This window comes from Callospermophilus lateralis, chromosome 3, assembly GCF_048772815.1.
Source record: "Callospermophilus lateralis isolate mCalLat2 chromosome 3, mCalLat2.hap1, whole genome shotgun sequence".
Lineage (NCBI taxonomy): Eukaryota > Metazoa > Chordata > Mammalia > Rodentia > Sciuridae > Callospermophilus > Callospermophilus lateralis.
In genome coordinates this window covers 98,006,970-98,079,058 of record NC_135307.1, presented here as the reverse complement: position 1 = coordinate 98,079,058, position 72,089 = coordinate 98,006,970, and the positions used below count along the sequence as shown (strand labels likewise).

At 43.1% G+C, this 72,089-nt stretch overlaps 1 protein-coding gene and 1 pseudogene across 1 annotated transcript; both read left to right on the top strand.

Moving 5' to 3' along the window:
- The first annotated feature begins 20,978 nt into the window (after window positions 1-20,978).
- Onecut1 (one cut homeobox 1) lies at window positions 20,979-53,216 on the top strand. The gene is made up of 2 exons (XM_076848582.2): window positions 20,979-22,083; window positions 52,924-53,216. The coding sequence occupies exons 1-2, from the start codon at window positions 20,979-20,981 to the stop codon at window positions 53,214-53,216; spliced, it is 1,398 nt and encodes a 465-aa protein (XP_076704697.1).
- Window positions 39,422-39,940, top strand: LOC143393489 (gamma-glutamylcyclotransferase pseudogene; annotated as a pseudogene).
- Window positions 53,217-72,089: the final 18,873 nt, after the last annotated feature.

Here is a 72,089-nt window from a genome sequence, read left to right as displayed (position 1 = left end):
GATTCTGAGCTTTGTAGCAACTGAGAGAAATTTGGAGGTAAGCATAGATGTCTAAAGATGACCTTTAGGAAGTTTATTGTGTGGAATACAGATAAGATACTTGATCCTGCAGTGCAGATTTTAAGACAATTCAAGAAGACAGGGAGTAAAGATGCATATTATTCTTCAAGGCTTTTTTTATTGGTTATTCAAAACATTACAAATATTGCAGAATTACATCGGTTACACATCCACATTTTTACATAATACCATAATAGTAACTGTTGTATTCTGCTACCTTTCCTATCCTCTACTATCCCCCCTCCCCTCCCCTCCCATCTTCTTCTCTACCCCATCTACTGTAATTCATTTCTCTCCTTATTTTTTTCCCATTCCCCTCACAACCTCTTTTATGTAATTTTGAATATGACTAGTTCACACTAACCCTGAAGAGAGGCCTCAGCCTGAGGCAGAGTCTTACTTCCAGGAAAAGGTCGTCCATCCAACGCAAGCAAATCAAGTTCTACAGAGAACAACAACAAAATTCAAGGCAAAACTATGGGATAGTTATTGTAATAGAAGGGAAATTTAACCAAAAATAATAGTAAATAGAAAAACATCACACAATTATCCTCCTCAAACAAATTTGATAGTATGACTTCTCTGTAGTTAAATAAGAAAAATGGAGGTTTGGAAAATCCCAATAATAAAGTTTTTATATATTAAAAAGATGGATACTGGCTTTGTTTTCTTTTGTTATTGTTACCATTTTTATGCTGGCCTCCCTGTCACCCACCTCCTTATTCTGTCACCAGTTATTTTCCTAAGCAATGCATCATATCTTCTCATATATTTGCTTTAAAATGTCTACTGGTTCCCTGCTGAGTAAAAGATAAAATCTAAACCCTACTTGGCAACAAAACCCTTCACAGGCTCCAGCTGACTTTCTCCTTGGGCTGTGTACCCTCATATCTGCCAGGTGGAAGTCTCAAACTGTAGAGCCTGTGCATCTCTTTGCCTCTGTGTCCTCTCCCATCCTCGTTGTCACCTGCCCAGCTCATCCTCCTGCATTTAAGAGGTTACCCTCTGGGTAAAGACTTCAGTGAAAAACTCCCTTCCATAAGCACCACTCATCCTCTCACTCTCAAAGCTTTCTTCAGATTTCTGAAAAGATATCTAAATGTCTATCACTCTACTCAGATTAGAAACAGGAACTGCTTCTTATTTTCTCAGCATGCCTGTGCCCAGCAAGGTACCTGGCACACAATAGGCAGTGGACAACCAAGAAAACTGAAAAGTTTTCCATGCTGCAAATAACTTTCTTCCCAGTTTCTGGGAACTTTCCCTAGGCTAACCTAGTGCACACAGGAGGCACAAGAAATAGATGAGGGTTCTTTCTCTAAGCCACACCAAGCATGCCCATAGAACAGATGGCATTCTTAGAAAGCAACACTCTGGGACATATCCCTGGGAGCCATTTGTTATAAACTTTCCCCATGGCTAACTCAAAACAAAATAGTATGGGGTTTGGAGCAGTAAAAATACATATTTTTTATTTTCTATTTAATAGATTATCACAGAGTAAAAAGAGAAAAGGACAGAATATGAGACAAAGAGCAGAAAATTAAGAGAGCAGAGCAAGATATAAATAAGAAAGCCAGGTATGGTGGCTCATGCCTGTAATCCCAGCTACTCAGAAGGCTCAGGTTGATGGATCACAAGTAGATGCCATCCTGGGCAACTTATCAAGAATTTCTCACAAAATAAAATTTAAAAGAGGCTAAGGTTGAAGCTCAGGGGTAGAGATCTTACTTATTCTTGAGCTAAAGCCCTGGGTTCCAAGCACTGCAGATAAATATATAAATGGGGAGTGGGGAGAGAACAAAATATCCAAGGCCAGACTCCGCTATCAGTTCACACCTCCTATTGCTCCCTGCTCCTTAGGAAACAGCCCCAACCAATCTTTTGCCCCTTTTCCATTTGTCTTTCTATCTGTCCTTTCCACTGCTAACCAAAAACAAAAAGGAAATTTTGATTTGCACCAAAAAACTAAATTACGTGATTACACTACTTACAAAAATCTATTGTGCCTTTATTAATCCATATATTACATTAAGTAGTGCATATTTATTTTGTGCTGGCAAACAAAAAAAATCAGAGTTGTTATATTTCTAAAACCAGTAACATCCAACAAATCAATTGTCTTATCACAAATTTTTTGAGAATTAATTCTCAATAAGATGACTTGTCTTTTCAGTTGTAAACCTGCGAGTGTTTCTTTCTTCAGCCATTTCCTCTAATATTCCACATCTGCAGATTTTAGTTCCAGAGTTAGATCAGACTGGAGAGTTTCTAATTTCTTGAACTCTCATTTCTGATCTGATTCCTGCCCCCAGGGAAATATAATGCTGCTTCTGGAATCTTTCTAAACCACACAAGGGCTGTTGTGTAAGGACATTTCAGGGATCAGCGTTTATGATTCAGACCTATTGAACATCTAAGTTCCAGTATCTGTCCTTACCTTACCAGTGTTTGCCAGTGTTCTTACCTTGGTCAATGTTTTGGCCTCCTGGTCTCTCCCTAATTCATGCTGTAGAAGCTAAATCAAAGAACTGATGAGACAATGTTTGCAAATACAGAGTATTGTTACAATTTCATATTATGACAGAGTATATTAGAGACTACAAGAATAGCTACAAGGGGAAGGACGGGTTAATGAATTTTCAGTAGTCATTTACAAATTAACCCAATATTTATTGAGTGTCTATTATATGCTGAGTAATTTATTCTCCCACTCAATCTTTAGCTCCGTGACTTAGTCATTAGTTACCTCCACTTTAAAAGAGAAAATTGAAGCTCTGTGAGGAAATTCCCTTGCTCAAGAGCCACCCTGCTAGTGAGTGCCACAGGATTTGAACTTAGGTCCTTTGACTCCTGGTCCTGAATTCTTTCCACAACACCACTCTTTGCTGAAAAAAAAAAAAAAAAAAAAAAAAATAGCATATTCCATGACTGGAAATTTGCCATCCATTATCTAATCCACTTTTTAATGTAAGCCTTACTGAAGTACATACATTTTTATTCTACTACAACTTCAAAAGATTACCTTGTCTCAACAAAAATAATGAATTTGAGAGATATTCCCTGTTCTTAGAATAATATCACTTAAGCAACAACTGGGAAAGGTAGAATTAGAGACTTGTCGCTGTTCCCAGGATACTTTACAAACAGGAATAAACCCCTGCCTAGTGCAGACTACTCAGTGCCCCCCTCCTTTTGGACTAAATGGGGCCCTTTTACCGAGGAAGCTGCTAAAATGGCATCAGGCTATTAATGGGAAAAGCATTTACTTTAGATTAAGAAGAGTGTAAAGTAGGGCGGAGGGGGGCCCTCTATGACTGGCTATTAGAGATGTTAATTAAATATTTATAATGTCTAAATTAGCATAGTGAAAGCTCAATTCATCAATTTGTTCTGGTCTGTTTCTGAGGTGGAGGGGGGAATCTTCAAATGCCCCTGAAGAAAGATGCTATGTAGGTCAATAGGAAGATGACTGAACAATTTATTATGATTGTGGTAAACTTTTTATTTTGATTTTATTTAAGGGTACTTGTTGCAGCACCTTACCTTAAAGACCATTTACCACAGTCGATATACTGGAGGGCCATGCATTATTCATCGTTATCCAATGAAAAATTTGCTAAGGTGCTTCAATGCTGAATGCCTGATTGATTAATTGATTGCTTGATAGTTCCAAAAAGTAGGGACTGGGTTCAATGTTGAGAACTGGAAGCTGGAAGCTAATAGTCCTGGAACTTTCCTGTCTTACTAACTAGCCTGCTTGAAGGACCTAGATTTCCAAGCCTTGAAATGGTATTTTGCTAATAGAGCTGTTTCAAGCTTCATGGTTAGTAATTAAGAGGAATAGTTGGAGTTTCCTCAGAAAACTGCTAAGCGTGTGGCTACTTCTCCCTCTATCTAGTGTGGAGAAGCCAAGTACATTAATACCTAAATACCCACAATATCTGATTGCTTAATGAATGTATTTGATGAAATCTATTAGTTACAATTATTTTCCAACCTCTTCTTATTAGATAAAAGTCTTAAAAGGGAAAGGCCAACTATCCAATCTATTTTCAACTGTATATGAGACTGACTGCAACGGAGATTATTTATCACCAACCTTTCAGAGGGAGTTATCTGAGCTAGCTGGAGCTCATCACTACTCACCCATATTGGGTAAACACATTTTTAGGAGGTAAGTCCCTAAGGTTTTACAGACCCATTATCCCGACACTGGCCCAGTAGTTCCATGGTCATATTTAACAAACATAACTCTTCCCCAAATTTAAAACTTTATTTAAAAAAAAAAAACGTTTAGTTTGTTTTGGCTATAATGAACTTTCTTGAATCTTGCAGGTATGTTGCTTGCTTTTCCTATAAAGTAGTGGCCAGAAATACAGTTTGAAACCTCTTTATATGAGCGCATCTGATCTTTCTTTCTTCCTTCTTCGGACAATCTGTCCTTCCCTTGGGGGTTGGTTGGCATGAAAGGGTTAAAGGTTCTCTGGTCAAAATAGCCCAACAGAAGGAGCCGGGCCCAGAGCTGAAATCTAAGTGCTAATGACCGCTGCCCTTCACCCCGCTGCTGTCCACCGGTCGGACCTGCGGCCCGGTGGGGGCCGGGACTGGGAGAGGGCACAATGTTCTGCATTTAACATTTGAACTTCTCCTATCCGAGGCAGCAGGCCGTTTTGTCCTGGGGTCGCTGACCCTGGCTCCCCCATCAGCTGCCCTGAAACCTTAATTGAATGACAGATGGTCATTTTCGGGGGCGCCAGAAGCTGCCGGCGGTCAGCGGCGCGGAGGCCAGTCTCAGGCCCCGGCAGTCTTGCCAGGACTCTGCCAGCAAAGGGCGGGCGGCCGAGGCAGCAGGCGGCGGGCGGAACCTGCAGGTCCCGCCGGCGCAACGGGGTCGGTGGGCGTGGGCCCTACGCGCGGCTGTGCTCTCCCGAAGACAGCCCCGGTCTACCGTGCTGTTTCGCCGGGTCCTAGTGCCCTTGACTGCCTCCCAAGTCGAGGATTCAACGAAGACTAGGCCCAAACTAGGCCAGTATGCAGCCTGGCCCGGCCTCTGGCTGCTGGACAGAAGCAGAAAATGGACAAAAACTCTTCACATAGGCTGATTCCAGCATCCTCGGCCCCAACAGAAAGGTCTTGGACTGGCCCAGCCTCGGTACTCAAGCCCAAGAAGCCCAGCCCCAGGCCTGACCGACTGGTCAGGACCCAGGCCAGCAAGAGGTGGGATCCTGAGCCTCACGCCCGGCCGCATGCAGCCTGCCCTAAGTCCCCCACGTCGCCTTCTCCCCAACGCCATTCCTTCCAGGAAGCAACGCCGTATCCCTGTTCTGGCGGACACCCCCCGATGGCCCCTGGCTAATGCCGGGTGCTGCAATATCGAAATCACAATCACACTACTGCGGGGAGCTTTAGGGTTCCCAGGTAAAAGATGAGCGCCCCAAAAGGACCCCGAAGGTACCGCGACCCAACCGTGCCGCTCAGCCGCCTGCCTGAGCCCTAGTGTCCTATTTCTTTAAAATAAAAGCTTCGAGCCCTACAATTACTGGGATTACAGTGAGCGAGTATTGATCTGCAGCCAACGTTGTAGGATCAAGCGGACGGGAGGAGGTAGACGTCGCCGCCCCAGCCCCCCACCACTTCGTCTTCCAAAGCATTAAAAAAAAAAAAATTCTAAATATTTGATTTCAGACACACCATCAACACCTGCTGCAAAAGAATGACTACCCCCACCCCCACCCCCAGAGCGGCCACACCTCCTCGCCTCTCCGCCCTTGGGCCTCCCAGGCCCAAGCCAGCTATGCCGCCACCTTCAGTCTTTATTCCACACACCCCCCCCCCCTTAATTACTGAGGGAAAATATACACATAAGCAAAAAAAAAAAAAAAAAATCTCGGGCAGGCGCGAGAGGGGGTGGTGAGGAGGACGGCGAAGGCGGTAATGCAACCCTAATGCACAGATAGCTGACATCAACTTCCGTCAGGCAGCTCCTGGAGATCGAACCTTTCGATTGTAACTGGGACAATTTGCATAGTGATTCCCTTTCAGAGCTTTCCCGGGTCCATAACTAGCCCAGGCAGCTATTCAAATGCAAGTTGCATCCCCCAAATGCAAGGCTGGCCTGACCAAAAAGAGCCACACGGCGCCGGGAGAGGCGAGACTCGCGCCACGGTTCTCATCCTTGTCTTTTCTCCTTCCTTCTCCCTTTCTCTTCTCCGGTTCCTGATTTAGCTGGGAGCTATTTACTTATGACTACAAATGTGTGTGCTCGAGCCAGAGAGAGAGGGAGGGAACTGATCTTTGCCTGGACTTAAAGATGGAGACGAAGGAGCCGGAGGGAATTTGGATCTGTGTGTCCGACTCAGACCCTAGGCGCTGAGGGGGGCCGTTGGGCATCAAGCCCAAGGTCTTTCTTCCCGGCGCCCCTCATTCCGCGACCTGGCAGGAATCGTGGGCCCGAAGAGCGCCCCGGCTGATCCGCCTGCCCCGGGCCGGGCTACAAGGAAAGTCTTGGAGCAGGGGGCCGTCCAGTCCCTGTCTTTAAAATGAGCGCAATAAAAGGTATTACCTGCTACGTGTGCTGATTACCTTCTCCCGCTCTGCACTGGGCGGAGAGGGACTGATTTATAATTTCCGGGCAGAGGGAGGAATTGTGGGCGTAAGATTCTGTTCCCCGTTTTCCAATTTCTCTTATTTGAAATTATGCAAATTGACTCTCGTTTCCCTCCCTCCTAGGGGGCAAATCCTCGAACGCGAACCTGATCGCATGTCACAGAAGCAACTTGCCATGAAATCCGCTAATGCGCCGCGACTCGCCCACCAGGGTAAGCCAGTCTCAAGGCGTCTGTGGCGGTAGGGGGAGGAAAAGAAGGGACGATAGGCCGGAGCAGACTCCAGGGGCCTGGCCACTCTGGTCCACTGCTGAGCTCGTGGCAACACACACACATACACACACACACACACACACACACACACAAAATAAATAAATAAATAATTAGAAAGGTAGAAGCCACCGGCGGAGGGCAACGCCAGCGTCCCCGCTGGAGAGCTGAGCGGGGGCGGCTCCCTCCCAGCCTGCCTGCCCGTCCCCGGCAGGTAACAAACGGGTCCTCCCTGGGAGTTTAAAGTGGCAAAAGAGAGTGGAGGCCGGCCCTCTGAGTAGGGTGTAAATAACACGGGCGTGCCCCGCGCTGGTGGCGGGTACGCCAGCTAGAGGCTCTGGTTTGTGCGAGGTTCTCCCTCTAGGCAGCGTGCGGTGGCTAAACGAACCTGTTTCTCAGACAGCCCTGTGAGAAACCAAGCCATCTCGATTCACTTACTGGGGGAAATCCCCAAATTGAAACTTTTCTGCACTTCCCTAGTCTAGCTCACTGTTTCTAAATTTCCCTCTTGCTCGATGTCTCTCCAAATCCAACCCAAACCCGCTAAAGATGATCACAGGCCACTGATCTTGCACAACCAGCTCCTCTAGTCAGAGGAAATTAAAGCGGTGGCTAAATTCGTATGTTTTGCGTTATGTGGTGAGCAAAATGTAGGGTTTTTTTTTTTTTTTAAGTCTTCTGAAGCAGTCAAACACATTTTCAAATGTTCTTTACTTATATCATCGGTTCTGGTGCTGGGAGCTGTCTGGGAGTGAGCTTTTTCATTGTGCCTTTTTTTTTTTTTTAAGTCTTGGTATCTTTTAAATATGTAATGTTTCTCTGATCATTTCACAATAAGCATTCTAACGACAAGATAAATAATATGGTGAGAAAAGCAGAGTGGATAGGACAAATAAACCCAATATAAAATGAAAACAAATTGAGCAGTTGAAATTATTATGTAAGGAGATGGGGGGATTAGTTTATTAGAAAAAAAAAATGAGTTTATGGCCTGAAGTTTCCAGATTTTGACAGCAACACAAACCAAATCAAAAGGAATTAAATATTTTCCTTTGCCCCTATATGTACAACCAAAGAACACAGGCCCTCATGGCCATCTTGATCAAATGCACGTTTTGAGGCATTTCAAAAGACAATTCAGCTTTGGGACATTTGCATACATTTTTGGTAAACTACAATCAATTAGGTGACATTTCATCCTGGTGGAAAACAGTTTAAAATTTATTTCTGCCTTTAGGAAGAGAAGAAATGGAGCCCTTGCAGTTAAATTATTACTGGCTTCTACAGGGTTAATTTGATGCAAATAATCTACTCTCCTGTCAACATTGAAGGAAAAGGTAGTGGCCTGTGGAACAGGAAGAGCCAGTCAGGTAGTGACAAAACTCTGCCTCTGGGTTCTGAAGAAGGTATCAGAAGGCTCTGAACTTAGCTTTGGGTTTGTTGCACCGCATTCGCTCTCTTAAAACAGTAACTCAAGATGTAAGTAAAAGTGTTTTCATTTTTTATTGATCGCACTAACATCTTTCATTATCCAGCATGTAGCCACAGCAAATTATTGCTCATTTGATACCAAGAATTCTATTGACCATCGCTTTCGTTGGAGAGAGAATTCTAACTACTAGCTGCTCTGTAGTCAGTCAGAGCTGAGGCTGAGAACACTACACAGCTAAAACAAGTAAATTGAGCCCTCTGCCTCCAGGAATTGATGGAGATGTGTTCATTACATTGGGCCACGTGAACATGCATAGAAATCTGCTTTTTGCTCTGCCAGTCGGCATTGCCCCCATGCAATCAAAAGGTCGGCCCCTTTGGAACAGAACTGTCTAATTGGAGGGCTGGACATTCGTTTGCCTCTCCTGTATCCCTTCTGGCAACTTCTTTTTAGCTCTGACCAGGTTGGGCAATGAAATGATGCGTTAGAATGTGGACACAATTATTAAAACCGCGCCTCCTTTAAAGGAAAAATAAAACACCTCCTAAAATGTCTAGATGAGTGACTTTATGTAGTCACTCATAATTTCCTAAATAAAATTGCTCCATTCCCACCCCCTCAAAACTCCACGTCATTAGATACAGGCTAAATTGTCGGAGGACTGGGAAGCTCTAAGATCTTTGTCTGTTCTCCCTGGTCGGCAATGGGCATCCAGCCTCAATTACAGAGGAGACCGCTCCAGCGCTTGCTTCAGCCAGTGGTGCGGAGAAGTCTGTGTGCCCAGAGAAGGCCTGATCTTCGACCCTCCAGGCTGGAGAGGGAGGTTCTCCGGTGAAGATGCTGGAGAAGGGATCTGATAGAGCAATGGGAGAGGCCAGGTTTGTTCCCTTAGAAGCTAATGGCAGAACCTGTCTTCATGCTGAAAGGAGCTAGTGCTGCCCCACAGCAAGAACCACCGGACACCTGGACCTTGGGGCGTCTTCACCATCTCCAAGACGGCCTAGACAGACTTTTCTGTAGGGATCAACACGTCCTCCATTCAGGCGTCTGAGGAAAAGGCAAAGGACTATGGGGGTGCATTGGCCCAAACAAGACAGGTGCAAAAACAGAAATTCAAGCCCGTTTGGATGGGGAAGAGAGGGACGCTGTCAGATTTCCAAGAAACCAAGGATCCACATCTATTTCTCCTTAAGCCCTTGATCCCAATAGGAGAGCAAGATAACCTTAGAGAAGCCATGCCTGTGGAGATTCCTCGGAGGAGATGGTTGGGTGTCATTTCCAAACTACCAGGAGATAAGCCTTCTCAGTTGGGTTCCAGAACAAAAAGGAGGACCAATTACTGATTTCATAAATGAATCCTGGCATGTGTATCCCGCAAACAGCGTCAATACTCAATTGGAAGGTGCATTTAGGGGATCTAAGGAACCCAGCTTTGTATTATTTTCCTAATGATGCTATTACATGTGTGTGAAACCACTGGCACTCTCGTGGGCCACGCTCCATAACCTTTCATGGTCAGGGAGCCACTTTGTTCCATTGTGGGCAGTGAACTAGTGGGAGTGTGTGCTTCACATGCAGGATGCTCACCCGAGAGTAGTAGACTGAGTAGATTCTGAATTGGTTTGAGGATGATGGAAAATGTAAGATGAAATATACACTGTGGTTTTTTGTCTTTGCTTTTTTAGTTTTTCTATTTTGTTTTTAATGAAGATAAATAACCTTGGGCTCAGGTGTAATCAGTCCTCCCAAATACAGTGATATTCCTAGAATGTGCACATCACCCATAACACTTGAAGATTCCAGCCCAAAGGTTTTGGAAACCCCTTTTCTGGATTCCAGCCCGGATTCTGAAAACCTCTCAAGCCTCCTGGGGAAGAGAACTCACCCCACCAAGCAGCTGAAACTACACACTCAAAAGCACACACAGGGGTCTAAGGCTGGATGCATCAGAAAGGCCACCCGAGCTAGCCAGAAAGGGTATGACTCTACTGGAAACCAGAAACCAATAAGTCAGCAATACTCTAAAGTCATTTTGGGGTACAAGACCTGGAACTTGAATTTGAGTTGAAAAGTTAGGGACAAGGGACAGATCACCCAGCATTTCTCTCGAACAAGGCAAACTGAGAACTAACCAGCTGCACTGGCATTGCAGCAAATTAGAGATTAGGAAATTTATTTCCCTCCTACATACAATAAGACACAAATCCTTCAACCTGGAGCTCACCTCTGTGCAGGGAGCATCCGGTTCCCCACATTGCACTTTCCAAGTGGCCCACTAGCTTTCTCCAGGTTTTGCCAGGCAAATGAAGCAAGAAGTACTCGATAGTAAATTATTTTGTTCAGGCTTCTGTCTTTTTATGAAAATAAAAGCCAACACTTTGTCATTTTTAATCACATAAGCAGACAATAAATCTAATTTTGATATTGATTTTTTTTCCAGAATCAAGTGATTTTTTGCAGTGTCTGTTGTGTTTCCTTTCTGAAGAAGGGCCTTGTGTTTGAGATGGTGTGGCAATGAGACTGAGTCTATGCAGCCAGAGCTTTTCTGAAACATGTAGTTGATTGTGGACTTTGAAAGCAGATAGCTGAGAAGATTTTTTTTCGCGTGGCAGGAAGCTTCATTTTTCTCTAATTATCTAAATAACAGTTTCAACTTAGCCACTCCTGGCAAAGACAGTCAAGGCTTGACTGGTGCTTTCAGTGATTAAGGCCTCTGAGATAAACTCTGTTTTAAATTTTTTAGTAAAATCAAGTAAATAAAAACAATAACCCCCAAAATATGAAGCTGTCAGGGGCCTACACCATGACACTGTGGAGAATTAGCCAGAAGAGCTGCCCCCACCCCACACAGATGACAAGCCCCAGACTCCAGACCTGGGTCACTGGAACATGGATAGTAGTAGCAAAGACCTAGCTGAGAAGCACTGTGGAAGCCAGTTACAGCAAAGTCGCAGTGGCTCACCTGAGCCTCCTTAGTCTCTCTCCTTTTTCAAAAACAAGGTTAGTTTATGTTGATGCCAAATGAAGCCAGTGCTTTTCATATGAAAGTACAGATGTACAAAGATCTGCACCAGACCCCACCTAGAGAAGGAGAGGGAAGGAATAAAGAACAAAGTTAGAAGTAAAGAATAAGAACAATATGGAGAAAGGGGGGAGGAAATAAGAAAAGTGGAAAAGGAAGGAAAGAAGGGAAAAATGAAAAGGAGGAAGTGAGGAGACAGAAAGGGAAGGGAAGAGAAGTGGAAAAAGCCGGGGAGAGATGAAAGACTGGTGAAGAGGAAGGAAAGAAGAGAAGAGACAGAGGGAGAAATTTTAAAGTATATAATGAAGAAAAGTGCAAATTTGTCCAGTCTATGAGAAGGAAAGTGAGACTGCCCCTTTCTACCTGAGCCTTTTCTTGCAGCTCCCGACCGCCCCTCCTCCCTTCCTACTGGAATCCAAAAATTTAAACTTAGGGCTGGCCTCTCTGTGCTGCCAGAAGGGGACCACCAATCGCTACACAAGCTTCTCCAGCACCGTTCCATTGCTACCAGGGGTCGACCCCTCTACGACTCAGATGTAGAGGACCCTGGCTGGGGGAAGGGACCATACCGCTCTACGCCCAGCGGAGGGGGGATGGGACCTGGGCCTGCGATTGACCCTCGGGCTCTGACCTTTCCCGCCGTCCTCTAGGGTCAGGATTTAACCTTTCGCTTCCCCACTCTGCGCCCTCCTCCTTCTCAGTGGCCCTCGGCTAGAGGGGAGGAGAGAGTGGGTCGATATTTGGGGCTGGTAGGGAGGGGGGCCGGCGCCTGTGCCGAATTACTAGAGGATGGGGCTTAGACCAGAGAGTCCATTCTCCCCCCACCCCACCCCCGCAGGAACGCCGAGCCTAGTGGACCCCGCGCTAGCCGAGAGCCCGATGCCAAAGCCCATTAAACTTGGGGCCTGGTAAAGAACCCGCTAAGACACGGGGAAGGAGAACAAGCTTTTTCCTCAGTTTTTCTGCCCCGTCTAGAACTGTTTCTCTTCGTATAAAGCCCTTCCTCTCCTGCTCAGGAAACGGCCACTAGTTTGCCTTTGGGAGAATCCCGAGAACCTTAGCCAGATGGGCAGGAGGCAACAGTGCAGACCCGGACCAGGGTCCCCCGGCACGGTCAAAGCCTCTGGGGGCAGGTGCCTAGAGAACCAGTAGAGAAATCGGGCCAAAGTCCCAAGCCGCTGGGCCCCACTGACCTTGCTACCTGTCCCTGCCCAGACAGTAGAGGGACAAGCCTCCCGCCAGCCCTATTCCGCCAACTTCCAAACGCTTCAGCGACCGGCGCCCCAGAAGGCTCTCCCCGCGGGGACCAAGGCAGAGGGAGCAAACCGGAGGCTGCTGAGGCCGCCGGAGAGACCCTGGCTCCCCAGTTCCGCGTGGCTTGGGGTTTTCGCGGTCTCCCCAGCTGGAGCCAGGGCCGCCAGGAGCCAAGAGCGTTAGGTTCAAATGCATCAAAGCTCTGAAGTCATTTATCCGGTTTCATAAATAATTTTCTTATTACACTTAAGCCCGATCCCTGCCCCCTTCCCGTTTTTATTGCGGGGTTTCAGTGGCTAAAAAGTTTCTAAGCCGGGTGGGCCGTTGTTTTCCTTTTTCCATCATTAACATCATTAATATAAGCTATCAATAACCCTGTCGTTGGGAGCCGAGTTTCACGGTATTGATCCACGCAGCTATTCATCTCTGCCATGCAAGACACGGAATAATTTTCGCATTACAGTAGCTTGGATTTGCTTTTAATTCATATTTAAAGCTGCAACCGGCTCAGTGGAGCGCTCTGCGAAAGACTAGAGGCGCCTAATTAATAATAAGTTAGAAACGAAGGAAGGCACCGGCGAATAAATAATTAATACAGACATCTATGTCTCTTTGAATATTGCTCCTTTAAAAATTTAGACTTACCAGGACTATACTGTAAGTCTACAATTTATATTGCGGGGATGATTTAAGAAAGCTATTTTTCCCTTGAAATACAATACTAAATAATTTAGTGTTTTGCAAACCTAAGGTTCTTCGTTGGCCAGCTCTTCTGGTTTGTTTCTTCCAGGTGGAAAACACCATTTTTTAAAATAGTCATAATAAGATTCATAAATATCCAACCATAACCACCAGATTCATTTCAGATGGCTAGAATGGGAGCAAGATGGCTGAAAAACCCAGTTTAGGGTATCCTGCCCTGGAGAGGGGCTGGGGTTGCCACATATAAGGTGGGGTTTTGTTAGGGAGAAAACAACAACAACAAAAATAGTCACTGGCCAGTGACTTTAGGCTTTCGCTTGTGTTGGAGGGAACAGACTTTGAAGTAAGACCCAGGGTCTTCAAAAGATACCAGGAGAGAAAAAGCTGGGATTTAGAGGGTCCCTGATTTACCCATGGCAAAAGCGAAATCGGAATCTTTAGAGAAGGGCTCTTAAGACAGGATTGTATTCCAGGATAGCCAGGACCTACCTGTGGGCTAGAGGCAAATAACAAAATTCAAGGAGGTAGGAGTGACTGAAAACCCTTGGAGATTTTTGTGTGAGACTAGGATTTGTTTGCAGTGTTGTTAGCAATATTGATTTTTTTGTTACTCGGATTAATGTATGTTAAACAGGAAAATACAGGCAGTAGTCAAGTGTATTATAATCATCTATTGTTTAGAGTGGAAGTTTCACTGTGTGGATGATGGTGCATTTGGACTGAGAGGCAATTCCAGGTATCTCCAAATGTTCTAGATTCCATGCAGCAGAACCCCCAAGAGGACTGGCAGTGGGATGGGAGGGGGAGCTAAACCTGCAGTTCAGTAGCCTTCTCCCCCTTTAAAATTACAACCTCACCTGTAACCAACCCACTATCTGAAAGTATCAGCCTCCACCCTGGACCTCCCTGATCCTCTAACTTAATTTAAGAACTAAAGGATGCAGGTGTTCCTGTCCATCAGGGTCTCCAAAAGCTCTTCAACCTAAAACCCAGATTCCCCGCAGCCCCACAGCCCCACCACCAGGTCTCTTGGCCCTAGTGACCATCCAGCCAAGCTCTGGGACTTCCTTTCAGGGCCGGGCACTTCCTCAGCAAAGCATTGGAGGCCTGCGAGCCGGGCATGGCGCACTGCTGTCCTGCCTACCTACAGATACAGGTCCACACGTCTTAGGCCTGAAAAAGACACCGGACCGGGAGGAAAACTCAGGAACAGCTATTCAGGAGCACCTGGAGACCCTCCCGCTTGGACCCTTGGACCTTGGGAGCGGGCCGGCCCAGAGAACCCCAGAGAAGACAGTCCCCTCCCCCTCTACTCCCCCACCCTCACCCTCCTCGCCCCCTCACAACAGCAGTGCTTTAGGGGCGCTCTGCTCCTGCCAGTCCACAGGTCCTAGTCCCTGCCTAGCATTGGCGCATTAGAGATCAGTCTTTCAGCTTTTCCTCCTAACCCCACTCCCGAGCCCTGGGTCACCGCATTTATTCCACAAGACCCCGAAAAGCTCTCATGCACAAAAACTAAAGGGCTCTAACATGATCCCTCGAGTATCGGGCTAGTTCAGGAAGGAGCAAGCCGAGCAGAGTCTGGGGAAAATACAACTGGACGCTTGGAGACTCCATAATCCTACGCCTGAACGGCTCTCAGGCCAGAGCGCAAGTGCACTTGCCCTGAGCCCGGGTCCGAAACGCGGGGGCTGGTTCTTGTGCCAGCCGGGAGGCGGAGGGAAGCAGAGGAGGTGGCCAAGAAGCGGAAGGCCGACAGGGTGGGAAGGGCAAGAAAAGAAGGTAAAGTATCTGAAGGCAAGTGTGAGAGATGAAGCGGGAAGGGGAAAGACTTGGGAGAAAGCAAGAAAAGGCCATGATCCAGGCCCAGCAGGCCCCAGGAGAGAGACACAGGCAAGGGGTGAGGAAACCAGAACACCAGCTTTTTATTTTTAAATCTTCTAGGTGTCTGCGGGTCAGATAAAGACAAGGGCGGTAACGATTATTCTGTTAAATCTATGGTACTTGACTGCGCAAACACTAATTGATTAGACACCAAAATGATTTGTTTAAAGAGTTTTCCTTCCCAAGTGCAGCTGCTCTCAGGTCCAGGTCGGCGTTACCCCGCGAGACTGCGGAGGAGTTCGCCAAGTGGGCCCGGCGCGCGGCCGCCTAGCCCGCAATCGGTTTAGGGTCGGGTGGCTGGTCCACTCCATAGGCCTGAGGGTACAGGCTGGGCGGCACCCCGTGACTTCTGCTCTTAGGGACCACCCCGAAGGGATTTTGCTACACCCTCCTCCTCTAAATTGCACCGAGGAGGAACCCCTCTCTTCCCGCTCTCCTTTCCAGTCCCCAGCCTTGGAAGTCAACACCTGCCCGTGGTTAATTCGGCGTACTGTCCCCCAAATGTGGAAGCATCGAAAGAACAGCATTTCCGGCGGTCTAAAGTCTGGAAAATTCACCGCCCCGGAGGCGTGGGTAGGTTCCCTTTGTAATATTCTTCAACTATATAAGGTGATCAAGAAAGAAAACCCGCTGAAGGGTTGACGGTTGGCCAACTTCCCCAGAATCGCGCCGGCTGCGACTAGCACAGTCCTGTGGCCAGAGAGTCACCTAGGAACCTGGACCCCCTCCTTCATGCTCAGGACGTCAGGACACCCACTCTTCCTTCAGCGCTCTTGGTTCGAAGCCTTGAAAAGCTCTCGCCAGAGTGGATGACTGCGGGAACGGGATTTCAACCCAGGTGAAGCTGCCTCCAGTTCAGCTAGGGAACCCAGAAAGGGGAGCGGTTTGCTTCCTCCACCCAGGAGGTAACAGACACACCAGGAGTGGACTGATGTTCCAGGATGGCCACTCAGGGGGCTCTTGGTAGGTCTGGAATTTCTAGGGTTGGCATGAGCTGACAGCCTTTCGGCAGAGTATCCTCTCTTTGGGATTTGAGTAGAGTAAGATGAAACAAAGAAAAGTGCGAAAATGCCGAATTTTTAAAAATTCACGCGTGAAAACCGAATTTAAGAAGGAAAAAGTAGGGGAGAAGTTAACGAAAAGGTGAATAAAAACTATAGACAAAAAGATGATCAAAGATTGGAAAAGAAGGCCAGGATAATTGGTAACTTCCTTGTCCCAGAGTGAAGGTCACTATTTTTTTTTTTTCCTCTCAGTGTTGGAAATTGAACCCAGGGCCTGGAACCTAGTGTCTTTCTATAACTGAGCTACACCCTCAGCCCAGTAACTTGGTTTTTATGTTTTAAAAAATTATTTTCAATAGCAAATCACCAATCCAGTCCCTGCTATGTTTCTTGATAATTCTATTCTAAGCCAATAGTAATTTTCTGAATGAAATTTCTCCAGAGATGGGAGGACTCCCGAGGAAGAAAGGAGAGCCCAATGGGAAGCACCCAGGATCAAATCCTTCACCCCCAGCTATCAAGTGCTTTACTGTAGTTAGATATCAAGGAAATGGTTCCACACCAGCAGTTTAATTCTAGACTGAATGTAGTCATCAGAAATGATGATGAATTCCATTCTGAGGCTCTAGCCAAGGAGTGGGTCTTCCCCTGGGACCTTGGAGATATTTGCTCTGACACCCAGGATTGCTGTTTGTAATACCAAAAAAAATGAAAAGTACATGTTTGATGGCTCAGGGGGTCTAGAAACATTTATTTGGAATGGTCCTGAAGACTGGGAAATTATCCTGTATTACACCTCTACTACTCACAAAGAAAAATAAAGTATTAACTTTGAAACCAATAGGAGCTTCTCAGAGAACTTTGTGTGGTCAGCATTTCGAAAAATGGGCTGCTTCTTTTAATTTTTTAAGCCTGGTGGGGTTGCCTGGAGGGTTGCCTGGCAAGCAGAGCATCCAGCATGAGAGTGTACCTGCTCGTCCCATCCCCCCAGGCTCTTCTTCTGACATTTACAAAATAAATATTTTGAAATCCTTGTTTCCAAACTGAAAATATTGCCAGCAACAAGCATCTAGTCAATAGTTTTATTTTCCTTTTTTAGAAAACATATGTACTTGTAGTAATTTTCTGATGTTGATTAGCACTTTTTTTCTTTAAATTTCCTGCAGCTACTCAAAATCTAAGTATCTAATTATAAGCCTTCCTCTCAATCACATTCATTGACCTCCAAGTATCAAAGAACTCTTCCTTGTACTCTAATTCCCTCCTTCTCCATAATGTATCTAATGTAGACGGGGCATTGTGTGGGGCAGATGGAAAAGAAGGGGGGGGGATGACAAAAAATGATCTCAGCCCTCCTACAGTTGGCAATCTATCTAGTGCCTCTCCATCCCCACACATGCACTCACCTTAACTAGGCCTGAGAAGAGCACCCTTCCTACCCATCATACATTCTTAGTAAATTGGAGTTTTGTAAGAGGTCAAGGAAGAAAAATATTCTGACTGAGATCACTGCAACTCATCAACTACAGGAAGACAGTGGTTAAATAAAAGGTGTGAATAACCAAGAAAAATGAGGCAGATTCACAAACCCAAGCAAGTCCTTCACAGGCATTTTGGGAGTAGGGGTGGGGAGTATCAGGGATTGAACTCTGAGGACTCAACCACTGAGCCACATCCCCAGCCCTTTTTTGTATTTTATTTAAAAGACAAGGTCTCACTGAGTTACTTGGTGCCTCGATAGTTGCTAAGGCTGGCTGTGAACTTGAGATCCTCCTGCCTCAGCTTCCTGAGCCATTAGGATTACAGGCATGCACCTGGTGTCACGTGCATTTTTGAAAATCTTTTAGGAAAAGTGTGAAATATTGAACTAAGCAAGGCCAAGACATACTTGCCCAGATTTTTCCCTTCACTTTCCCTTTAGTGATCAACATCAAAACAGGCCCCCTTTTCAAAAATCCTTTTGTGGATGGGTGAAGTCAAGCTCACCTGATCCAAGCCCCCTTAAGGTGGCCACCAGGGGATCTGCTAGGAGTCTCACAAGGAGGGTTTCCAAGATCAAGCCCCTAATTAGCTACACAAAGAGGAAACCATGAACAATTTGTGTACTTGGTGGTATTTACTTCTTTCTTTTAACACACTGCCTTTTGGGAAGAGAGTTGTCATAAGGGCAAATCGATCATTTCTGTAGGATTAAAATATGGGGGGGTGACAGTTTAGCTCAAAGGCTGCCTGCTATTTTAACCCATTGTTTGGGCTCATATGCAAGGCCAATGTTCTGTGCTATAAGAAAAGAGAGCAGAAACAATATTTTTAAAAAAGCTTCCCACCAACAAACTGTGATCTACTAGACAACAAATGTATTATGCTTGTGTATATATGTGTATGTACAGGTAGATATAGATACGTTAAAATAGAGTGATTGTTTTTCTGAGTTTATTTTGCCCAGTGTATTTTTCCCAAAGGGCTTTTCCTGGCCAGGGGAGGAGGGATATTCCTCAATGTTCACTGAGCAAGTAGAAATGATGTCCACTGAGATGAGTCCCCATTTTCAGGGCCTCCACACAAATTGCTGGGATAGGATGAGATTTTTTTCTGGGACAGCCATATTAACCAGCCCCAGAACAAGGCATTTTCAAGGAAATCAAACTGACTGTGCCCACTGACTGTGACCTACCTGAATCATGATGTTGGCCTGCGGTGGGTGGAACCTAGGCAAGGAGATGGACCTGACTAGTTCCTACCCTAGCTGATGGGTACTTCCCTAAAGGTTGTCCAGCTGAAACTTTCTTATTGGAAGCTCAACCACCACCATGATACCAACTCAGCCCTGGCCCCTTCAAGGGTCTGGGAACATTTACAGTGGAAACACCGGTGGTGGATTTCAGCCCAGTGTCTCAGCAAACAAACCTATGATTTGAGTTTGGCCCAGTACAAGCCACACACAAACTTTATTTTGTATCTAGGTCCAGATACCCTGGCTCTGAGAATCTGTCCCCATTGTGAACACAGCTCGCCCGCGGCTGAGGCTCGGCGCTGACCCGGCCATAACTGCCAAGGGCCGGACAATGGGCACATCTGTCCTTTCTCTGAGGGATGAAAGCACCTAAGCGGACACGGCTCTGCCTTTTGTTACGGATTTTTTTTTCTTTTCTTTTGTAAATGAAAGAAAGCCGCGGCATGTGGCGGCCGGGTGTACATCCCACACTGGGGGCTTCTCCACGCGTCCAGACCTAAGGACCAGGTTTGATTCCGTATTGGAACCTGACAGTGGAAAGGGCAAAATTACGTCCGAAGCTGAATTAATTTTCAACCGGAGGCTTCTTTAGGGACGCTGGGAAAGGGGCGTCCCTACGGGCCAAGCGGAGACCCGCGTGGCAGCGTTTACCCGGCCCATGTCAGTACTTTTCACAAGCAGCGGCCTCTGGGTGCTTTACCAGGGGAGCTACGGAGGCAACCCTCCCAACGGCCCGAGCCTCGGCGGCCCCCTCAGCACCGGAAGTTAACAGGGGAACCCACCAGGGCACTCCACCCTCCTCCTTCCCCCTCCCCTCCGAGTCACTGGTGAAGCGGGCGTGCAGCCTTAATTATGAGCTGCGCGGAAGAGGACACAGGCGGCTAGGGACAGCGAGGTATGGACTCTTGGCACTTAATGCTCCTTCCCCAAGGCACGGGTAAGGAAGGGTGGGCAGAGGAGTGTCTGGGAGGATGAAGGATGCCTGGTCAACAGCTGCCAACCTGACCGAGACCTTTAAGATATTTAGGGTTCCCTTCTCCCATAGGCGAACATTTATAAGGGTGCAGACAGCGCCAATTTACAGCATCTCTCCGGGAAATAGAGCTTAGTGGGCCTGGGTGAAAGGAGTGATGACACAATCCCCAGCTTCCCGGGCAACCTTCCCCGGGAAGCAGCAACTATAGAGGGAAGAGCAAAGCTCCCAGCATAGCGAGCCAACCGTGGTAGGAGCCTGGCAGAAGCGTCCTGGGGCTAGAAGGAAAGAGCTCACCAGTGCAAGGGAGGCGAGCGGGAAGCAAGTCTCCCGAGATTGCGGCGGCGGCCCCAGGACGCGCTCCGCCCCAGTTCATTGCACGTGCCCACCGCTTCCAGGCCATCCGGCGCCGCTGGAAAGGCGCAAGACCACCCCCTCCCCACCTTCATTTGTACGGGGACTTCAGGGGCTGGGATCGCGGGGACTCAGAGGGCGGGGCCGAGCCGTACGCATGCGCAGTACGACCGGTAGGCGTGAGGGCGGGCCGCTGCAGCCGCGGCGGCGACTGAACCGCGGCCACAGAGTCTGCAACAGTAACCGAGCCATGGCTCGAGCTGGCGAGCGGCGCGGGCAGGCAGCAGCCGTGGCAGGCGCGCCGGTCGCGTCAGGGGAGCCGGGGACCTCACAATTCTAAGAAAAGGGGCGAGAGGGGACCAGGGCTAGGCGGGCTGGTGGCATCGCGCTTTCCCAACAACGCGGATCCTTTTTGGAAATTAATATTTTTTAAAAGCGGAGGACGCAGAGGGGAAGGTGGGGTTAAGAGGAAAGGAGACATACACACACATACACACGCGTACATACACACACACACATACACACACACACACACACACACTCATACAGACCCACAGTGAGAGCAAGGAAGAAAGGCTACAGTCGCTGGCAGCCAATGTGAAGACCGGACTCCGTGCGCTCCTCGCAGCCTCTGCCCGGCCACATCGATGTTGTGTCCGCCGCCCGCTCGCCGGGATCACGATGAACGCGCAGCTGACCATGGAGGCGATCGGCGAGCTGCACGGGGTGAGCCATGAGCCGGTGCCCGCCCCTGCCGACCTACTGGGCGGCAGTCCCCACGCGCGCAGCTCTGTGGCACACCGTAGCAGCCACCTGCCTCCCGCGCACCCGCGCTCCATGGGCATGGCGTCCCTCCTGGACGGCGGCGGCGGAGGCAGCGATTACCACCATCACCACCGAGCCCCTGAGCACAGCCTGGCTGGTCCCCTGCACCCCACTATGACCATGGCCTGCGAGACTCCCCCAGGTATGAGCATGCCCACCACCTACACCACCTTAACCCCTCTTCAGCCGCTGCCGCCCATCTCCACCGTATCGGACAAATTCCCCCACCATCACCACCACCACCATCATCACCACCACCCGCACCACCACCAGCGTCTGGCGGGCAACGTGAGCGGTAGCTTCACACTCATGCGGGACGAGCGCGGGCTGGCCTCCATGAATAACCTCTATACCCCCTACCACAAGGACGTGGCTGGAATGGGCCAGAGCCTCTCGCCCCTCTCCGGCTCGGGTCTGGGCAGCATCCACAACTCCCAGCAAGGGCTTCCCCACTATGCCCACCCCGGCGCTGCCATGCCCACCGACAAGATGCTCACCCCCAACGGCTTCGAAGCCCACCACCCGGCCATGCTCGGCCGCCATGGGGAGCAGCATCTCACGCCCACCTCGGCTGGCATGGTGCCCATTAATGGCCTTCCTCCGCACCACCCCCATGCCCACCTGAACGCCCAGGGCCACGGACAGCTCCTGGGAACGGCCCGAGAGCCCAACCCTTCGGTGACCGGCGCGCAGGTCAGCAATGGAAGTAATTCAGGGCAGATGGAAGAGATCAATACCAAAGAGGTGGCGCAGCGTATCACCACCGAGCTCAAACGCTACAGCATCCCACAGGCCATCTTCGCGCAGAGGGTGCTCTGCCGCTCCCAGGGGACCCTCTCGGACCTGCTGCGCAACCCCAAACCCTGGAGCAAACTCAAGTCCGGCCGAGAGACCTTCCGGAGGATGTGGAAATGGCTTCAGGAACCGGAGTTCCAGCGAATGTCCGCGCTCCGCTTAGCAGGTGAGCGGGTCAAAGAGCTTGGCGCGTAAGCGAGATAAGGGACTCGGAAACTCAAGGGCCTGAAGGTGGGAGGGAAAGAGTAGGCAGAGCTTTCATCCTTCCCTCTCCTTAGAAGGGGTCCCTGGGCCTGGAAGAGCCAACACACGGCTTCGGAAGCAGATTGCCTCCTTCAGGGTTTAGTGCAATGGGCTGTGGAAGGCCCTGGGAGCTAAGCTGCAGCGGCCTCGGTGACTCTAGGGGCGCATTTGTGCTGTGGACCGCGCTGGAGGGTCGCACAGCCGGAGGAATCTTCGAACCTGTTAGGACACAGTCTGTGCATAGCTTCTCAGCTGAGCACTCCGGGTTTGATAAGTGGGGTTGGGGGCACGCGTGTCTGGAACTGCGCTTAGGTGCTCCCTTTCAGTACCCTCAAATACATACTTGGCGCTGGGCTGGAGCTTGTCAGAGCTGCCAGTAAAGGTTTGGCTGAACTCGCTGCGGCGACCCCCTCCTGGGCTCATTTGGCACCAGTAAGGCTCCGGAGAACCGCACTTTTAAGAGTGCGGGCAAACCGTTCCAAAGTTATGGAGCGGAGTGTGTGCAGAGGGGACGCGTTGGAAAAGTTGGTACATACTGAGTGTGGAACCGACCTTGGAAAGGAGAGGGAGGAAGGCAGACAGTACCGAGATCCAGGTGAGAACGGCAGAGCAATAAGGGAGCTCGCAGCGAAGGCCAGGGGCCACCTTCGCTTGCATTTTTTACAAAAAGACTTGGCATTTTGTTTTATTCCTCTTCATGACTTTCAGTCTGAATCCCAGCGCAGGAGGATGGGAGTATGTAAATGACCCCCAAGTCTGCAGGCAAAGGTCTTCTGGGCCCAAATCCCAAGCCGGCTGTTTCGTAGTTAAGCGGTAAGGTTCGGTGGCAGCTGCGTGGACAGCGCGCCTGGCTCCCCTAGACTGCAGATAGGCGGAGGAGACAGCTGAACCCAGCCGGAACCGCACCGGGGATTTCGGGCGGATTCGGCGACCTCTGAAGACCGAGGACACGAGGGGAGATAGAGCCAAGGGCACCCGAGGGCAGACTGGGTTTAATGAGACCTGGGCGGAGGTTGCCAAGTTGATTGACTCCTGAGTCCATGCCCCCCCACCCCCGCCCCGCGCGCGCAACTCAGCTTGGCGCCGGGGCCTGAGCCTTGGCGAAGAGAAAGGTAAAAGCCCGAATGAGGGTTTGTTAATTAACTGATCGTTCTCCATTAATTCGTCCCTGGAGAACGAGAGACAGTCAATCCGCTCTGAGCCGGGGGCACTGAGCCGTTTCACAGTCTAAAATCAAAGCGTAAAGCCGAAACCCCCTCCCCCCCATCTCGTGCCTGCCAATAAGAAGCTAGAGGGAGGCAGGTGCGAGTCAACTTGAGATTCGAGCCTTGAAGCGACCCAAAGCGTTCCTTGGGTCCGGGCGTTTGAGGTCTTCGGTCCGGTCCGGAGCACCAAGCGGACTGAGCCTCTGTCCTGTGAGGTTTTCAAGCCTAGTTTGGCCTTCGCCAAGCGACGTTCTCTGGCATATTCCTGCTGCCTGCATCTGGAAACCAGGCGAGGCAGCGGGTAAGGAGACCAAAGGGAGAGGCTGACGGAGTATCTCAGCGAATCCTGGGCTCCGGTGTTTCCATTCTCTAGCACTGGGACCACCATCATCTTGCCCCGTGGGTTGTCCAAAACCCTACGAACAGCTGAGGTTCGTAAGAGGGTGGACGAAGGGGTCACTCCCTGCCCTGACTGCTCAACCTGACTGGGCATCCAAGGTAGTGTATCTTTACAGGCCCACCGCAAGGGCTGGAGTTCGGGACCTTTTACCCGACCAATGCTCGCCTAGAAGCGACCCAAACTCAGCGAGTGGAACAGAGAAAAATGGAAAACAGGTGAAACGAAGGGTACTCCCTCAGGGAAAGTCCAGTGCCCCACCCCACCCCCAGTCAAAACTCTTACTCCAGACGTCATCGACCCGCCTTTCCCCACTTCTTCTGGTCTTCCCCTGGAAGGACAGACTGATAGGTTGCGTCTAGCAACAGCCCGTGCCTTAGAAACCGATCTAGCGCTCTGTTCTAGGTGTGTGCCCTCTGACCTCCAGGCATGGAGAGCTGAGGTGGTGGGTAGAGAAAAGAGCCCCGACCCGCACAACAGAGGCAAGGCCCGGAGGTGCTAGGCAGGTATTCATTGAAGAGGCGCCTGCCTGGGCACCTAGCAGCCTGTGTCGGGCCAGAAGTTCTTTGCCCCAGGCAGGTGGCCTTTTCCTAGAAAAAGTGCAAAATAGGAGACTCTGGCTGGACACACTTTTTTCAACAAACCCAAGGGGGACTTGGTGTCCTGATGGAACGTTGAGTCTTCTACTTTTGATTCCACACCCACCCCACCCCCCACCCGCGCCCCGACTTAAAAGGGTGGGGCGGAGGGCTGGAACTGAGCATGCAGTGCTGACCAGGAGGGCCCCATGCAAGGAACCCCTCAAGCCACAAAAGCATGACCTATTTTGAAACCACTGAGTAACAGCGATTGGAGTCCTTAACAATTTCTTACCAAAAAAAAAAAGAAAGAAAGAAAAGAAAAAAAAAAAAACGTGAAGTCGTTTATTGAACCCTCCAAATGATGTCTAGGCTAGGAGTGCAGGATCCTGAAAACCAACTTGGCCTTGGCTTCAGGATCTTGGTGCTTGTCCTCCTCCACCAGCTTCCCAATGCAGAAGTGCCCCCTTGTAACTTTGCTTGCTATTGCCTTCAAAGACATGGCCAGCAATCTCCTCCCTATCCTCATGGGAATCAGAATCACACTGAGATGTGTTCCTTCCCTCCTCAGCAGGAGGGTGGCTTCTCCGTGTACCTCTCTGTCTCCCACATTCCACACAGCTTGTTGCCAATGGTCAAAACCTTCTGCATGTGGCAGCATGTTTGGAGAGGTACCTTTGGTCTGGAATTTTCAACTCTGGTGGAAAATGGGCGACAGAAGGAAATTCTCACCAAATTAACTACCTTTTTAAAAAAATCAATATATGTTCTCTCAATGTTATACTTGCTACTGCCCCATTACAACACAGCGCCACTGGGCTCGCGGCTGCTTCTGATCCTGAGTGGGATGGGGGAACTGGGCTAGGGGTGTGCTCCGCCTCTGACGTGGGCGCCTGTCAAGTCGCAGGAGATTAGTTTCCAATTAAAGATTTCAGAAGGCTTTGGCTGCACCGCAGGAGCTACCAGCGCTGGAAGAGACAGCAGCAGATACCCACCAACAGGCAAGGCACAGTAAACCTAGGAGGCTGTCCCTCACAGGCCCATGGTTTCGGAGTGGGTAGCTGCTGGGCCACTCTAACACTGCAGGACTGGCAGGCGAGGAAGCCTCCAAACAATACAGGGGAAATGGTCAGGCCTTCAGCACCCAGGACTTCGCCCCCTTACTGGTCATGTATTTGACCTAGAAAGTCCTGGAGGACCTGAGCCAGGGGGACTGGGTTCCACGTAGAGGCGGCGATGAGAAAGTCTCGCCGGATCCAACCTGGACTGTGTTTGCTGTTAGTGGCCTTGCGGCCTGGTTGATTGATAACTGGCCCCGCACAAGTCCATTTGCTTTTTGTTAATATTTACCTCGGCCAGTGACATTTCAACTGTCCCGTTGCCTCCCTGGGCCACGAGAGCCAGGCAGGAATGCAATGTTGGGCACTTCCTCAATCCCTGGGCCAGGAGAAAAGACAGGACCGGATGTGAGTTCAAGGGAGCTGTAAGGGCATGGGCTCAAGAATGGGAGAAGGCGCCAAGGGACGGGTTTCCTTGTGCTCAGCCTCTCGGAGCAGCTGCTCCTAGCCTGCTGCGTGTGAACAAAGAGCCCAAGGGGCGCAACCGACCGTGTCCAGCTCGAAGCCTGGGGGAAGAGGTCTGGAATGACCTCCTTCCAGCATGGTCAGGGGATGGCCTGTTGTCAGAAGAAGACTGAGAGTCCCAGAGCCTGCCCAGGACGAATGTTGGCAATGAATTATGGATTCCATGGGGAATCTCTCTCTCTCTCTCTCTCTCTCTCTCTCTCTCTCTCTCACACACACACACACACACACACACATGCACACACACATCACTGAATTACAAAATCCAAAAGTCTTGGAGACAGTCACTAAAAGGCTCTGCAGCCTTTCTCAGCCTGTGTCTGCCCCCTTGAGGGTATGTGAACTGTAAGGGGTCCCTATAGTTCCCCAGAGGAAATACATGCCCCAGTGAAGGGGGGGGAGGGGAGGTGCCCATAGGGTTAAGAAGAGTATTCAGGCGGTGAAGAGTGAAGCCTGTTAGTCTGACTGTAGTGATCTAACCCTGCTTCTGAGGCTTGAGGAAACCTGGTGGCTATTGTTTGGGGACCTTGGTGTCAGTGCAGGGAGGATGCCCACAGAGACAAACCCCACAGCCTGATCAGAGGTTGTCTGACTCTGGCAGTAGGTACAGCCCCGAGCTACTTGGAAGCCTCCAGAGAGCCATCCAGATCTTAGATCGAAGGTCCAGGGTGATCGCTTGAGACTCAGCCCGGACATCTTCACTTGCAACTGATACTTGGGACCAACAGTACCAACAGTAACACGGTTATGTTGTAGCAGCAAAGTGACCCAGAGCCCGAGATATGTCTTTATTTTCAAGCTTTAGCGGGTGCTGAACTGCTGTGCTCCCGGATTCCCTTCGTTTGGACTCACCTTCTCCGGGTTGCCAGACTGACTGAGCTGCGGAAGCTGCGCGCGCCCCCTGCGGGCCACCGGGGCTAGCCGCCCAGCAAGCGTCCGTTGTTTAGCCTGCTGAGAGGAAAGGGATGCTTGCTGAGTCTTTGTTTTTAGAACATCTCTGTCCTAGGGATTTTCAAACCGATAACTATTTCGATATGAACAGGGTGTGGAGGAGGAGGAAGGGGATATCAAATTAACCTCAACAATGCCTAGGGCTGCCCCATCGATGGAGACAAAATTTTCATCTTCCCAAAGTACACCCCAACTCTTCCCCAAACAGACGCATGTTTGGATTTTTTATCCAAATGATGCTTTTGCTGACATGTTTTTATTCGAGAAGATCAGAGACAGTGTAAGAAAAGGTAATGCTGGCGGTCTGAAGTTGGAGGTTGGGGCCAAGGGATATAGTTTGAGCGGATTAGTGGTTCCTTTGTTTTGTTGTTTCCTCTTCCAGCAAACCAACCCGAGTCAGTAGGCAGCTAGCTCTGAGACCTTGAGCTTTGGAAGTCTTTGTTTTCTCTCCTGTGGGGTGGGTGAAAGGGCATTCGGAGTCAGACAGGTCTGGAACCCTGGAGCGGCTTCTCGGCGTCAGGACCCTGGACAGGGCCCCACCATCACGTCGCCTAGTCTGCGCCCCTGAAAGGCGGCTGGGATGCCTGCCTTTAAAAAGTTGTGGTGAGAAAACGAAAATTAACAGTTAATATTCCGAAGTTTATGAGAGCACGAGGACCTGCCAGGAGTATATACAGTGGCCGTCAAGTAATCGAAAAGATCAAACCTCTCGGCGTCGATCCGGTGGTTGATCTTTTCGTCCCCCACCGCAGCTTTGTGTATGCGTCTGAGTGCACGTGCACACCTGCTTATAAAATCGGAATTCGTGTCCCTGTGGGTGTGACAGGGGTTGGATCATTAAGCTAAAACGTTCAATTCAGTCCCTTTGATCCGCGCTGGGGAAAATCTATAGTCATCTCTAATCTACGAGGTCTTTAAGGAGGTTGTTACACGAGCTGTTTGATGTCATCATTTCCACCTTCCTGGCAAATTCAGCTAATCAAACAGATGCTGCTCCCCAAAGTTCTCAGAAGAAATAGTTCTTACAGAGCACATCAGTAAAATTTATTCCCGATCTTCTTGTAAAGAAAAAAAAATCCTCAAGTCTAAGGAATGCAGTGGGGAAATTAAAAAGGAGGCTCCGGGTGTCCTTCTCCTCGCCCTCTGTAGTTAGAGGCCTTGTCCTTGAAGTGGCAGTACTGAGTGTTCTTTGTGAACTCCACAGATTGGAATATTCAAACACACACTAAATACTGCACCTCAACCACAGAATATTCATGGGTGGAGTGAAAAGTAACTAGTTTCATTTGGGTCCCCACTAAAGCAGGTAAAATTGAATGGCCCCCAACCTCAGATAGCAACAGAAGGAGGCTTTTAGAGAAGTCATGGTGTCAGAGAATCCATTTCTCATCACGCTAGAAAAAGACATTGAACAAATATTCACTAAATATAATTTTTCATTATGTCTATTTAAATAAGATAAGCACCTTTATGAGAAGAAAGTCACATTTCCACTTGAAAAATGTCAGTGTTATGGTGCATTAAAAAGAAAAAAACTTATTTCTAATTGAATGAATTTAGCATATAATCATAAATTCCTCTCTTATCAGTAAGCTTTTTAATTTTTTTAGTTGTAAATGGATTTTTACTTACTTATATGCATTGCTAAGAATCATGTGCCTCACACATGCTAGGCAAGTGCTCTACTGCTGAGCCACGACCCAGCCCTCTTATCAGTAAGTTTTTATAGGTTTTTATTTTAATACAATTGTGTTAATACTAATGAAGCTTAATTTTTTTGAGATGATAGAATTGGATTAGTTGACTAGGCCAATCATAAAACAATCTATTTTGACACAAACATATAAATTATTTTTCCTGGGGTCTTGCAATAGAATCATCTACATATATCCCTTCCAAAATATGTTATATTATCATAAAATTGGAACAGTTTAGCTTTAGAAATACCCCTCTCCTTTAGGCAAGGTGATTTAGTAAGATTAAAGCTGAACATAACCAGACACTAAAGTATAACGCATCAGATTTGTCTCAGTAATAAATAATAAAGGAAACTTAAGTTTGTTGTGCACATATTTATTGTACACTACAGTAAGCACATATATATTCTCATTTAACACTCATCATCTATGCTATTGGCTACTAAGTCTTGCAATACATTGGAATCACTTAGAGATAAAACGAACAAACCCTAATATCTGGTTGTAATAACAGATATTCTGATATATTTTGTATGGAACATGACCTGGGCATTGGGTTTTTGTTTTTATTTATTTGTTTGTTTATTCAAGACAGGATCTTGCTAAGTTGCCCAGGCTGGACTTGAATTTGAGATCCTCTAGCCTCAGTCTCCCAAGTAGCTGGCATTATATATATGCCAGTACTCCCTGCATAATGAGGCATTGGGATATTGGCATTTTTAAGAGCTTTCAGGTGATTTTAATGTGCAGAGAAGTTTTGGAACCAGTAGTCTAGGTGGTTACCATGATTTTCCCTGAGGCTTTCTTTATGGATGTTAAATAATTTACCTGTACTAACACAACTGGAAAACACTGATGCCTAAACTCAGCATTCCCAATTCAAAACCCATAACTCTTTTATCCTCTACCTCATGCTTCTGTTGCGGGTTCAGGTCCACCAGGTCAGTGGACCTAGAGTGTGGAAATGTCTGATCCATGGCCATAAACACCCAATGGGAAGTCTGTGCATAATAAAATTCTTGAAATTAGAGAGAATATATTTTCCCTCTGGGACTCTCAAAGAGTGTTACTTATGGAAACTTCTTTCATTTTTACTCAAGACTTTTAAAAGATTTTTTATTGCTCTCCTTTGAAGAAGCAGCCAGAGGGAATGCAAGGCAGTAACGGAGCTATGCATGGAACCCAAGTCTCTATCCATTTGTTCACTTAAACAATTATTGATGGGCAAGACCCATCTCATTAGATGTGCTCTGTGGGTAGGGCTGGCCCCTTGAGACCCATGCCTGGAGGAGGCCCCAAGGGCCCAGATCCTTCCATATTTTCAAGCATCGGCATTCTAATCTGCACTTGGGCAGCATTACATTTCTTGGCTCCACATCAGTGCCTGCCTTTCAGTTCCAAAGCTTGACTGTTACTCATATTTTAGGACTCTGGATACATACAAAATAATCAATTGACTAAAACTCTGATTATATGTTGGCAATTGTCCAGAGGGCAACTTACAGTTTCCTTCAAACCCTGCATGCTTCCAGTCACCCATGTGTTTCTCATCTTTCTTTGCATATGCCATAGGGTACTCAGAATCGACAGTTTCTGAAATCACTCCTTTCGTTTTCACATCTGGTGATGATCTCATAGTCCCAAAGAGAGGTTATCAGAAGAACACAATAAACTATGTGCTTTTCGCTTTCCTTCCTGTTGTCTTCTAAAACAGATCAATGGGGAAATTAAATAAACAAACGAGAGAAGTGCGCCACCTAGTGACCTCTGTGCTCACTGCCGCTTCCTCGACTGGAGTGCGTGAGAGGAGTGGCTAACGTGATTCAAGTATTGATGGAGTCACAAAAATCGTTCATTAAGGCAATTTAATCTTTGCTATTAAATGTCCTTCCAATTCATTTGGGGTAATTAAGATGCAGTTAAAGTGATTAAATTCTAATTACTTATGCTAGACAAAGACATATTTGTCACACTAATGCGGTTAGGGTAACTAAGGACTCAGAAAGAAAGTTAACATTTACTTCAAATGATGCAACTGAAAAAATCAGTTCCTCTTTTCATCATTAATCCAGTGAGCTGGGTGATTATGTAATGGCACTACAAGCTCATTAAATACGGGAAGTGCTGATTAAAATGACTGCTAGGAGGAAAACTTGAACCAGAAGTATCTCGATACCATTTGGTCAGCATTCCTGAGGCAAAATTACTTGAGGTTCTTTCCCTCCAAGCCCTCCACCCTGAAGTAATAAAACCCTTCTGACATTAAAAGGAGGATGCCTCACAGAAAGCTCTTGTTATCAACCTGCCAATGTTGTTAAATGAAAAAAAAAATATTTTTAAGTGGTAAATATTTGGGTGGCAAGGAGCATGGCAAATGGGTAGGAGTGGAGAAGAGAATTCCTAAAGTAAACAGAATGGACATTTCCACTACAGGCTTTAGAAGCCACTTTCCTTTACCCAAGCACCTTTCCTATTATTAAACTGTCCTTCTTTGCCTCTCAATTCCATTTTTACTGCCTTTGATGGATGGGGACAGACTCCTATTGCACACAATTATGCTACATTTGATTATTATACATGCTCTGAAGAGTGCTAAGTACCTCTGTAGCAAATTGCTCTCTGTTCAATGTTTTTCTACCTTCTTGTGGAAAGAGGCCTTGAATTATAAACCATCAACTCTTTGATGTTGTTTTGCCATAAGCTCCATGGTTCCCAGCCTCTTAGGATAGCTTAATTATGGGTGATCATAAAGTAATGAATGAATTTGAAGTTTGCCTTTCTCACAAAAATGGCTTCTTAAAGAGGTGTCTAATGTTTTCCTTGGGGCAGGGGGATAATCCTGGGCAAGAATGATTAAGAATACTTTTCCTTAAGAGACCTGAGTCTTGTAGTAGTTTAATTTGTATATTGAAACCGTAATTGTGCACTATTTATCTCATTGAATATTACATCATAAGCCAAAAAAGCTAGTTATCAAATTCATCAGTTACTTAATCAAACAACTACCTTTGAAAACAAATCAGTTATCTGAATATTTAGCGTCATTGTTAATTTTTTGGATCATGTTATACCATCTTAAATTACTGGGTGAAAAACAACAACTCTGGATTAGGAATCAAGTGCCCTGGAGAAAGGTTCTTGCAGTAATTAACTCTTAGACCTTGTCAAGTAACTTAACCTTTCTGGGCTTTAGTCTCCTTAAAAGTAAAATGAAGTATTTGGCCTTAGGGTTCCTGCCAGGTCCCACATTCTCTGATGGATTGCCTTCTTTGCTGTGTCCACAGCAAAATCCAGTAGGCATCCTAGTCTCTTATCTCAATTTAGTGCTCTGTCCCCAATATTAAGATCCAGCAAGGTGTGAGACTCAGGGCCCAACCTTATGGATGGAGTCCCAGGCCAGGCTTTCCAGCCAGGTGGTCCGAGGAAATAGCCCATCCAGTCAGGAGTGCTGCCTTCAAAAGATTGCCAGTTTGGGATTCCATTGCCCATGTCCTGGTAAAACAAGCTGTTAGTGAGGACATGGATCATCAGAAACTCAAATAATAATAATAATAATAATAATGATGATGATAATTTGGCATCCGCTTGGACCTGCACATATGTAGCAGTTCTATTCTTTTGTATACGTTTTGGATAAACTCACGAGTATGCCTAGAGACCTAAAAAGACTGTTCATAAAAGCGTTGTTCTTAAGACCAAAAACCTGGAAACAGCTTAAATGTCCACTAACAAGGAAAGCATAAATACATAATGATGGACTCATGTAGTGCAATAATATGCTGTTATAAAAATAAATGAGCCAGAGCTGTATATAACAATGTATATGAGTCTTCAGAACAATGTTGATTAAAAAAAAAAAAAAAAAGGTAAGCTATAGAAAACCATACCAGAACAATACCAGTTTTACAAGATCAAAAGCAAACAAGGCAAAACCACTTACTGTTTAGAGATGCACACATATGTGATTAAAAAAAACTATTTTAATAAAAACAAAATGGTAGAGTACTTGCCTCAAATACACAAGGCCCTGGGTTCAATACTCAGCACCACCAAAAAAAAAAAAAAAAAAAATGGGAGCACTTGCCTAGCACATGTGAGGCTTTAGTGCTGAGTCCATCCTCAGCATCACTTAAAAATAATAAATAATATAAAGCTATAAAAAATGGGTCTGGGAATATGGCTCAGTGGGAGAGCACTTGTGCAGACTTACACAAGGCTCTGGGTTCCATCCCCAGCACCTAATAATAATAATAATAATAATAAAAAACACAAATTCAGGAGAATGCTTGCCTCTGGTGAGGGGATGCAAGGAGGTAAAAGAAGAGGACATGCTTGTGGCTTCACAAGGCAGCTGACGTTCTAGTTCTGTTGGGTGGTGTATTCATAGGTGTGCATTTTGTTACTGCTTCATAACTTACAAACATGATACATAGTGTTTAGTAAGGAATAAATATTACTCAATTTGAACATTGAGAAGGAAGAGATTGTTTTTGTCTGGCCCCCCCAACCCAAACAGTTTACAGCAAACAGACACCAAGACATCTTGGGTTGTCATTTGAGCGAGTCTTAGCCCTATACCAAATATTAGCTCTCCTAAGGATTTTATTTATTTATTTATTTATTTATTTATTTATTGTTAGTTAGTTAGTTAGTTATTGATGGACACAGTACCTTTATTTTATTTATTTATTTTTATGTGGTGCTGAAGATCAAACTCATGCTTCACACATGCCAGGCAGGCACTTTAACACTGAGTCACAACCTCAACTCTCTCCTAAGGAATTTTATGCAGCCAATTGGGGACAGAGTTTAAGAAGTGAAAGAAGAAATTCATTAGATAAAAGAAAAAAAGAGTTAATTTCTTCATTCATTTGAGCACTTGTTCTAGCAGGTTCTGTGGTCTGGACTGGGGATGGAATGTACAACACACTTGTCTAGTGGGAAGAGACAGATGTCAGTTCACATCATGTGTGAGTGTTGGGGGATGGTTCCAGGGAAGAGAGGGCTGGGTATGATGAAGGGACAATTTTGAAGACCTAGAGGATGAGTCAGACTTGGGTCAGAAATGGAGGAAGAGGTTTCCAGGCAGATTTCTTGTATATGAATTACTGTATAACTGAAAGTTTGTTGCTTCCCCAGCACAGCTGAGTGACACAGTATAGTCCCATCAATAACAAAAGCCTTCTCCAAGGCTGTAGTTTTCAGTGGTGGGAGCCATGGACCAAGGGTTTCATATTACTCTAGGGCAAAATTCAGATTGATGGGAAAGATGAAGGAGAATATGTGTTGTTTAAAAAGCTTCCCAGGTAAATCTAACGTAACTCCAAATTAAGTATTAGAATATCAATACAATAATTTAAAAGCAAATGCTTTTTAATTATTTTACCCTCATTTCTAGAATACCCTATATCTCCATAGCTCACTGTTTAAGTGGTGGGTATATAAAATCTTTGACTTTTTTGATCTCTGTGTATGTGTGTGTGCATATGTTACTAGGGATTTAACCCAGGGGCACTCTGCCACTGAGCGACACTTCCTGTCTTTTATTAAATTTCACTTTGAGACAGAGTCTCACTAAGTTGCAGAATCTGGTTCAAACTTGAGATCCTCCTCTCTCCTTTTCCCCAAGTCTCAAGGATTACCACTGTGCCCAGCCTTTTGATCTTTTTGAAATAAAAAATTCACTAAAAATTTCAAGATCCCTGTAGAAATAATTGATCCCCATGCTCCTCCATCTAAAGTTATTACTGTTCTGTATCCTTACTGCTCAAAAGTGTGGCTCCCTGGCCAGCAGCAGCATCATCACCTGGGAACTTATCAGAAATGCAGACTAGGTTCCATGCCAGACCTCCTGAGTCTGAATTTGTATTTTAACAAGAGCCCCAGAAGATTTCTTTGTATGTAAAGTCTAAGAAGCACCATCAAAGGCCATGTTACATCATTCAGAGGGTCCCTGTTTCTTCATTTGCCCAAATATTTCTCATGTGCTAGGTCCTGGGGCACAAAAGAGGAATGATGTGTCACATCCTGGAAAGAAAGCATGTGGGGAAATACTGACCATATCTCTGGTGAGGGCCATGATCTAGGTAGGAATACAGTGCTGTGCCAAAAGAAAATGAAATGGAAAGAAAACTTAAAAAGGATGACAAAGGACCTTGTATGTCTGTGCAGTCAAGGGCCTTTGGCCTATGACAGCAGGACCTAAAGGAAACTGTGACCTGTCATGCAGGAAATGGTCAGATTTGTGCTTTTGAAAGTCTGCCAGTGTGCTAGGAGGAGAAGTATCAGGGAACTAGTAGTAGCTAGGAAGGATGGCAATAGATTAGGAAGGTCTGATCATATGTCACTGTCAACCAAGTTTTGAAAGCTATTTCTAAATTAAAATCAAGCAGATCTTGTGAAGAGTGAAAAAGGAGGAACAACTGATTCCTGTGGCCCTGGCTTGGGAAGTTGGGTGCTTGGATATACCTTTAACCACAGACTGGCTATGTTGATGTAACTACAAAGATAGACGCTTTAGGAAGAGACTGCCTTCTCAAACTTGCTTATTAAGATAGATGGGCTCTTCGGGCTCTGTATAGACTTGAGATACCAAATCAGATTGTCTGTGTTTCACCCAAACTTGTCACTGGATGAGAGGAGGTGAAGATTCTGGGTTCACTCCCTCAGATCCAGTTTTGAGATGGTTCTTCTCCTCTCAGCCAACTGCTGTCCTTGGGCATACAGGAGTCTTAAAGAACCAAGGTAAAAAGTTAATCTGAATCCATTCCTGCTGCTAGAGAAACAAAGTAATCCCCAGTAAATAGTAGATCAGGAGCCTTCTGTCTGTAACTGAGGACAATAGGAGAGGAGATATGAACACAGATCTGTTGGTGGGCAGACAAGTGTTGGCAAGTCTTGGTTTTCACAAACCCATCTTTGATAAGCATTCTAAAGACAAGATATTTTCATCAAAAGGCCTTTCTCTAGTCTAATTATTTTTTATGGTTGTCCCATAAGCCCAAAATTTTAAAAAGATATTTATATTTAAATATATGCTATATGCACATCTTTTTTTTAGAAAGTTAAAGAGCACAGCTGGGTGCAATTAGCACACTCCTGTAATCTCAGTGACTCGAGAGGATCATAGTTTTTGAGGCCAGCCTGAGAGAGAGGGAGAAACCCTCAAAATAAAATGCAAAAAAGGCTAGGGATGTTGCTCAGTGGTAAAGCATCCCTGGGTTCAATTCCTAATATCAAAACTAAAACCAAAGCAAACAAACAAAAAAAAGTTAAACACCATAAATAGATATACAGAGAAAACTATATTTTCTCCTAATGTATTCCGTAGTTACCTAGTCCTCCTCCCCTAAAGGAAATCCATGATCAGTTTCTTTTGAATTCTTGGAAGACAGTCTATGGCTTTTCAAGTGAGTAAGCATGTGTATATATTTGTAACCCTCTTTTAAAACAATTAAGGGCCTCTTCCATCTCCCACATTATAACTTTCTAAGGAAAATAGTGAACGGTTCTTGCTTCCATTAATTCTTCTTTCTTAATTTTTTTTTTTATTTTTTAGTTGTATATGGACATAATACCTTTATTTTTTATTTTTATGTGGTTCCGGGGATCGAACCCAGAGCCCCATGCATGCTAGGCAAGCGCCGTACCACTGAGCCACAACCCCAGCCCCCCTTTAATTCTTTTGACTGAACATTTCCTCCCTAGAAATGTGTTTACAAACTCAGCAAGGTACTACAGTCTGAATAACTGGCATAGGGTAACACTGTCTAGGTGGGTTGAAAAATGGAAGCCAACAGGGTGGTGCATGCCTGTAACCCCAGCTACTTGGGAGGTCAAGGCCAATGTAGTGAGGCCCTAAGCAACTTAGACCCTGTCTCTTAAATAAAAAAATCAAAAGGGCCAGGAATGTACCACCTTGGTAAAGCACCCCTGGTACCAATCCTGGGTAACAAAAACAACAAAAAATTTGACCAATTGTTAACATTTTACTCTATTTGCTTTATGATTTTCTTTCTTTCTCATACACAGATTTTTTTTTCCTCAACCGTATGAGGGTAAGTTACATATATCATGGCCCCTTGCCCCTAAATATTCAGGAGTGTTTTTCCTAAGAATAGGGACATTCACTTACGTAGTCACTGTTGACCCAATAATATCCTTTGAGCATTGTTCTCCTAAAGTGCAGGATCCAGTCTCAGCTTTAGTGATCATATTTGTTGTGCTTCTTTTATTATGAAACATTCCTACAATCGTCCTTTGTCACAATATTGACATGTTTGAAGAATACAACCTCTTGTGTTTTTTTAATTCATATATGACAGCAGAATGCATTACAATTCTTATTATACATATAGAGCACAATTTTTTTATATCTCTGGTTGTATACAAAGTATACTCACACCAATTTGTGTCTTCATACATGTACCTTGGATAATAATAATCATCACATTCCACCATCATTTATAACCCAATGCTCCCTCCCTTCCACTCCAACCCCTCTGCCCTATCTAGAGTTCATCTTTTCCTCCCATGCTCCCTCTCCTTATCCCATTATGAATCAGCCTCCTTATATCAAAGAAAACACTCAGCATTTGTTTTTCGTGGGTGGATTGACTAACTTCATTTAGCATTATCTTCTCTAACTCCATCTATTTACCTGCAAATGCCATGATTTTATTCTCTTTTATTGCTGAGGAATATCTTGTTGTGTATATATGCCACATTTTTTTATCCATTCATCCACTGAAGGGCATCTAGGTTGGTTCCACAGTTTAGCTATTGTGAATTGTGCTGCTATAAACATTGATGTGGCTGTGTCCCTATAGTATGATGTTTTTAAGCCCTTTGGGTATAAACCGAGGAGAGGAATAGTTGGGTCAAATGGTGATTCCATTCCCAATCTTCCAAGAAATCTCCATACTGCTTTACATATTGGCTGCAACAATTTGCAGTTCCACCAGCAAAGTATGAGTGTACCTTTTTCCCCACATCCTCACCAACACTTATTGTTGTTTGTCTTCACAACCCCTTGTTTTTAATAAATTAGTTAATGTGTTTTTCTGATGTTTCCTGGTGATTCCATTGAGCTTATGCTTTCTTATCCAGAAAGCTGCATGTATATCCTTCTCAGAGGATCACATCTGGAGGCCCCCAACTGTCTGTCCCTCACTTAACTGGTGAGTTAATTTTAATCACCTGAAGTGTTGTCTAATTTCTCCACTGTATGATCATAACACATTTTTTTCCATTCCTTACAACTAATAAGCAATTTGTGGGGAAAAACTTTTAGACCATGCAAATATCCCACTCCTTATCAAAATTCCCCATAGACTAGCATTGGTTAATTCTTGCATGATCCAATTTGTTTTCTGATGGTTCCAAAATTATTTTCCATTTCCAGCACTCCTGCTTTGTTTGACAGGCAGCCCTCGGCTTTCCGAAATGAGTTGTAACAGCCTGCTTTCTCTCTCACTTATTCATTTACTATTGTGGACTCATGCATTTTTCTTCCCAATTGTTTATAATTCGTTGTTGTACTTAAGTATTTTGGTGCTCAGACTGTGTCAGAATTGACTGGTGGGAATCCCTTTAACCTGGCTCCTATGCCCTTGTGACATTTTCCCACTATTTTATTTTTTTTCCGGCTTTCTGGCATTAAAAAAAAAAAAAAAAAAAAAAAAAAGTCCTAATCTTATCTACTCTGCCACTGGCTTGTTTTGATCAGGTATGGTAGTAAAGATGGAGAAAACCTGGATGCTAAGTATGCTTCTGGCTTTTAGGGTGACTGTCTTTCCACCCTCTCAGACAAAACCATGACGAATATATACATACAATTAATATATACACAGATACAAATATACATATGCACTTATGCACTCCTATACATACATAACACACTTGTGCATGTTTATGTAAACATGCTTATGTACAGATTTTTTAAAATAATGAGCCTATACAAGTACCTTCACCTCCAATTGCAATGTATCCCCACAGTGAGAACCCTGATACCCAACAATCTACTTCCATCTCTCTCACACACAAACTCACATGCTCAGTCTTATAATACATATAAGTAGTTTCAAAATTGCTTCACACATACTCATAAAGTAATCAAACTGGTCAAACATTTTTAGATAAAATTCTTTAGCAATTCTTACCCCCTTCGCTCTACACATGCCCCACTTATCACTTAGTAGCTTGTTAGAAATCCTACTAAATTAGAAACTGTAGGATATAGCCCAGTAATCTATATTTCAACAAGTTCTCAAAGTGAATCTAAGGCATGCAAAAGTTTGAGAAGCACAGATCAAAATATTCAGCATTTTTAAAATATTTTTATGGGTGCCAGCCCATTGGATAATCAGGGGGTGACACAGGAACACTGTTCTTCCTTTCTCTGGGCCAGAAATACTCTATTTACCCAAGAGAATGCTTTCCAATCCCATAACTCCTTCCCCTCTGCTGTAGGCACTTGGCAAGATGAAGGAGGATATGTCAGTTAGTGCTAAAAAGCTCACAGCCCTGTGAGGCCCTGGGTTCAATCTCCAGCACCAAAAGCAAAAACCAAACAAACAAACAAACAAAAAAACTTCACAGTCAATAATATCTGACCCTTCTCTGGTTCTTGCCCAACTTCTGCTATCATTAGAACCACATACTCCCAGATAATTCTCATAAAATTCTGATTCCATCAGTCTCTGTTTTTGATAAGTGTATGGGATGATTCTTTTGAAAGTTTAAAAATACTGACCTCAGGGATGTCTGCCCCAGCAGCCAGGCTAGGTTTCTGCTGGCTCCTGGCACCTCTGCTTCCCTCCCCACAGGGTGGTACAGGACTCTGGTGAGACATGGCTAACTCATGATGCAGGGGAGGAAAGTGTGGGCCAGAAGGATGAGTTTTCTGTTCTTTGCCTATGGCAGCAACCAACTGAGAGAGAGGATCCACTTCTGAAACCCCTTGGCCCTGTTCTGTTGTATGGCCCATCTGCAGGATTTTAAGCTTGACTTTGGCAATTTCCAAGGCAAAATAAGTCAAAGGTGGCAGGGAGGTATAGCTACCATTTTTCAAAGTCCTGGCAATGAAGTTTGGGGAAGAGTATGGAAAATTAACAAAAGCAATTTGTTAGAAGGAATTAAAAGTGGAATACATGTTGTAATAGAAGTTAAAAGCTTCAACTTCAAAAGGAAAAGAAAGAACCTATCAAAGCTACCTGGTGACAAATTATGAGCATGCTCCCTCATCCCCACTGGAGTATACTGGGGTATCAGGAGAAGTTAAAAGCAATAGAACTGAAGATTATAAAGGAAAGGTCTCAGAAGAAATGGAAGACATTACCAAGGGGGAATTAAAGCTCTTTAGAGTATAACAGAATGTATCTAAGAATATTCTATGTACTAATGTAAAATATTTCTAACATTTAAGATCAGGGATCTGGGCTATCTCCATGTTTGATCTATTTTCAACAGGTTCTGAAGGGGTACCTCACTTGGTGATTCCATATTTCAGACTATCAAAAGAAACTGGGTTAAGGTTTAGACAATTAAAAGGGGGCTGTGAGGTCCAGGAATGACAAGTGGATGTGGGTACTCCTGTAGAAAAGCTGTTTTCTTAAGGTGATTTTAAGTGTCCTCTTGCTCTGTGACAATGATAGATTTGCAGTCTGCTTGATGATGGTGCTTGTGAATTGCTCTGTTTGGTCTGGGTTTTTTTGTTTTGTTTTGTTTTATATCAGTTTAATAAGAGTAAGCAAACAACTGAAACAGTTGATAATAAATATTTGAAAATTGGAAAAAAATATTGGCCTCAAAGCAAGTGGTTCCATTACTTGGGAAGCTTATTTTAAATGTTCATTTGTAAATCACACTCTCAAAGAATCCAGTTCATTAGGTATAGGATAAGGTTCCCAAATATGCATTTTGAACAAGCCACCCCTTCTTGCTCCTGCTCCTAGGTAATGTGGATGTATCTGGACCATACCTTGATTAGAGTTCACAGTCTGGATTCTAGGCCCTTGTTCCCCAGCACATAGCCCTGGACCAGCAGCTCGGTGTCACATAGTCCAGGTTAGACATTCAGAATCTCTGGCCCCACCTTGAGCTACTAAGTCAAAATTTCACCTTAACATGTGATCAAGTTTAAGAAACACTGATTTACAGTAATGGTTCTCAGCTAGAATTACATAGAGAACTTTCAAAAACCCCAGGTTTAGAACTCTGGTAGACTAAATAGATCAATCTCTCTGGAGATGAATCCCAAGCACCAGTGTTCATAGTGTTTCTTAGATGGTTCTAGTTCATAGCCAAGACTAAGAATTTCTCAGGATACCTCCAGACTCCCACTGCAGAATCTAGGCTAGCCCTGAAGCCCAGGAGAAAAGAATGATATCCTCAACCAGGGATCCAGAGCACTAGTAGTCAGAGGTTCAAAGAGCAAAATGTCCAATGACTTTGCAGTATATCATTTCACCTTATTTATAAAACATTCTCTTTCTTTGGTGGTACTGGGGATTGAATCTAGGGGCTCTCTACCACTAAAGCTACATTCTCAGCCCTTTTAATGTTTTGAGAGAGGGTCTATGTTGCCCAGGATAGCCTCAAACTTTTGATCTTTCTGCCTGAGCCTCGATAGTTGATGGAATTATAGTTGTGTGTCACTGCACCTGACTATAAAGCATTCTTTATTTGAGTCTTTCATCCCTTGGATTTGAATTTCTTCAAGACTAACCCCCTAAGATCATCTCATTAATATGTTATTATGATTTTTACTGCACAGACTCTGTGGATACATGCTGTCATCCATAAATCTAATCCTTTTCTCCTCTATATTAAACTAAGGCACATGAACCAATCACTACCCATTTTAGTAAGGAAGACTACAGGCAGGGAACCTAAGCCTTCTGGTGCTCCATGCTTGATCTTGGCCTTGATTACATAGGTAACTTTTTGTATAGAAAAAAGAAATGACATTCTGAGTGCAGGGAACAGCTTGAATAAAGGACTAAAAGTATGAAGTGCATCGAATGTTTAGAAATGACTTCTGAGCGTGGAACAGGAGTGATGGGTACCAGATGGACAAGTAATGGGGAGCGAGATGGGTAAGGTTGTTGAGGTAAGAGTGTCAAGGTCCTTGAATAGAGCAGTAATAGAGCTTTCTTCTGGGGCTTTTGGGAGGCCCTTGAGAAGCTTATTGTATAATACATGTTATTGGCAGCTTAGCATTTGCAATTTGATTCTAGAGACAAATTCCAGAACTGCAAACAAGGCAAACTTCACTAATTTGAAATTAATTGTGGAAAGTATCTGATACCTTAGTGAAAAGTAAAGTTGTAGATTATTTTTATTTATTTACTATTGTATGTATGTATGTATGTATGTATGTATGTATATATGTATGTATTTGGTACTGGGGATTGAATTCAGGGGCACTTGACCTCTGAGCCACATCCCCAGCCCTATTTCATATTTTATTTAGAAACACAGTCTCCCTGAGTTGCTTAGCACCTCACTTTTGCTGAAGCTAACTTTGAATTCACAATCCTCCTGTCTCAGCCTTCCAAGCCACTAGGATTACAGGCATGCGCCACCACACCTGGTTAGTAGATTATTTTTAAAGGAATACTATTTTATGACTTTCAGTTGCTACAAATATTATAAAGTAATATGTGCAGCTATTAATTATAGAAGTGGAACCAATATACTTTAATTCACAATAGGCCTATATGAGATAAAAATGCATAATAAGCATGTAATTTGTCAAGCATGTAATTTGTCCATTTTGGTTGTTTTGTCATAAAAGCATCATAACCAGGAGATCCATATCATATATTTCCAATTATTGGGTTCCAAACTACTGAGGGCCTTTTTAAAAATAAGGAACACTGATGTATCAAAACTATAGTGGGGGGCTAAGGTTGTGGCTCAGCGGCAGAATGCTTATATAGTACCCATGAGGCACTGGGTTCAATTCTTAGCACCACACAAAAAGAAATAAATTAAATAGAGGTTAAAAAAAATTCTAGTAGGTCAGGCATTAACAGAAGTTTAGAAATTTAACTGGTCACAGTGGCACATGCCTGTAATTCCATCAACTCAGGAGGCTGAGGCAGGAGGATTGACAGTTTGAGGCAAGCCTCAGCAACTCAGCGAGGCTCTCTGTAATGCAGTGAGACCATGTCTCAAAATAAAATAGAAACAAAGGCCTGGGTGATGTAGCTCAGTGGTAGAGCACCCCTAGGTTCAGTCCCCAGCATCAAAACTAAACAAATAAATAAATAAAATCTTAAAATTTTAAAAAATTTCTTAAATAAAGGAGGGAGAAGTTTTGGAATTTAGATATCAAAATTCATTTTTTTAATCTAAAAATCAAAATTCTTGAGCCAAACTTTTGGAAAAGAACCATACTCCCCTTTGCTGCCAACTAAATAATCAAGTACAAGGCCCTGCCCTCTCTTCCCACCAGCAGCTATGAAGCTGCAATAGAGAGAGAGCACTTTGGCAGGAAGGTTCAGGTCAGTAGGTGTCTCTTCCTGCCAAGTGTAGAAATCCTTGAGCCTATGCTCAGGAAAGGTGTGTTTTGGGGCTAAAATAGCCAGCAAGAGAACAAGGCCAGTGTATTTGGGATGTGAAATGCATTCACTCAACAGGGATTCCCAGCCTGTGCAAGCAGAAAAACAGAACAAATGAGGAAAGACAGTTTGGTGGGAGGAATGAGCTAAGATATCCTAGAATCACACAAAAAGGGCCCTGTGTTCTCTGCTTTCCCCAGTCTGTGCCTGAGGGCTCATTGGAGCCACACCTCCTAGTCCCCTCTAGTAATATCACTGGTTCCTATATTGATTCAAACCTCAGCTCCACCAAGATCATTGGGGTGACCTTGGCCCAGGCCCTCACCCTCACTGAGCCTCAGGCTGCTCTTTTGTCAATTAGGAGATAATAATCGTTATTATGAGGCCATGCATGGCCTTTCACATATGGGGCTTAGCACAGGGGTGGGGGGGGTTCCTATTCCACCCTTCCGGACTGTCTGCCTTTTATACACAGTCCAGGGCCTCCCCCTCTCCTGGGCTACGACTGAGCTTTACCTAGAGAAGAAAGATGAATCAAAGTGTTTTATACGTTGACTCTGGAAGGACTTCAGGCAGCAAACATGGGATGGCAGGTGCCTGTCCTGGATAGATCTTTTCAAAAAGCAACAAGGGGCAGGGTAGTGGTGGGAAGTTTGGATAACCATTCCCACCTGAATGGATGGAGCAGACTTACCTCTGTTGACTTTAGCCAAAGCCCTCTATGCCCCATTGTTCTTCTTCCACATTGAGTCAGCTGATCTATGCTCTCTAGCCCCCTCCTGACTCAGGTCCCTCTCCCCGGCCAGCATGGAGGTGCTGCCCACTATGTTGCCCAAACTGCCTCCATCTCAACTTCCATCCAGACTACTTCGTTGAATGGATAAAGTGCAGACATTTCAGCCACCTGGAGACAGGTCTGGCTGACAACTGGCCTGCTGCCTGACTGGCCAACAGTTCACCCGGGGTTCCCTGGGCTCTACTTCATATGCTCCTGCCATCTCACCATCCTGGGAAGGTTCTGAAGATGTGTCCACCACACTCACCTCAACGCCCAGGGCACAGTGAATTGAAGGCCCATGTTCCCCACTCATCAGCTTTGTTCCCACAGGCAAGTCACCTGACCTCTCCAATAGTCTTTTATCTACAAAAAAGGGGATAAAATGGGTATCTACAAAAAAGGGGATACCCATTTTATACCTCACCTGAGTTTTGTGGAGTCACACATGAAGTTTTTTTGGAGGTGTTTTAGCACTGAAAAACAAAATACAGTGTGAGTTATGATGATAATTCTTTGCTGGGAAAATCTGCTGTTTGTTTGTATTAGGCTTTTCATGTGCATGTCCAGAAGTTTCCATAGTTGTTCTAGCTACCCCCACGTACACAGACACATAGCCAACGTAGCTTGTGTCCAGCAGAGTGTGTTGGCTCCACCTCCCTATGCTGGACATCAGTTTCCAGACAATCTGTGCAGAAGTTTTCTTCCCACGCCAAGGCTGTCCTTGGCCATATCAGTGAGAACTCGCTAGTGTGGCCTTTCAAACCACATGTTATGCCGCACCCTGCAGTTTGCCACTTAAAACCTGCCTTGTTGCTAAAACAGTTGGAGGTTCTGCTTGTAAATATGTACACAGCACAGCAAAAGAACTCCAGGCAAGGCAGATAACATTCTGACCCAGATGCCTGGAGGCTGAACTATAATCCTGAGGCTGTTCCAGTCAATAGCCCAACTCTCTAATCTCCACAGTGTGGGTGGGTACCAGCCTGGAAGACGTGCTCAGGCGAAGCTACAGTCACTTCCATCGTTTCTCCTTAGGAGTCTCTCCCCACCCTGGTCTTGTTTAATGAAATCTGTTGCACACTTGCTCGTCCACCTGTGTTGTCTCCTGGAGTTTACTCTGAGAAACATCTGTGGCCTATAAGAGAGGGTCTTTGGGGGCTCACTGAACATCAACACCAACCAGCTATTGTCCTTGAAATAGGCCAGAAGGGACTCTTTCCCAGTGGCAGTCAGCTGAGGGCTGGGGGCTCACCTCCTATGCCTACCCAGCTACTACTTTGTTTTGCTTCTCAGTGCTGGGGATTGAACCCAGGGGTGCTCTACCACTGAGATGTATCCCCAGACCCCACCCCACCCCACACACACACTTTTTGAGATAGGGACTCCTTAAATTACTAAGGCTGACCTTGAACTTGTCATCCTCCTCCCTCTGAAGAATATAGCTCAGTCCCTGGGTTTAATCCCAAGGAATTTAAAAAAAAAAAAAAGAATATCTCCATTGTATGAACATGTAACAATGAATCCCACAAATGATTTCCATTATTATGTATGATAATAATGCACCAATGAAAAATATAGAAAAAGACTATAAAGAAAATAATTTAAAAAATAACTCCATTTATGAATTTCAGTTTTCTAATCTTACAAGACCTGATGATTTTTCACTAGGCACACAAACCTCATTTCTTTCCTACCTCTCCTGAAGGTGCTTTTCCGAAAGTCTTTCTCATCTTCATCTGTTCCACCTCAGCCTTATCTCTGCCTTCCAGGAGTAATATTGAGGCAGTGGTACATGAGCAGTCTGCCAAAAGACAAGACATGGACCAGAGGGGTTGTCCAGTTGTCCCTCGAGAGAATAGTACAAACCTCACACTTCTCAGGGTGTCCAATGATTACTCAGAAACCAACGGTAATCAGGGTCCACACTGTCTGCCACTTCCCCTGAATTGGTGCTGAAGGTTGTAGACATGCATCAAGTCATGTAGATGGTTATTTAGTCCAGTCCTTTATTATTATTATTATTATTATTATTATTATTATTATTATTATGAAACCTGAAGCCAGCTTGATTCAAGGATTTAACCCAATCATTTGACTAATTAGCCACAGAGCCAGGAGCAGAATCCAAATCCTCAGACAACTAGATAAAGACTTTCCCTTGATGCCCCCGCCCTATGGACTGGGAGCACAGAGTGACATACACCTGATTATACCTGCCCCCCTCATCTGTATGAAGCAGCCAATAGGACAAATATACCAAGACCATCAGGAAGCATGTTAAATTGTTCTAGGATTTTAATGCAAAAGTAGAAACTCAGTAAAAATAACTAGTCCATCCATCGGTTGTGAAATGACTCAAGTCCTAGGAGGACAAAGGCTTAACTGGACTCTATGGCAGTTGTTATTACTTGATTGCCTAAAGTTCATCAGATTGAAGCAACTGTAGGTCTGTGAGTTTATGTTTTGCCACCTTTGTTCAGATGAACATGGGTTTGGATTATTTACGGTACCAGCTGATTGCAAAATAGTTACTCTTTGAGAAATCATGAAGGATGGGCATGATACAATGAAAAGTCAACATAGAAGCTGTATGTTGCAAAAGAGAAAAAGGTTACCTTGGACATTGTTTAACTGAGGTAATAGATTTTGGGAAACAAGAGACACCACAGCTGTGCATAAGAGCTTTAGAACCCACAGGGGTCCTACTGCCTGCTTATTTAAAGACATCTGCAGAAAAAGAGATTGAAGGATTTCTACAAGCTCATACCAAAGGTTAGAGTCAGATCAAAGACTCACACCTAATGTGTAAGTCCAGTATTCATACTTGTATTTTGACAAAAGAAGGAAGAAGAATCTACAGTACTCCTTAAGGGTTAATGGTTTTAATCCATCCAACATGTATTATCTTACTTAATGCTTATTACAATCCTGAGAAGTGTAAGAAAGCTATTACCCTTCATTTTGCAACTGGGGACATTAAGCTCAAAGAAGATGAGGGAATTGCCCAAGATCACACCGTTTTTTTATACCAGGGATTGAATTCAGGGCCTCCTGAGTCTCCGGGATTATAGGAAGGCACCACCATACCCAATAAAAACTTTTTTTTTTTTTTTTTTTTTGGTGGTGCTAGGGATTGAATCCAGGTGAACCCAGGACTTTGAGCATGTTAGGCATGTGCCCTACCACTAAACCATATCCTCAGCCCCCAAGATCATGCTTCTATCAGTGGTCTCAGAGCTGGCTACTATGTCTTCTGAATCCAGGTTCATCTAAGAAGTTGTATTATAAATCCATCTCGCCTTGCCATCTTCCTGGCCAATACATCTGTGCTCAGATACCCCTAACAAATTCTTGAACCGTCAACACTTTAGATGTTGTAAGGGACTTTGTGGAATTACATTAGGAAAATGGATATAAGTTTAAATACATATGCTTAGCTAAAACTATTGTGGAATTACAGAGCTTCCTTTGCCTTTTGTACTTTATAAATATGAAAGCATTCAGATAAAAAAAATGCTTGACTGGTGTCTGATTCTGGAATGTTATTACATTCCATATTATGAAGTATGTCCTAAGATAGGGCCTCTTAAACTCCAGGTTGTAAGGAACTAATTGTTTGTTGGTTTGTTTTCTAATTTTCATCTGTCCCAGACCAGTAGTTCTGACAATACAATAAAAATGTATTAGTAGAAAAATAACCACTTGAATGTTGCACAGTGTCAAGCTTCCATAAACATTTCTAATTATTCTCCATTTTCTGCACCAATCTTGTTGTAGGTCAGTAACAGTTTGCAGACCAGCATGGATCTGCCCATCATACTTTGAGAAACACTCTTCAAAGGAATGCTATTTCTGAGAGAAATGCCCTGAAAAAAGAGTTCCTGGATTATTAGGGGGATCCCATATGATAGAAAATGTTGGTGTACAACACTTCCATATCAAGGGCTCTGAGAAGTCCTGCACTAAAGAAGCTTGTGTAATTATTAACTGATTTGACCTCATAACTCATTGTTCACAGAGTACCTTTTAACATCCTGCAGATTCATCCCCCAAACATAACTGCATCCATTTCTTGAAACACACTTGGTTCTGCCTTGCCTATGATAGGCAGAGCAAGTCCCCAGGCATGCCTGAAATAGAAGCTTCTGTCCTTGCCCATGTCCTCATGCTCTTTTTAAATTTTTTTTCTTTATTATCACCTTTTACTTCTGTTTGGCACATTCTCTGACTTTTACCATCTTCTAGGTCTGATTCATCCTGCTTCATGGCACTTGCAATGGGCGACCTTACACATAGAGATCAAAAATTACCTGTCTGTCTGAGACACTGCCTCTATCTTGCAAATATACCTGCTTGCCCACCTTCATGGAGGTGATTCATGATGGATCTTCTTCATCTTCGGTACTACCTTTCACAGTAAATCCAGTTTATGATAAATATTTCTCTCTTTTTAATGGAAACTATATATCCATACAGAAAACACTACTGTCACCTAAAACACTTGCATTGCTATTCCCTCAGCATCAGTGCTTGTTCTTTCCAACTTTCACTTTACTCTTTATCTCTCCGCCCGCACATGTGTGTAGACCCTCCAACCTCCAGTTGATGGCTTCCTCCCTTATGATGTATAATCTCTACCCCAAAATGCATTCCTCAAACATTCCAAAACATGACTGCCATTCATATGCTCTCAAAGGTTCTAACAGTTACAGTCCTGTGAAAGCTTCTAGAAGTATGACTTTATTTCTATAGGTTGCTCTTCCTCACCTCCTCTGGTCACAGGGAATCCTCAACAAGGTTTAGTCAATTCTCCACTCTACTGCTATCTCTGCCTTCTCTCCAACTTCTGCAGAGTTTTCTCCAGATATAACTACATCCATTTATTCATAGAAAAAACCCCCAATCCCCACATGGGCTGTAAGTTTCTCTTCTACCTGCACTATTTAGGATGACCTGGAAACTGAAAACTAGTCAGCCAGGTCCCTGCTCCAACAAAATCTTGCTTTCCAGGTTTTGGCATTGTAGTAGCTACAGTGCTTGAGATCTTAGGACAGGAACTTCCAAACTGAGTCCCCCAGCCTTAGTACCATATAATACATTAGTCAATGTTCTCTGCAAAAAAAAAAAAAAAAAAAAAAAAAAAATTATATATATATATATATATATATATATATATATATATATATATATTATATATATAAATGTGTGTGTGTGTGTGTGTGCTTTAACACACATTATGAATTTTGAGGAAGAGGCTGTATTTAACAGTTTTAATAGTTTTCTCTGAATTTCTTGATCTGCAAATCATCTTTTCACAGAACCTTTGCTAGAGACCCAATCATTCCTCTGCTTCTATTTGGGAAATTCTGGCTCCAGGGTAGCCTTAGCCCCCTCAATCCTGCTAAGCACTGAGACCAGACTGGAGTCCTTTAAAAGTACATCTGGTTAGGTAGAAAACGGATCTATGTGATTTTCCTTCGCTCTTCCTTTTGAATGATAGATAAGTTCAGGCTTCAACCAACACTGTTATTTACTTTTCCATAGGTGCATGCTGTGTAATTTATCATCTAGAGCCCTAACGACATCCAAGTCTATATTTCTAGCCCAGACTTCTCCCCTGAGCTCCAAACCCCATTCATCCTACTATCTGCTGGATGACCACTCATTGAAGATCTTTAACCGAATGTCCTGCAAGCACTTCCAGTACATTTCATCCGATATAGAAGTAATTGCTGCCCTCATAAAACGCATCTCTGCAATCCCAAAGGTCCCAATACTTCCCTCCAACCAGACCCTGGGAGATGTTCTAAACTCTACCATCACAGCCAAGTTATTATTCCTCTCAATTCTATCTCCTAAGAAGGGCTTCTCTGTCCTCAACTGCCGTTGTCTAATTTGGGGTACTCATTACTGCAGTTTTCTGTCTTCTATCTTAGGTCGGGCTTTCTGGGAAGCAAACTTTAAGTTTCTGAGATTTCGGTGGGAAGGTTGTTGGAGAGTGCATGTGAGAGAGATTAATACCTTTGTGAGGAGTGGAGAAAGTAAGTGGAACTGCACTGTAGTTGCAAGAATAACTTCAACCAATCCTCCAGGGTGCTCTGGAACTGTATGACCCTTACGACTTATTCAAACTTGATGTAAGGGGTTGAGGTGAGGGGACCTTAAAGTAACAAATTCCACTCTCCTTAACCTCCACCACTCACCCTGCCATCTCCTACTGCTCCCACCTGCCACTGGATGTGAGCAGCACCCATCCCAACCCAGGGATCTCAGCTGAGATCACCAGCAACCAGGGCCTCAGCCTTCAAAGGAAGCAGAGTAGAGTAGGACATCATTCACCACAATGTCTTGCTGCTTTCCAGGTTGTCCCCACAACACCACCAGAAGGGTTTGCTGATCCCAAACTTAATCACATTACCTCCTTTCAGTAACTTCTCCTTACCCACAAGATGATTCAAATATGATCTGTCTGATGGAAGTTTATCTCCCTTGGCTCTTCCCCTCACATGCACACTTAAGCCACAAATACCATGATGGTGCTCTATCTTAGTCCCTTACCAATGCTGCTCCTCAGCTGGGAAGGATACCCACTTCTCTTACCAGCAGACATCCATTTAGCCTTTAGGGCTCATCTTAGTAACTTCTCTGAAATGCCTTTCTATTAACCTCAAAGAGAGGTAATAATATGCTTGCAATTATTTGCTTACATGACCACTAGACAGACCTTCTTTTGAGCTGAGCCTGGATTATATTCATAGAGTGTGAATGAAGGAATTAGTCAGCCATGGTCATCATGTACCAGTCTCCTCCTACTGGGGTTAACTCAAACTAACTCGAGTTGACTTTAATCTACTCATTTTTTTTTTCAGGGACTTAATTTGGTTGCTCCATGAGAGCTGCAGGCCCCAGAAGGAAGAACTCTATTTAGGGAATCTTACTTCTGAAGCTCTTTCTCTAGTATTTACTAATGATTGGACCAATGGTCTTTTAAGTGGGGTGAATGCATTCCAGAGCCTGGGCAAGCTGATGTATCTGGAGAAGAGAATTCCTATGTCTATTTGTGTCTGTGTTACCCCTTTTAAAATTCCTACATTTTATGTATTCCTATATTTTATTATGTGCATAATATAGTAGTATAGTAACACATGTGTAATTTATAAATAACATAAGGGAGTCTATACTCAAAAAAAATTTTTAGGTGCTTGGTATGGAACTCAAGGCATCTCATACTTTAAGCATGTCTTCACTGAGCTACACCCTTGGCCTTGTGAACATTTTTTTAAAACTAAATAACACATTGTTTTTATTAAAAAAAATTGGAGACCTTTTGATTGGACTCCAAATATTGGAGGCTTCTTCAGCTTTCACCTACTAGCACATCAGCTGATCTCTTGCAGAGTAAATTTGTATGGCAGGTACCTAGGTTGTAGAGGAACTTGGAAATCTGGGATCTGGAATAACTAGGAATGAAAGGCAGAGGCTTAAACAGAGGAGCAAGCCATCTAGAGAAAGCACAGAGCCCGAATCTAGCCAAAACTGGTGAAACAACTAGCCAGGGACTGAGAACCCACAGCACACAGAGAGTGAGGTGAAAACGGAAGTGGCCGCAGACAAGGATGCTAACTAGAGGTACAAGGTGTGAGAGTGGCAATCCTGACCCCCCAGGGAGGTCTACATGCTTTACTGCTTCTTGTGGTTGGAGAGAGAGGTGTAGCCAGCCAGTATGAAGATGGCAGTGGCTGTTCCAGAGCACCTATGTAGGGGCCCAAAAGGCAACAGTCTGCTAGGAGTCAGGGCACAGGAGGCTTGTTTTCAAGCTGTATCAACACGAATAGAGCACAGTTTCTACTGGGGTGTATGGTTAGGGATTGATTGATAATGGAGATGGGGAGGGGGGTGGATGTTGTGAGTAATGTAGCCCTTTGTGCCCTTTGGCATGAGGAATTCAGTGAGTCACCTTAGGCTGGAAAGATGAGAAAGATGCTGGTCTAGCACCAACCTGTGGGGGCCCAAGGGCCACACTGGAATGGTATACTGGAATAGCTCTAGCATCTAAGAAGCAGCTTCATGATACAGGACCAGAAAGGCAGGCACAAGGACTGGGTCTCTCAATGGGAAACCAGGTAAGGGAGGAGGGGACTCCAAGAGCAAGATTTATACAAGAAGCCAAATGGATACAGAGAAACCCCCAAATGAAAATGGCTAGAGTTTTCTTTTCTTTTCTTTTCTTTTCTTTTCTTTTCTTTTCTTTTCTTTTCTTTTCTTTCCCTTCCCTTCCCTTTTCTTTTCTTTCCTTTCTAAATTCTGGGAAATAAAATCTAGAATCTCATCAAACTCAGAATCTCATCTGTGCTAGGCAAACTATCAACTGAGCTACAACCCTTGCCCCAAAATCTTATGTGCAGAGTTTCCTGGAACAGAACAAAGATCAGCAGGGAAACAAATGCAATTCATTTTTATTCCTTTAGACTCTCAGTTGGACTGTTGCTCTTCTACCAAAAGCAGACCATAAACCTCTAAGGTCTACCTAAAATCAGTTCTTGCTGATAATACCTTGCATTAGTGAAGCATTTCAGTTACCATGAACTTTTATATGTTATTTCATAGTATAACCCGCAAGGTAATTATTCTTATATCCACTCTGCAGAGGGAAAAAAATCATAGTTTAAAGTGATCAGTTCATTAATTAAGAGGTTTGTACTCTACAATGAGGAATCTGAGGCCCAGATGGAATTACCTGATATAAATAAGTCAAAAAGCAGATACCCATCAAAGATGGAACTCATGCCTAAGATCTTAGATGCTAGAGCTATTCCAGTACACCTTACCTGTGTCCCAGTTCTCTGTTCTTTCCCTATACTTTCCTTTGACCCCTCTGTGGCATTTCAATCAGATTTCAGCAGAGAGAAAGCAGGCCACCAGGAATGGCTAAAAAAAATTATTGGCCCAGTCCTTCTATTCCTGATCCCCCAGGTAATTTGTTCTAACATCTTCTGTTTATTTGCAGCATGCAAAAGGAAAGAGCAAGAACATGGGAAAGATAGAGGCAACACACCCAAAAAGCCCAGGTTGGTCTTCACAGATGTCCAGCGTCGAACTCTACATGCAATATTCAAGGAAAATAAGCGTCCATCCAAAGAATTGCAAATCACCATTTCCCAGCAGCTGGGGTTGGAGCTGAGCACGGTCAGCAACTTCTTCATGAACGCAAGGAGGAGGAGTCTGGACAAGTGGCAGGACGAGGGCAGCTCCAATTCAGGCAACTCATCTTCTTCATCAAGCACTTGTACCAAAGCATGAAGAAAGAACCACAAACTAAAACCTCGGTGGAAAAGCTTTAAATAAAAAACAAAACAAAAAAATTTTTAAAGACCAGGACCTCAAGATAGCAGGTTTATACTTAGAAATATTTGAAGAAAAAAAAAGTGATATTTATAGTCCAAAGAAACCAAAGACTTAGCTCACCTGCATTCTGACTTTGTTCGGAGACACACACTTGAGCAGGGCGACGACTCAGCAAGAAGTTATGAGTGGGAAAACAAAACTGGATCTCACACCTTCAATCCCTGATCATTCTCGCTGTGCTTGGCTGTTTAGTGGTTTGGAGCATAGTGATTTTGAGCCATTGTGTGGACAGTTTTAAGATCGTTATCTGTTCCACTGTACCATGAAGGTGTATGGTGTCTCAGTACTGTGTGTGGGTACACCCGCATGTACACACACACACATACACACACATACACACACACACACACACACACACACACCACGTACACCACCAGTGGTTAAAAACTTAGGCAGGGCTGGTCTTCAGGAAGAGTTGTGCTGTAGGAGTGCAACCAATATGGTGTGGGGTTGTCTGAGTTCATTGGATTAAGAGTGTGATTTTGCTCGTCTAGCCCAGTGTTTGAACCTGCCAGGCTCACAACCTAAATGCAGATTCAAACCCAGCAAGGAAAATTTGAATGACACCTAAACCAGTGCATTCTCTTTGTTTGTTAAGGAATGTTCAGATATTTTTTAAGAAATGAAACAAGAGTCCATCCATTAAAAAAAAAAAATCACCTAGGTACCAAAGAACACACTTGATATTATAGTGCAGGTATTTTATTGCAATGATTTTAATAACCAAAGCTATTTTTACACAAGATACTATGTAAAGTTATACGTATGAACTGATCTCGCTGGAATACACATGCCACATAGATCCACAGCTATTATTTATGACTCTTGAAGCATTTGAAATATGAGTTTTCAGAAATGGCAAGAAAGAATGTAGCTTCAGGGAAGCAATTAATATCACGGCAGAGAGGTCGATGCAGTACACATGTACATCCAGGTGGGACACTCCTCTCCAGGATTCATAAATGTCACTTACATAGAAAAATGGACACAATACCATAATCTGTACATAGCTGAAAAAACGCAAGGATCCTTCTAAAATAGGACCCCATTTGCACCACTAGAAAACTAAGTTTAACAAGGGCAACTAAATTAGAAACTTTGTTCAAAGTGGCTAAAGTGAACATGCCAAAGTGACGAGTTTTAGTAAAAGAACTTAGATTAATTTGACTTCAATTTGCTTAATGCATTTGGTACCAAATATCTTGAAATTTTTTTACAAACATAAATAAGGTGAGCAGACTAACATTATTATTAAAATGAATGTCCAAGAATTTTTAATCATCCTAAAAAATAATCATAGTGATTTTATTGCAAATCTCAGACACTTTATGACTTGGACATCTATAAGACAGTATGTGCTACCGAGAAGTGTTGGAATTGGTGGAACTGCATAGAGAAAGCCAGAATTCTAATGGAACACAAGATTTTTGGTTCTATTAGTATTATGCAACTTATTTCACTAAGCATAGTCTTCAAAGCATACTACATTCTTTCTTGCTACTGCATGAAACTGGAAATTTATAACATAAATTCCAGAGGCAGATTAAAAATTAGGCCTGAGCTTCCAAATACCCAATTTTAAATTTCTGTTTTTCCAAATCACTCAATTGAGGCCATGTAAGTCAAGGCAAAAATAATAAGATAATAATGTTGTACTAGTGGTACCCTTGTGAATCACTTGATTCCCAGAAACTTCTCTTGAATCATAACTTATATAAATAGATGTCTATACTACCATTAGGTAAAGAATTGGATACTCTTAGTTAATTACTACATCTATCTAGAAATATAAAACTAAAAATTATCATCCTAACAATGAGTTGCTTATTGAGATTCACTTCAAATGCTGAAGAAAAAAAATAAATTATCTTGACACAAAACCTAACTCCTTAGGATCAAATCTCAGCATCTTATCTGTGTTTAAAACAGTCAGGCACCTGGAGGGCTGAAGCTAAACCAACAGGCCATCTGTCTATCTCTCCTGAAGTCTGCTGTAGACTGAGAAAAGGAAACTACATGTACTTCTCCTTTAATGGAATACTAAATTTGCCTTGACATATTTTGTCTTAGTATTTTTTTAAAATTTCATCAAAAATTTCAGCTTAAAATTTTCCCTTCTAAATATGGCACAATTATAGTTCAGCTGTTGAGAGACTATTTAAATAGCCACCCTTAAAGATTTACTAAAAGTATAATCTTATCAAGGACATAAACAAAAAGGAAAAACATGAATAGCATTTTCTCTCTTCAGGAATGGAGGGAAGTGGGGGTACAGCTATATAATTATTTATAATTTAGGAGGGAGGAAAGCCTTATTTGTTTAAAGCATGAGAATTTAAAATGCAGGGAAATTCAAACTGTGTCTACACACAATTTTACCAAATTTTAGTACTCCAGGAAAAAAAAAAAAAACTGAATTCAGACAACCATGTTGGTTTTTTTTCTTTTTTACTGTACTACCCTCAAAATTAATCCAACTGCATTTTGCATTTTCAACCAATTATTTTGGTGCTGTGTAGACACAGTCTCAAAGGATATCACTATACATTAAATATCCAACCACAATGTTGTTTTTTTTTTAAATAACCAGTGATCTTACTTGCTGACACCAAAGATGATTTTCATACCAGCATTGAATTTGCACCCATTATGCAATTTCAGGGCCTAGAGATATATTTTCTCATAAACAGATGCACAAATCAGAGCCTGAAAAGCAATTTTTTTTTACTTAACTACTTAAGCATACACACATCCTTTTCTTTAGAAATCATAATGAACAAGCAGCTCCTCACAAGCAATACACTTACCCCATCATGTATGACTGATTCTTTATGTGTTTCTGAACTGGCAGGTAGTAAAAAATGCTTCCATTCCTCCTTAGTGTAACATTAATTTCTGGCTCCTGTTTTTGAACCTACCACATTTAACAGAGAAGGTCACATGCCATTTGTTCACTTTTCATTTCTCAATCCTTTAGCAAAAATTCAACTGAAAAAGATATCTTGCTCTTTCATTTGTATGTTTATAAATAACAAAACTGCACTTCAAATGATCCTTTTTTTTTTTTTTTTTTTGGTAGAATGGAAGTTAGTCTGTTTTTTGTTGTAGGACATACATCATTCAGGTTCTCTCATAATTGGAAGCTTTCCTAAAAGAGGGCCAAGAGGTATGAAGTCTGGACAACACAAAAACCCAGACTACAGTAAATGTTCAGATTAGAGAGTTCTGGATATCAGGAACTCAGTAGTTCAGTCCCTGATACAGCTGGAATAGACCCCAAAGACCAAAGAAAATGTATGGGGAAGTCCAGAAGTTCTAACTGAGCATGTCACTCATTGTGCCCCCCAAAAGTGTAATTAGTTTTCCAGGAAACTATAAAAGCACTATGCTACATTTGGACTCATTCCACTCCCATTGCTACCCCAGGTGAATAACCCATCTTTTTGCAGGTTAAATGCAAATTTTGCTATACCAAAGAGTCCTAGGACATTTTCACATGAGCTATAAAGACATTTTTCCCAAGAACTTCCTCCCTTCTTTGTACATAAAGGATGAAAACTATGCATCTAGCAAACAAAGAGAAAGCACTTCTCCCTTTTCTATCTAGTTGTTTAGGGTGCATTCAAATGCCAGAGGCTGTTTTGAGACACATTTGGCCTTCTGGATTATTATTGTGGTGTGGTTAGCTTTACAGTACATTTGGTAACTATTTCCTAAATAGTAAGGACAAAGAAGCAGAAGGTAAGAAATAGCTACTTCCACGTATTAAAAAAAAAAAAAGGAAAAAAAAAAGAAAAAAAGAAAAAAAAAGTGTAAAGATCTACTATTTATAGTGTGAACCAAAGACGCTACCTCACTCAATTTCCATTGGTGATTTTAATCACATTGATGATACCAAAGAATACCAAAGATATTTTCATGCCGGCCTTGGTCTGCAGAGGGAATTCCGCCCCCACCCTTCCCCCACCTCCTCTCCCCTCCTCACTCTTCACTCAGTGTGTAAACTTGTCTTCATTCTTAATAATGATAAGGTAACGGTAACAACAACGTTAGGAAATACTACTCTTATTACTGCTAGTTCTTCTTTTAAATCTCTAGGCAAACATGTTGCAAACTTTGTAAACTCCTAGGATGAGTGCCTTGCTTGAACCAAAGTGTTAAACCGCTGTTAACCTCTCTCACCTTATACTCTTTGAATACCTCAGCCTCTTAGAAAGGCCACTAATGAAAAAAAAAAAAAAAAAGGAATAATTATTCACCGTGGTGCTTTTTCCGTGCAACCATGCAATGAAACTTTCTTTGATACCAAAGGATGACTTCCCCCCACCCCCAATTTCTTGCTGATAAACCAAAGCTCCTCCTTGTTCCCTCTCAAGGTCCTCTCCATTTCCCTGGGTCCCTTCACCAGGCAGGCCGTGCATCACTTTTACCAATTTCTCCAAATACCTCATAGTAATAAAGTTTTAGGGTTATGTTGTATAGAGAGTCTATGTGATAAGGCAGAACTTACTAGTTTGATAATTGTTAAGGTTACTTTAAAAAAAAAACTTTATAATTCTTATTTATTTTGTAGTTTGTATGTTTGGGATGTTCCCTTCCCTTCCCCTTTGGTTTGGGGTTTATTTTCTTGGCAGAACTGCTCTGTTGCTCAAGGAAGACTTAATTTCTGGATATGTTCCCCAGGTGGGTTAAGGGTTATGTAAAAATGCAAGAATGGAGTAAGAAATGGTTTTCATTTTGACAGTTACTTATGAAGGTTTTGTGTTTCGTAGAAAATTTGTTTCCACAGGGTAAAAACAAAACAAAAAAATATATATAAATATATATATAATCTCTTTTTTGTGAAACTGGTTCCTATTTTTCTCTATAATGTGCTGTGATTTTTTAATTTAATTACATTTTATATGAGCTTATTTAATCACTGCTTTAATTTATGACTGTGTAGTTTTTAAAATGTATATAGTAGAATCAAATGGCCAAAGCTTTCTGTTATAATCTTTTTGTTCTTGATGCTAAGATTAGCTGGAGGCAGGAGCTTCTCTTAACTGCAGGGTGTTATCTTTAGTTTTTCTTAGCAGGCACTTCCACACACGTGCTGTGAACACTGCCAGGTCTGCCCTCAAAAACTTGTACATGCCAAAAAGAGTGTTTCAAGGTAGTCCTTTCTGTCATTTAGAAAGAAGAAAGGCATTATTCATGTTCTTCCTTTAATTTATTAATTTTATTATTTTAAATTTATTTTTTTTATTTTTTGGAAAAAAAATCACTTTGCATATTAAGACCTGAAAATACAAAGAATTTAAGACTTTTTTTTTTTAATGTTTCCAAGCACCGACATTTGTGAGATACTTTTCTACTTTTTTTTTTTTTTTTCAACATTCGAACAGGTATGAGAAGTAAAGAGTGTAAAAACAGAGACAAGCTAACTTGAATTTGGAAATCCTCTATTTCCCTAAGTTTCTAAATTTCTTCCAGGCAGGGGCAGGCCTGGAGACATTTCTTTTTGCAAAGCTTAGAGCTTAACTAGAGTCATGCCCTTAAAAAGAAAGTCAAGCTGATCCATCCTGGTGGGTCTGACAGCTCCTGGAAGAACCCAAACAATTGTTCAGCCTCGTTTTCTTCAAAAAAAGTGTTTCAGAGTTGCATATTCCTGCCCCCACCCCCAACCTTCCCACATATCCCTACCACAATTGGAAGAATTACCTTTGAATGTCAGGGTCCCCGGAATGAATCCACCCCAGAGTTATTTGAGTTTGTCTCTTCTCACTCTTCACCTTCCCGCTAGTTTTTACACACTAGAGCTGATCCCTGCCCAGACCCCTGAACCCAGGCAGCCCACCCGCCACCCCTCATACTTTTATTAGCACACACAGAATTCTAAATGATGAAGGGCATCCTCAGAAGAGCCAGTGCCATTGTTTTGTTTCATTTTGGTGAGATAAATTGCTTTGACTATGTCTCATAAACTCATAGATGTAAATATTTTCCCTTTTGACACAGAATTTTACCTTATTTTCTTTTGCAGGTGTGTTTGGGTGGGGAAAGAAAGGGAGGGCTTAGATTTTGGGTCAAAAGTTACATTTTCTTAGGAACACTTTTATACTCATTCTGTATTTTAATAGGGCAATAAATCTGCTCTGAATTGCAGGATCATTCAGTGCTCTGTTGGTAAGCATGGATGGATTACATGTTTTTAATACAAATGCTGGTCAGTTAGTCATAGAAACTGGACAAAAATTGTTGAGGGAGTTGACATCAGCAATGAAGCACGGAGCAGAGTTGTATTTGCAAGGTCACATTTTCTGTTTTTTTGGTGTGTGTTAGTCTTGATTTTTTGTGGTATGTTCTGCATTTATTACATAATCATTGTGGGCTCATTTTAGATTTGCCGTCTGAACCAAGTGACAAGTATTTTTTTAAGAAAAATAAACTTTAAAACATTGTCTTCCACTTGCTTGGGTAGTTGTCTTCGTATCTCCCTGTGTTTATTGTCCCGTCTGACTCAGCCCATCTGTCACTCACTTAGACCTGTCCTTTACCCCTTTCCTGTTTTTGGTACATCTCTGACCTTAGCTATTGTTCGAGTGTGACTCAGTTTCCCTGTTCAAGTTAGCTTGATGGTTTATTATGTAAGGAGGGTGCCTAAGACAATCATCAGGTAAAAATAATAATAATAAAATAAAAATTTAAAAAGATCAGTAGAGTAGAAAAATCTTCCAAGAGCAGAGGGAGTTCTTCCTTAGCAAGAAAAAACAAAAAACAAACAAACAAACAAACAAAAGACATAAGGAATTAAAAACCTAACCACGAGGGGCTTAGAAATTTTTTGATAAAAGACAAATGTTGCTGTCATTTTCTTTGTCAATTAGAAAACAGTGGTAGTTTCTACGTTGCATCTACATTTCAGATGAAATGATTATTGTACCCAGTTATGGTTGTTTGCTAATATTTTGTCTCTCTCTTACTCTTTGTCCAATGCTTCTGTATTTTTGTGTATAGCAACAAGAAGTGTAATGCATTAGGCATTATTCTGGTTTGTTTATGAGTATCTCCTGTACTGCATTAAGGTTTCTTTCATTTTTTTTAAAAGCTTCGCTACTGTTCTCACTTTATGCCGTGCAATATCATCTGCTGTGTTTGCTAAGCAAAAAAGAAAAAAAGAAAAAAAAAGCAAGCGATGATGCCATCATGCTTTCCAGTGTTAAAATGTTTCAGCATTTATGTAGTCACCAAAATGTAGTAAATAAAAATGTTGGATTTTCCAGCACTTTAAATTTAGACAATTCTTGCCTTCTTTTGTTTTTATTCCACCTGCCATCCTAAGCAAGGAGTTCATGGATTTCCTTTGGAAGGGTGAAGCAGAGAGGACAGCACCCTGGGAAACAAAAGCCAGTGCCATTATCAAAGAAAGTTTAATCAAAAGGGGAAAAAAAGGTGTTCCCTACTGGAGCAAAAGGGTGTCTTTCAACAGAAGTGAGACACTGTTTCCAGAGGTTAGCCATTTCTAGAAACCCAATTATTATTGGAGATGATGGCCCTTACAAGTCCTCTCTAGCAAAACACCATGCGTGGGGATGCACATGGTGGGAATGCACACGTGTGGGAATGCACATGCCCGGGGATGCACATGCGTGGGGATGCACCTGCGTGACTGCTTGTGCGCTTTATGTCTCAGGAGCTAGGGGAGGCTGGGAAGTTAGGATCCTCTTTTATTTAGTTGTGATAATCAAGAGGCCTATGAATGTGGACCCCTCAAATGGCCTTGTAGAGGTCTCCAGCTACTAGGACAGCAGAAAGGAAAAAGCAATTATCTTTCCGTAAGAAGTTTTTGGAGGATGAGACATTGAACCTCACATTGAAAGAAGAGGCTCCTGGAGGTGTCCTGAACACTGTCCCCACAGTGGAACCAATTTGGGAAGATTTGGAAAGCCCTGCAGGGAAAACCTAAGGGGGCTAAGAGTACCTGGGGAAGATGTTTTAAATTAAGCCCAGGGATAAGGACAAGCCAGAAGAAAAATGCAAACCTTCCCAAGGTGGTATTTCTCTTCTATTTCTTTAAAGCTCCGAAAATAGTCCTGGCTGCAGGGAGCAAATAACTATCAATAACATTTAATTGATTTTTCTTCTTTTCAAAGCAGTTTTTCCAATTTCTACTCCACTGGTTAGGGTTATCTCTGTTTCTGTCATCTCTCCTAGTGACTACAGTCTTTTTTTTTTTTTTTTTTGTACAGGGGTGTGAACCCAGAATTGCTCTACCACTGAGTTACATCCCCAGTTCTTTTAATTTTATTTTACCCTAAGACAAGGTCTCTCTAAATTGCCAGGGCTGGCCTTGAACTTGTGATCCTCCTGCCTCAGCCTTCCAAGTCACTGTGATTACAGATAGTGCCATGGCACCCAGCTGTGTCTAGTCTTGTTGCAGGATGCATTCTGAAGATATGCTCCTGAGCATGAGGGGGCTGAGGAAAGGGAGTGCACCTTGCTCTCTACTCAGGTGTTGAAATCTTCACATCCATCTCTAGGAATGAATTTAGTCAAGTTGTCAAGGTCAGGACCACATCGTGTTTATGGGATCAGTCAGTTCCTCATAAAACACGAAGCAAGAGTATTTTTGCCTTTAGCTTCATCTTTAAGGGTTTTTGTTTGGGGAAAGGGTTAGGTCTTAAAAGTCACCTCGCCAAAACAACAAGAATTTCAGTCATACGATATGACATCTATGCTTTTTTTTTTTTTTTCCCCCTTTGGGTTATCCAGCAGTGTGAGAAGCCACAGCTGCTTAAAAAATGACATCCTGGTAACAGATTGGCATAAAACAGATACCCCCATATTTTTAAATAATAGAAAACAGACATACAGATTCTCATGCATGTTTCAACTCAATTTGCTTGTCGTGCCTTCAGTTTGTTCCTGTCCCATGAAGATGGTTTGCTTGTTGGAGGGAGGAAGACAGCCAGAAAGCCTTACGCTCCCACTGAGGTATTTCTTTTCAGACAAATGACATGTGGCAATTAAAATACTGGATTCCTGGAAAGCAAGAATGAAGAGAGATGGTAGTTAGTTGAGAAGAGTTTCTAAAAGAGCCAGGAGATTCTCAGGGTAAACAAGTGAGAGAGTCGGGTGTGTAGCACAGGCTAATGGTAACAGTCACCAGATTTGTGACTCTGGGCAATCACTTGGTGTCTCTCAGACTCGGTGTCCTTTATAAAAAGGACATAACAATTGTAACTTGTTTCATAAAATGACTGAAGTATGTGGTATTTGTGTTGTGCCTTATGGAGAGCAAGCATATAACACATAGCTATTATTTTTTAAGCTAATCAAAACATAGCTAGGGGGTGACAAAGCAAATTTAGTCATTTGAGCCACTTTCCTATTTTGTTACTAAAAGTAAAATCCAATGGCCACCAGCAACAGCATCACTGGGAGTTATGAGAAATGTAGAATCTCAGGCCCTAGCCCAGACCTACTAAATCAGAATCTGGGTTTTAACAAAATCCCCAGGTGACTAGTAAACATTAAACCTCTGCCAGCACATGCCAGCACAGCTCACTCCTTGCTGTCGATGGCATTTGGAGAAACATGCCTGGGTGGCAAAGGAACCTGGCAGTTGACTCCAAAATTCTGGATCCAGCTGGGGAGTACCCAGTAATACAGGATTCATTAGCAGATTTGAATAAGCAGGTCTGAAATAGGGCATACAAATCTGCATTAAGTGATTCTGATGTAACAAAATCTAAAAAAAAGGACAACACCATGAGCTCTTTGGAACAGTCTGGGTGAGATCTGGTTGGTTGGTTGTAACCTTCCCTCATCTCACATTGTGGCCTAATTCACCTTCCCCAGTGAAGGTCTTTCTCTGTCCCCAAACCCATGGCTCTCCATTGCATCCAGAATAAAATTCTTATCTTTTTTTTTTTTTTTTTTTTTTTTCTGTAATGAAGATTGAACCCAAGGGCCTTTGCTAAGCATGGGCTCTACCACTGAGCTACACTTCCAGCCCCCAAAATTCTTAATATTATAATGATCACCATGACTTGTGATCAGGGGCACTGTATTGTTAAAATCATACGCTGGTCAAGTACAAGGGTGCACACCTGTAATCCTGACTCTTGGAAGACTGAGGCAGGAGGATTGAAAGTTTGAGGCTAGCCTGGGAAACAGTGCCTCAGAAAATTAGAAGGACTGGGGATGTAGAGCTCAGTGGTTGAGTACCCCTGGGTTCAATCCCTAGTACTATAAACAAATAAACAAACAAACAAACCATATGCTGGGCAAACCAGGGCACACAGTCACATAGGCCCAGCATGCACTGGCCCCTTACTATCCTCTCTGACCTCACACCTCCCTGCTCCAGGCTGTTCTCCGCACCCCAGTCTTCCTTAGCCTTTGAAGGCCATTCCTTCTGTCTACAATGCTGTCTGTCCCTTTATCCTGCAAAATTGCTCTCACCACCATGCCTCATCCTTCTTAAATGTTTTTTCCTCATGTCTGACCACCTGAGATAGTTGGTCCCCTCCCTGTGATTCTTCAGCACAGCTCCTGCCCCTCATCTCCAAGATACTTTTCTGTCTTTGATGATGTTTTTATTTGCCTATTTCTGTCTGTCCCATCTTCCAACACACAAACACACACAAACACACACACACACACACACACACACCCTTCAGGTGGGCCAATGCTCCACCTAGCTTTGATTTTACACTTACACCTAAACCTCATCTAGAAAGAATAGATTTTAAGATACTTTCAGAGCTGAAATGTCTGTGGACTTTCTTAGCAGCCTCACAGAGACACCATGATGAGTTCACTGTTAATTCAGAAAGGGCAGGTGGCATTCTCTTCTCTGAGAGCAACTACCCATTGCTTACGAGACAGTCACTTGTACACAACCAGAGCCCAAGGGCCTTTGCATCTTACTGCAGAAACAGATTCAGTACAGAAACAGACTTGGTGTTACTATGGCAAAGTTACAAAAGGTTTCAAAAAAAATCTTTGAGCTGGACATTGTGGCCCACACCCGTAATCCTAGCAGCTCTGGAGGCAGAGTCCCTAAAGTAATTTAGTGAGACCCTGTCTCAAAAATAAAAAAAATAATAAAATTAAAAAGGGCTGGGGTTGTGTTTCAGTCCCTGGTACCAAAAAAAAAATTTTTTTTTAAAGTTCTGAAGACCATTATCATGGCCCTGGTTCCCTTATAGAGGGCACCTGGACCTCTGCTCTGTACTTTCATCTTGAGGGCAGGAGGAATTGCAGGGGAGCTACACAAAGCCCCTCCTCCATAAAAGCAATAAGTGTACTGGTAAAATAATAATAATAAATCAAAAATAAACTTTTTCAAGCTCTGGTATTAGCCAAAGGCTTGCAACAATCAAGAATGGTTAACATTCTTCAGAATTTCAGTAAATACTAGTTGTGTGACATTTTAACTTCAGCTTTTCTCATTTTCTCATCCCCAGTTCTGCACTAGCCTTAAAAACCAAACAACTCAAGGATCAGAAAGAAAACCAACAGTCCGGCAGCTACTAGAGGAGATAGAAGGGGTTTGGACCTCTCCAAAGATCCCTTCTCAGATCATTGTCATTATTTGGACTCTCTGGAAGCTTCCTGGAAGCCCCCATTCACAAACTTTTTTAAAAATTTCACCTGACTCAGTTTTCTCAATTTTTATTTACTTTTTTTTTTTTGGAGGTGCCAGGGATTAAACCCAGGGGTGTTCTACCACTAGGCTTCATCCACAATCAGTTTTATTTTATTTTTTTTTTTTTGAGACAGGGTCTCACTAAGTCGCCCAGACTAGTCTCAAACTTGAGATTTTTTAACACCTTTTTTTAGCATCCTTGTCCCTAGGGCATTAGCCAACAAGAACCAGAGCCAAGTGTCTGATCCCTACAACCCAGGAGTTGAAGAACCAGCCTGCACAACATAGTAAAAACCTATATCAAAAAACAAAATAAACCAACAATTAAAAAAAAAAGAACTATGTAATGTTTTGAACAACCAACAATAAAAAAAAATTAAAAATAAAAAATAAATGCCAAAAATAAAAAAATAAAAAAAAAATAAAAACACAGGTGTTGTGGCACACCCCTATAATCTAAGTGACCCAGAAGGTGGAGGCAGAAGGACCAATCACAAGTTTGAGGCCAGCCTTAGCAATTTAGTGAGGCCCTAAGTAACTTAGTGAAATCCTGTCTCAAAATGAAATATTAAAAGGGCTGGGGATGTGGCCCTGGGTTCAAACCCAGAATCTCACCCCCCAAAACAGAGACAAGTGTTTAATATTTGCAGCTTCCCAACACAGTGTGATAGTGAAACTAATCAAAAAAACTCAAAAGAAAAAGCTGGGGAATGAGATAACCATACAGGACCTTGGAAAGTTCTGACTTATCTCTGGGAATCTGAATAGCTGTGCACATCTATACGGCATAATATCATTTATTCAGACTCAACAAATGATTAACAATAATCAAGCTACGAAACACAGCCACACCTAGCTTAGTATTTAATTGCAACCGGAGGTCTAAAGAGCAGCCAAATCAACACATAAAACTCACCTTCAGCAGGGGGAGTGGTGCACACCTATAATCCCAGCGGTTTTGGAGGCTGAGGCAGGAATATCACAAGTTCAAATTCAGCCTCAGCAATTTAGCGAGCTCCTAAAGCAACTTAGTGAGCCCCTAAAGCAACTTAGCAAGACCCTTCCTCTAAATAAAATACAAAAAAAAAAAAAAAAAGGATCAGGATGTGGCCCCTGGGTTCAATCCCCAGTACCAAAACAAACCAACAAAAAATGACCTTCATGGGATATAGGAACAATGTTTTTATAAATCATTGAACTTAAGTTGGTATTCTTTTAACAAATGGTGCTAAAATAAATCAATATCCACAAGCAAAATGAAGTTGTACATCTACCTCAGACTATATACATAAGTTAACTCAAAATAGATCTTGACCTCAATGTAATAGCTAAAACTGATAATAGTCTTGGAAATCAGGATCCGATCCTCATTCACCTGATGTTAAAGATTAAACGCCGCCACAGCAAGTAGACAGATCAAGGGTGGCAGACTTCTCTGGAAAGAAGTCAGGCCAGAGCTGGGTGCCTGCCGGGGTATGTCTTGCCCTTTTGTAGACCCCAGATTTCCACTCCGCACCTTCTCTTTCTTCCCTGCATTTGGTGCCTAAGGGCAGGAAGGAGCAGCCCAAGGGGTAATGGCTTCTGTTGCAAAGTGCAGATCTCCCCCAGAAAGGGGGAGGGGAGTAGGTTTGGAGGTGTTATCAACCTATTTCCTTTTCTTTGATAATCAGCCCCCCATTTACTACCTTCCCTGACAATCTGTCCTTTGCTCCTGTCTCAAAACTACAAAACCTTTAGAAGAAAACAAAGGGGTAAATCTTTACAACATTGAATTCGATATTGGTTTCTTAGCTATGACACTGAAAACACAAAATGTATGATATGTTGAGATCACTGTACTGTCATGTGTAACTAATTAAAACAAATAAAAAAAACTTAAAAAAAGAAACAAACAAACCAACCAACCAACAAACAAAATAAATAAATAAAAGATTTAACATTCAACTGTAGAAAGCAAGAAATTTAACTGTAACAAAATTAAAAACCTTTGTGCTTTAAAGGATACCATTGAGAAAGTAAAAGACAAATCACAGAATAGGAGAAAACATATCTGACAAGGAATTTGTATATGGGATATATAAAGAACTCTTACAACTCAGAAATACAAAGACAAATACACTAATTTTAAAATGGGCGAAGCAGCTGGGTGTCGGGGTGCACACCCAAATCTCAGAAAGTTGGGAAGTTGAGGTAGAACAATCACAAGTTCAAGACCAGCCTCAGCAATTTATCAAGAACCTGTCTCAAAATAAAAAATAAAAAGGACTAGGAATATAGTTCAATGGTAAAGCATCCCTGGGCTCAATCTCCAGTATCAGAGGGAAAAAAAGGGAAAGAATTTTAAAAAGATAAAGAATTGGAGTAGACATTGACTTTTCCAAATAATATGTTAATGGCCAATAAGAACATAAAAATATGCTTGCCATCATTAAGTCATTAGGGAAATGAAAATCAAAATCACAGTGAAATATTACTTTATATCTACTACTACTACACACACACACACACACACACACACACACCCCACAAACAAAAAGATCGGGAGGAAGGACAGAAGATGAGAAATGGGAAGAAGATGGAATGAAATTGTCCAGACTATCCTCTGTACATATATGAACATTATCATAGTGAAATTCATCTTTATGTCTACCTATAAAACACTAATTTTAAAAAAAACTATAAATAAATAGGAGGAAGACAGTAGAGTAGAGGAAGGGGAACAGGTGGAGGGAGGCAGGGAGGGAAAGAAGAAGCACTGGGAACTGAATTGGAGCAAATTATATTACATGCTTGTATAATTATGTCAAAATGAACCTCAATATTATGTATAACTATAATGCAATAATGAAAAATAATTCAAAAAGAAACAACTCCCTCCAAAAAATTTAAAAGTTACAAAAAAAAAAAAAAAATATCCCAAGGGTAGGAGAAACTACACAGAAATCCAAACATTTTCAAGTTATTTTAGGAATATAAAAAGGTGCCACCACTTTAGAAAACAATTTGACAGCCTTTCAAAAAGTTAATTTACCTAATTCAACAATAACACTGGTAGGTATATAACTAAAAGGATTGAAAACACACAACACACAAAAACATGTACATGAATGTTCATAACAACATTAGTCATAATAGTGGGAAAGAGAAATTCACAAATGTTCACTAACCGATGAATAAATAAAGCATTGTACGTCTGAATAATTCAGCTATATAAAGAAATGGGGTATTGATACATGCTAAAACATTAATGAACCTCAAAACATCATGCTACGTGAAAGAAGCCAGTGAAAAGGCCACATATCTTATAATTCCATCTATGTGAAATGTCCAGAGCTGGCAAGTCCATAGAAGCAGAAGGTGGATTAGTGGCTGCCAGGGCCAGAGAGACAGGATTAATGGGAAGTGCCTGATCATGCTTATAGACTTTCTTGGAGGGGTATAAAAATATCTAGAATTAATGATGATGGTTGCATAATCTTGTGAACTTACAAAAACACTGAATTATACATTTTAAAAGGGTAAATTTGATGGTATGTGAATTATATGTCAAAAACATTTATTAAATGATGGGTATGTTGATAAACTTGATTGAGTTGTACGTTGCAAATATATACAATTTTATTTGTCTAGTATACCTCAATAAAATTCTTTTTTAAAAAAATGATAGAGTATGTTGAAAGGCACAGGAGCTGAACTTGAAAGAACTCCCAGAGCCTAAGCTAGGACAATCTGAGCAACAAAATAAATAGTGATCCCCAGCACCTCAAGAAAGAAAGAATTGGATTACAACCTACAGAATAAAATAAATATCCTTCAGCCCATAATGAGATAAGTACATAATTGAATGAATAAATGGGGGGAAAAGAAAGTTCTTCCTTATAGTAGAATTTCAATTTTAAAAAGAGGAGAGATGGAAATAAACAATAATCATTAGACAAATACCACAATGAGAATTGTTGCAAGCCAGAAACATCCATGAATGCTAATCAGCTAATCCCAACAGGTAAAAGTAAAATGAGCAATAGGATATTTGCACAATCTCAGAAGTATCTCCCCATAAATTATTTTATTTATTTATTTATTTATTTGTTTGTTTATTTATTTATTTTGGCACAGAGACTGAACCCAGAAGCCCTTAAACACTCAGCCACATCCCCAGCTCATTTTTCATTTTTTAAAAGAATTTTGAGACAGGGTCTTACTAAGTTGCTCAGGACCTTGCTAAGTTGCTGAAGCTGGCTTTGAACTTGCAATCCTCCTGCCTCCAACTCCAGAACCGCTGGGATTACAGGCAGGTGCCACTGAGCCCAGCTCCCCCAAATTCTTATGACTTATTAATTATAAAGGGAAAAATAGGAACTTTACAGTGAAGTTGTCTGACTGACAGTTAACCAATAGTTGGGCATTAGCATCACTTTTGACTGATAAGACATCAACATTATGTATCCCTTCATGTGAGACTAAGAACACTATAGTATTTTCCCCAAAGACCCATTACCTCAGTCTAATTATGAGAAATCAAACAAACTGTAGGGCATCCTACAAAATAACTGACCAACACTCTTCAAAAGTGTGAAGGTCAGAAGAGTCTGAAGAGCTGTCACAGTTTAGAGGAGCCCCAGGAGATAGGACAACCAAATACAATATAGGAACTATGATTGCATCCTAAACAAGAGAAAGGATATGAGTGAGAAACCTGGAAAAATTAAAAGTGCTGTATAGGGGCTGGGGCTGTAGCTCAGTGGTAGAGCAATTGCCTTACAGGTGTGAGGCCCTGGGTTCAATCCTCAGCACCACATAAAAATAAATAAATAAATAAACATATTGTGTCCATCTACAACTGAAAAAAATATTTAAAAAGTACTGTATAAATATTATTTTCCTGCTTTCCATAATTGTACTGAGACTATGTGAGGTGTTCCTCTTAGTGAGAAAGCTGAGTAGAGGGTAAATGGAATTCCTTGTACTTTTTGTGCAAATTTTCTGTACATCTAAAATTAGTTCAATATTGAAAAAAAACCTTAATTTTTTATTATGCAACGATTTACAGATTAATTTTTCTCTGAAAGCACTGTTGTGAGACCTTTCTTTGCTTACAGGTTGCTAACAAAATTATGTGAAAAGTGGCAATACAGGAACTTGTGATAGCAAGGTGAACCTAAAGTTTTCCAGTCCACAGCTCCTTACATACACTTTGGCCAGTAGATGGCAGCACCTAACCACTTTCCCATCAACAAAACCCCAGACAAAAGGGAGAGGAGATTGAAAGGTCACTAAAACAATGAGATAGTCCCAATACAGGAACTAAGGGGAATAATATCATTATTCGATGTTCAGTCACCATAGAAAGATGCCATTTTTATGGAAAGTTAAGTGATGGGACACACAGGAATGAACTAGCAAACAGTGATGTAAGCCTTAGAAGCAAAATTATCCACCCTCACCCTATTCCCACCCACCTCCCACCCCTACCCTGGAACATCATGAAGGAGACCTAGGCATCACGCCTCTCTGGTACTTAATGACACACTGTTTAAAGAATAACAAAGTGGTACACACTTGTAATCCCAGCTACTTGGGAGGCTGAAGCCCGAGGTAGTGGTGGTGGTTTTTCTTAAAAATGTGGCCTAGAAAGAGCTCCACTCAGTTCTCTTCTGTCTTCCCTCACAAGCCCACAGGCTCCTGTCAATGGGCAGTTGCCCAAGTCCACACCTGATTATAGTTATCTCAGCTTTCTTTATTAGCCACTGAGCCCTAGAGGCCAAGAGACTTGTTTAAAATACCAACACTACCAAGTGCCAGTGTTAGGACTTAAAGCCAAGACTGGTTGAGTCCATTTCTTTCATTTATCTTTTTTTTTTTTTTTTTTTAACCAGGGATTGAATCCAGGGGCAATTACCTACTGAGTCACATCCCCAGCCATTTTAAAATATTTTATCTAGGGACCAGGTCTCACTGAATTTCTCAGTGCCTAGATAAGTTACTGAGGCTGGCTTTGAACCTGCGATCCTCCTGCCTCAGCCTCCCAAGCACCAGGATTACAGGTGTGTGACACTGCACCCGGTTCCATTTCTCTGTCTATGGAGCAAAAACCTGTTCCAAGATGGTGCCCTTTACCCTAAAGAATGGGCTCAAAGGGGACAAAGACAGGGGTTGTTTTCCAGCAGTGGGGAACCAAGGATTCATGATCAAAGTGAGTGGTGCCTGCCATGCCAAACCTTCCCAGCAATGATTAAGACATAAGAAATATGTGGGGGTTTTTTTTGTTTTGTTTTGTTTTTGGTTTTCTTTTCCTTTTTGTGGTGCTGGGAAATGAACCCAGGGCCTTGCCCATACTAGGTAAGTACTCTACCACTGAGCTACACCCCTAGCCCTGAAATGTATTTATTCTAGATTGAGAACTTCTGTTCCTCACTTCTGTCCTCCAACCAGCTGACCTTGTCTTCTCCCTATTCAAGTGGAAGGATAATGGTTGTGAAATGTAAAACCCAAAGCCTCCAACCAGAGCTTCCTGCTACTTCTGAAGCTTCTCCCAGAGTGACCTCAATCACTAGGCCTCAAACCAAACAAACAAAGAAATCTATTTAAAGACATCCTTTCTACCACTCCTAATCCATAGCCTGCTGCTAATTGACAGATGGGCATTGTGGTGCCTGCTCAGAGAGCTCCCCTGCAGCACTGAAACACTCAGTTTACATTTGGCCCAGCTCTCTGCAACTCCCCCAGCTCACTCAGCAAGGTCAGAAGGATGGGTGGAAGGACGTGGTCTCAAAATCAGCCAGAGCCCAGGGTCCCTGGGGCCTAGGCTTGAGAGATATTAGGACAGACAGGGATGAGTTTCTGAATCCATTCCAATAGGAGCTGTTCCTGAGTCTCTGGTCCAGATGGGGATTAGGACCACTATATTTTTTGCTGTCTCTGTGGGAATCTAACAAGTAAGTCCAAATCGTTCAGCCTAGGAAGCCAGAGAGCCTAGATATTAGGTGGTTCTTTTCCTTGGTTCTTCCTAAACAAGACTTAGATGGTAGAGGTATAGACATGATTCTGAGGTCTGTGCACTTGGGAGAACTAAAACCCCCAAATGCATCTGCCCTCCCTCCTAAGCAGGGGTCCTAGTGGTTCACTTTGAA

Excerpts from the sequence above, each read along its gene's own strand:
- Onecut1 (XM_076848582.2), top strand. The coding sequence starts at position 20,979 with ATGAACGCGCAGCTGACCATGGAGGCGATCGGCGAGCTGCACGGGGTG. Across the intron at positions 22,084-52,923 it reads GTCCGCGCTCCGCTTAGCAG|CATGCAAAAGGAAAGAGCAA; the intron begins GTGAGCGGGTCA and ends GTTTATTTGCAG.